A 72,089-nucleotide genomic window follows, 5' to 3' on the forward strand; every position below is an offset into this window, starting at 1 on the left:
CAGCCCTGTGAGAAATGTAACTATTTGCATACAGTGCAAGTTGGTAATTTTGTAAGAATTTGATGCTTTTTTAGAAAACGATGCTTTAGACATAAATAAGCACATTTGAAGCTCTGCTTAAGCTTGTACCTTGCATTGTTTGAAAGTAAAACTAATTCTCCAGTATGTTCCCAGATGGCCTGAACTGACAGAAGATGAAGTGAGTACACTCACTGACAGGAAGCTCACACAATAGCCCAGCGGTTACACTCAGAGGACACCAGCCCCTCACACTACACTATTTATTGTTCAGCTCTCATTTCCTGCTGTTGAAGGAAAGTAAATATCCTTTTTTGAATACGACGAGAATAAAAAGACGTGCAAGGCGTGCCATAGGATGAAGCAATGGTTATTTTTGACTTAAGATAGGTTTCTTCTTTTGGAAGTTGCTTGTTCATGAAGTATGTTAAAGACCATGATGATATATTTAATTTGCTTGTCAATAAAAAACGGCCTAATTACTAAGCGATATTAATAATTAGAAATCACAACTGAGGAAATATATCTCATAACTGCCAATACAACACACAATGCAGTTTCAGCTAGTGTGTTAATACTACTTGATTCCCCTAAATTAGAGATAATAATGTGCTAAATATAAAGGTACTGCTCAGCTAAAACCATTTGCATGCTAAGATTAGTCCTAAAAGTTAGACATCTTTTTTTTTCATAATTTTTTAAGTCAGTCACATAAAACCATAGATTGATCTAATTTGAATCTGAAGCGATAACCACTTGGTTAACTGCTGGTTAATCAAACTAGCTCTCAAGACTCATTCTTAACTCCCCTTGGTGATGTTTATGCATCTGGCCCTCACTTTGACCCGTGTAGCCATGACTGGAAAGCTGGGAGTCTCATCAAAGTGAAGATGCTCTCATCCAGAAACACCGAAAGGTCAGTACATTCACACTCTGTTTAGTCCATCTCAATCTCGTCAGGCTAAAGTTCACAGCTAGTTGAAAAAAAAAAAAAAAAAAAAAAAACAGAAAACAGTCAGTGAGGCTGTTCATAAAACTATACAGCGATCAAACAGCAGGGGGAGCAGCAGCACTCCTCCCGAGTACGACTGACTCGACGAATCGTTCATCTGAATCGGTTCCTTTAAACGATTCAGTTCACAAATCACCTGGCTTCTTAACCACTTTATATAAACTACACCAATTCTATATTATCTAATCTTGTAACACTAATTGACGTTTTTGTATTTTTAAATTGCATTTCATAAAAACGTCTGGGAAGACACAGGTGAACACTCTTAGAATAAATTATTAGAAAACCACACTGCCACATGATAGAGCAACGAATCTAATAAAAGCTAACTTAAGTTTAAAACAAAGTTAAGACATGAAATGTGTATTTTTAGTCATTAATACATTGGTTTCTAGTACAGCGGTTTACCAAGCCAACTTCAGTACATGCTAATTGCTAATAAATCACTGTATATTGGCTGGTGCTTACACTGTAAGTATGCTAAGTACATTTGTTTCATTTATGAATCGTAAAGCCAGCACTTTGCATATCTTGTCAGCACTGTTGTTAAGGTAAGTTTGATTGATTAGTAGGGCAACTTTCTGTTTTTACACCCGTTGTTGTGCATCTTATGATTGTTTTCTTCTTATTTACTGTATTTTGAAGAATGAGGAAACCTTCTGCCCTTCAGATTAGGTATCGTCATGATTACAGGGATGATATTCATTTTCCTAATAGATAACACAGTTTTTCACAAAAAAGTACCAGCAAATCACCAGCTTCTGTACAACAATATTTCCAAATGTTTATGCAAAGCTGTGACAAAATGTAGAGTTGAATTCTCCAGGATTCTCCAGAAGATGGCAGAGTTGACAAAGCGAAACATCATCCAAATAAAACAAATACAAGACAATGGAGGAAAACCGGGTTCATTCAATGACAAACTCTACAGATGCTTTAAATAGCTATTAAAAGATTTATTACAACTTTAATTTAATTTATACATAACCTTCACAAGCTACAAGTTGACCGCCAACACAATAATTATCACACCCTTTTTCCAAAGTGGACCTGGGTTAATTAAGAACAAAACCCTCGTTGTAAAGCTGCCATTTCCAGGCTGAAGATCTAAGAGTGTTGAGATGTACAACTGCAAACAGAGACACGGTTGAAACACTTCTCTTAGAGAATTCAGTCATGCAGGTAAAGCACAGAATCAGACAAATTCACCTTTGAAACCAAAATCAAGTTGATTTAAGAGCAGAACGAAATGCAGCAAAGTCTTGTAGAACTACACAGTAGTAAGCCAATAGATCTTAAAGAGAGAAGAGGATGATAACGAAAGACTTCATCTATTTTTCTTACTCAGTAATCATCACTAAGCGTAACTTCATAGTAGAACTTAAGTTTTATATCCGTCATTGTTTGCTTTGAAAGAGCAGCTCCAGTTCCTTTTCAGTTTTGTGGAGTTTTATGCTAAAGACAGAATTGCTGAAGACGGTTTCACAGGTTGGCCAGAGAAAGCCTTATTTAAAAAGGTTTTTTTTTGTCGTCGTCATGATCCTAAGACAAACATAGTACCAGTAGAGATCACATACAATGATTTCATCATAATGGCATTTACAATGCTTCCTTAATTACACTGTAATCAGAAAGACAACCGAAGCGAATCAACTAATGAACTTTTCTCATTGTTTCTAAGAGCACAAATACAAAGTCAGCCACTTTGCAAGTAAGTGGGAAAAACACTTAGAAAATAAGCATTCAAAATAAGTCCAGGGCAAGTCTATTTCACCTAAAACTTCACTGTAATTAACGTGTAAGATTTCAATAACCTGCAACAAATAAATAGCATGGTGAATACAATCACTTCCCAATCAACAATCATTCATGTCAGAAAAGCAACCTTCCTTAAACATGCCAGGAACCATATGAAACATTCACACAACACCACCTCACTATCTCAGATCAGATTTGTTTTAACGCTACTCCAAAAATCAGCTGGAGCTGCTTGTGTCAAACAATGATCGCACAAACACACACACAAACAAACAAAAACCTTTCACTCCCTTCATGTGCAAAATATAAAAGGCAAATAAATTATAAAGTGGCCAATTCCTTCATCTTCAAGCCTCTGATAAGTCTGTTTCCTCTCATCCGGATACATTTGGACGCATCGTCTCGATCCTTCCTCAACTCAATAAATACACCACAAATACAAAAACCATAAAACAATCAGTACACTTTCCTGCATAACCTCCCAAGTGCCTTCTCCGACTGCTGTACTCACTCTTTGTAAAAACGCGCTGGATTGAAAACAGCTCAAATGAAAACAGAGGGGAGACGAGACCGGAGTGTTCCTGGGAACATCTCGCATCCCTCTCATTTCAACATGTCTGTCAGGAATCAAAGCGACCAATCAGAGGCTGGATCAGCTTCCTGAAGACTGGGTGTGAGAGGAAGAAGCCCCGCCCATGTGCGAGTCGTCTTCCTCTTCTGTGCTGGGGTCTGCGGCGGGGCCCAGAGCGGGGCCGGAGCCGAGGGCTGCTGTGGAGGAGCTGACGCCGTTGGATGTGCTGATGGAGCTGTGCTGGATGGCCTCGTTCTGGGGGCTGCTGGGAACAGACATCTCCCCACCGCTGTCCTCCTTCTCCAGCTCTGAAACACACAGATGCATTCTTTTGTTTTAATAGATGTCTTAAGTACTGTTGGTTAAATCTGTGACAAAAAAAAAAATAAATAAATAAATAAATTACACAATCATGGATGTGTTTAAAATAGCAATAACTTATGTAGACTGTATGTATACAGTGCAGCGTAAATAAATGTTCTGTGTTCGTGGAATACCCAGATCAAATATATAATGTCCAAATGTTCAGTACTCGATCAGAGCAGTGCAATGGGTGCTGGACTTGATCTTCCAGTATGATGAATAAACCAGAAGTCATAAAGAAAAGAGAAAAAAAAAAACTATTAAAAAGTTATTAAAAGTAAAAATTAAAAATTAAATAAATGAATATTTATTTAGTCTCTTATGCTCGCTGAGGCTGTATTTATTTGATAAAAAAAATAAAATAATTATATTTTAAAAATATAAAATTTAATAAAATGCAACTTTCAGCACATCTTAACATCGTAAACAGTGTTGCCAAGCAGAATTGGGCTACTTTAACATTGTAGAAGCGACTCCAATAATATGATATTCATCATCTAATAATTGCTGTTAATAGTGTTTATCTGTTTGATTACATTTTTATTTTATTTTATCCGCAAATTTCTGCCATATGTACATTAACTGACAGTCACCACTGATAATATTGTAGAAACGTAATTTTCTGTAAAGTTGCTTTGCAACGATTTGTATTGTGAAAAGGAATATACAAATAAACTTGAATTGTATTGAATTCATCCCCTGTAATACAAACTTTAGCAGGATGACCCCAACAAAAAATGAGTATTTTACCCCCTGGAACGTGATTTTAAGTGGGGACCCCCTCGAAACACGACTGAGCTAGTTTTGAGTAGTGATTGTGTAGGTTTTCTTGTGAAAACCTGCCAATCCTGACCTAAAACCTAAATCCTTGAACTTCCGCTGATTGACTGCTTCTCTCAAAGAGTATTTCTTTACACTGTCTTTTGCTAGCGCTTCAACACTTTACTGTTTATCACAACAAACGGTGTTGGGGGTAACACATTACAAGTAATGCGAGTTACGTAATCAGATCACTTTTTTCAAGTAATTAGTAAAGTAATGCATTACTTTATATTTACAAGAAAATATCTGAGTTACTTTTTCAAAATAAAGTAACACCAGTTACTGTGTTTTCCCATTTATTAATGACAAGTCTCCTGTCCTCATATTGGGAGAAATCGGAGTACAGAGGCATTGTGTGTGCTTGTGTGAACATGATGTAGTTCTAGACTAAATGTGAATGTGCATTAATTCATCAATATGACGCAAACCTGCAATAATTAAATATGTTAAAACACAAATATCTTTGGTTCTGCTCTTTGATGATCCAGTTCAACTATACTAATAAGCAAAGAATACTTTAGATAAACTAACAATTGTGCTTCAGTGTTTTTTTTTTTTATTGCTGAACATTGTCTTCTTCTCTTGTGTACAGACGTGAATTCACTTTTCCTTCAGCCCAAGGTTTATTCAGTACACTTTTTGGTGTGAAAGGGTTTTTACATTTGCTATAAATAGAACTTCATATACTCAAAACAATCAAGCCTGGCTCATTTATAAAAAGTTATGTTGAAGTAACGTAATGCATTACTTTCCATGAATAGTAACTAAGTAACATAATTAGTTACTTTTTTAGGTAGTAGCGCAATATTGTAATGTGTTACTTATAAAATTAACTTTCCCCAACACTGACAACAAAGGGCTAAGCAAGCAATAGAGTACGAGACCAAATGCTTCTACAGCATGTCTCAACACAGTAAACGAAACAAGCATTTTAAAACTAAGTGTTTTAGTTATTGCAATTATATTTTTATTGTGAATTAGTGATGAGGAAATTTGTCGTCTAGTATCTGTAGCACTTGTACTGATCTTTAACGTAAGATCTTCACTGAAAGTATGGCGGCATCTTTGTTTCAGCCGCACCTGAGCCGTAATCACCACGTGACTGATGACTCTAGAGCTGCAGTGTTGACATCTACCGTCAGGCACTAACGGCCGAAGCTAACGAGCGATGACGGTGTGAGGGAGAGAGCTTCATTCTGACCCTGCAAACATCTAAAGTTATCTCGCAGCGGATGGGTTGCTGGCATGATTGCGATTAAAGACTTTCCCAGTCCAATGCGTTGTCTTTTATTAATCCCTTTGCTTGCTTTGTAACCTTTAATTAAAGTTGCAATGTCATTTTAAACCAACATCATCGGGGTATATTAGAGGCTGTAGCGTGCGGCCAGACTCTCGCACCCCTCCCTATGATCCCCTCTCTTTTCTGCCAACTACTGCAGCGACAGATAATTACTGCACCTGATTTTAATGATACACACACAGGAGAGCGGCAGAGATGCGCGGTCCAAATGCCACCAGCTGTTCTGCAGTTGCATTGAATTAATTGGCTCCTGATGAGGAAGTGAATGAAAAAAGGCTTGCTCTTGCACAGAAATGCAGACTACCATGATAATTAATATAGCTAATGAAGCAAGTACCGCTGAAATGGCACTTGGTAATTAATGCGAGGGTATCTGATTGTGTGCGCGCTTCTGATCCGGTGTCTTGAGTTGACTGGGCTCCGATCTGGTCACTTGCTACACACAGGGTTACAAATACCATCGCTGCTCCATGCATGTAAGGTCGAGCTCAGAAAACAGTTCTAGGTTTTCTCTTCTCTTCGGCTCAGGCATCTGTAATTACTCCTAATGATATTAAGCAGGAAAGGGGGTGATATATTATCATACACAGGATCGCATGCTCTGGAGACCGCTCTCCGTGCACCTTCTCCAGGATCATCTCTGCTGCGAGCAGATGGGGCTCGTGCAATGCCAAATGGAGGCACGGCCTGCTCTGTTTGCAGGGCAGCCTGGGTAATTTCCACCCACCTGCTACCAGGGCGAGAGAGATTAAGCCCAGAAACATACTTTACTTAACTATGCAATCACAAATGAAACTGCTTTGCCAAGCAGACCCACGTCGACCATATTTTACACCTATCCCAACCAGGTACAATGTGATTTTCATATATTTCAGGCCTAACAGACTGTAATGAAGCATACGAGAAGGGAGCGCTCAGGTGACCGAATTAAACCCGCACAGACGTATGCACTTTTTCACCGCATTAGGACCGCTCTTTGACAGGTGATGACCATCTGAGGCTTCTCCGTCCTGCGATGAATGTGGCACAAACTGGCGTTGTTTACAAATCCGGCAAAGATGGAACGACGCTCTCCTGCGAGTCTCATTTGCACAGGTGACTAATATATGACCCCTCACGGTGCTGGGTGACATTGGCAGCATAAACAGGATTGAGGAATGGTTTCGATCATCTCAGTACCCTCCTCTACCTCAACAAGACCCACCAAATGAACCGCTCCCTGACAACCCAATCTCACCGACGAGCATCCCGCTCATAATATGCATGAGACCTGTCAGTCAAGCTGCTTAACAATGCCGGCGCATAATGAACTGCACGTCTGCAGCGGCGCATCCCAGTCGCCAAACAGTGCTTCTGTCAGGCTATCAGCTATAATACACTCATTTTGAAAGCAATCATTGTCAATACAAGTCAGCGTTGGGTTTCTGAGCCAAACGCAGCACAGACAGAGCCAGCTACATATCAGACACGGTGTGATCTCCAAACGTTGAAAGTTATGCTCCAAAAGTGCTTACACACCAGCAGAGAGCGTGGGCAGCTGTTAAGGTTCAGTGTCATGGAAATGCTTCTGGCAGATACGCACATGCATTCGCTCCCACAACCGCTTCTCCGTCCCTGTGACAACAGCTAATTGATATGAAGTAGCTGCATATGGCAGACGAGCCGCAGATCTGCACGTCTCACAAGGTGTCATTAAAGCGTAATGGTCGAAGGTTTCTGAATGCCTCTTTATCACTCATCTTAAAGAGGACAGGGCCACATACAGCGGGGATCATTTTGTTAGCGAACATGGCTGTTGTGCAAATATATGAGTCTTCAGCGTTCTGTGGTAATAATAAGACGAGATGAATCTGTGTTATTTCACACGCAGGGCTAGTTCCCATTTCATCAAAAACCCAAATCATTAGCCAGTAAATAACCAGCTGGGACAGTGTTTCTTAACCCTGTTTTAGGAGACACAACAACAGTACACATTGTGTATGTCTCCTTTATCCTAGCCATCCATGTCTGGTCTTGGGGGTCTCCACTAATGAGCTGAATCAAATTTGTTTGGGAATAGTACGGTGGCCTAGAGAGCTCATCGCACTGCAACTTAAGAAAACTCATGCAAATAGAAAAAGCACCAGCAAATTAAGAACAAATCAGTTTGACAACACGTGTGCTGCAAATACTCAAAATCAAATCCAGAAATGTGCTGCATATTTACTGCTCTTTACTGATTTTTAGAAAGTAAACTTGTTAAACATTTTTATAGTTAATAATATTTCAAGATGAACACTTAACTACAGACCTTTGATCATTAAATAAGGCTTTTAATAATCAACTTACTAAAATGCTTTATTATTAGGAGAAATAGAGTAACAACTGATATTTATATGCATCTTATGCAAATACTCTGCTGTACTATTACAAAGATCTCAATTATTTATATTACAAGCTATCAGAATGTCATCTTACTTCTTGGTCGTATAAACAATAACATCTGAACTAAACTGCACATTTTTGCCCAGTTTGGGCCTCTGAATAAAAATTATGTGCTATTTCTCCTCCAGTAGGTGCTCTGTATTTTTACTATATCACATTATATGAGCCATAAAAGTTTGATGTATCAAATATGACACTAAAAAATCTTAAGAATGCAGAATCATGACGTTTTCTTAAAAAAATATCAATACAATAAAAAACTCATTTAATGGCTGTTGTGATTCATGAGTGCTAAATCTAAAAGCGAGAGCACTGGTGAGGAAGCAGACAGATGCGTCTGACGGTGTGCGTGTGCTGAGGTCACTCACGGTGGAGTCCTGATTTCTTCTGCAGGAGCGTCACGGGACAGTCTTTATGAGCCACTAAGAGCTGCTTCAGCTGGGCCACCTCGCTACGCAGAAGAGTCACCTCATTCTGGACAGAGAGGAAGAAGAAGATGAGGAATCAACAGAAAAGAATCATTAGCTCTTCTTCATTTAAGCTTTTTTGGGACACAATTATAGCTGCTTAATGGTAGAGTCCCAAGAGAGAGAAACACAGAGAGAGCGCTCCCCTCCGTCAGAGAAACACTGTCGCCCATTCTGCTGAGATTTACTCTCGTCTGCCGTTAGGACTCCCATGGGGCTGTGCAGTTGTGCATGCACTAAAGACAGGCTGTTTAACAGTCAGTAAAGGTGACTTCAACAGATTTACAGAGAGCTGAACGTGTGCAGAAAAAGGGCACAACGCCGCAAGTTTAAAAGCTTTCTGTGTTCCTCAGAAACATGGCCATGGCATTTAATGTAGCAGTCTAAACGTGAGCCAGTTTATTTCAATCCATCTGTTTTATCTTGGCAGCGCTGGTACGGTCTGCAGATTTAAACGCAGCTGTTAAAACACTACGGCAGCGTTCACCACAAACTGCCATCTTCCATTACGACCATAAAATCGTCGTGCCTCCCTCCTTCTCTTCTTTCGTTATTCCACATCACATCAAAATGCAGCCGAGACTCCAATATTCAGCCATTCATTTATGATGTTCGGAGCTCAGCTTGACCACAGGTTATTATGATTAGGTTCTGGAAAATAACTCGTATAACTTTTTCAGGTGAAAAAGGTGAGAAGTAGTGTTATAAGCAGGATCATGCAGTCAAAAAGTTATCACAAAATTAACCTTGACAGGGTGACCACAACCCTGACTGAACGAATATCAAAATTCACACCACTGTTCAGTAGAAACTGATCATTTTATTCAGGGAGGATGTTAAATTGATCATATTTCATATGTCATATTTCTAATGAAAGCTGTTATTTGTAACTTTAAATGTATCAATAAAAAAAAAACAACTGCAAAAAAATGCATCACGGTATTCCATTTTTTATTTCATCACAGAAATAAATTATATTTTATTACAAATTAAAATATAAAATAGTTATTTTAAATTGTAATACTATTTCACAGTTTTACTGGTTCAACTGTGTTTCTGATCAAAGAGTAAGAGATTATTTTATAAACATTAAAAAATCTTTTGAATGTTAGTATACATAGATAAGACTTTTTAATTGTACACTGGCTTATTCTTTGATAAGCGATTCATTAACTTATAATAGGCTGAAATATGGGTCTGTGTGTAGATATCAGAAAAAACAAAGAAAGGAAGAACAATTCAACATGCTCTGAAAGTTAAATATAATTTTGCCACCATGTATTTTAGTATAATTCATATGAATGCAGTAATGTTATTATGAGCATGTAAACTGACATATGGCTTCATGTATGGTCCACCCTTTGTGCCTTCCAACAAAATCATCAAACAAAATGTCTAAAATCAGACGAATCTCAGCTGTCCCTGGAGCTGTTTTCAGTGAGATGGTGAAGCAGTAAGATCAGGCCTGTTCAGGCCATTAAAGTGTTTAATGTTTTCACAGACCGGCTGCATCCATAAAGACAGCACAGGGGGGATGTTTGGCTCGAGTGCGCTGGTCGGCAAACCCTGACACTTCGTTAAAAAGCCAGTTAAGGATGATGTTAACGTAATTGAGCATCATTAGAGCTCTACGCTCTGATCAGCTGGGCCAACGGGGCAGAGAGGGACAATTACACCAGCCCATCAGCACTGATAAATGCCCTCGTATTAAACACCGTTTCTCTGAAGAAACATACTGTCACGCTCGCAAAACATTGCGTTTATACACCCAACACCCTTCTTCAGTTCTCCATCTGTTTCATGTTAGTTTATTCCTTCAAATAACCCACACATTAATCGCACTTCCCCCACCCCCTTCGCGAAACCATAGCGCTTTGTTTAAATGGACAAATAAAAAAGACAGCGTGCAAATAAACAGTGGCACATCTCATTAAATTGTCTGGAACGTGCCGGCGCCGAGCCGCACTCTCCGTTATCAGCAGAGACAACGGTTAGGTGAACTGTTTCGAACTTGTCAGCGGCGGATCCTAATTGCCTGCTGAAAAACGTGGGTTGAGAAAGAGACGGCTTTCCCTGGGAGAGTTCCAGGGCAGCTCACAAACGCTCAGACAGAGCTGACGACACGCTCGTGTGCCGATGACATCTGGAGGAAACGTCTTTATTGACAGGGCCATATCGATGCAGGAGACTCCAACAATCATGCAGCGGCTGTCACGCAAACACACTTCTTAATTTACATTAATGACTTCATCACCATCTTTGTCTGGCTCTCAAATACACTAAAAGACAGTCTGATATGTGTGTGTGTGTGTGTGTGGAGCTGTCCGTTCACCTGTAGCTGTCCGTTCATGCTGCTCAAGTCGTCTGCTTTTTTCTCCAGATTCTGCACCCAGACTTTCCTCTTTTGCCTGCAGCGAGACGCAGCGGCTCGGTTTCTTTCCAGAAACTTCCGTCTCTTCTCGTCTGGGTCCTCGCTGGTGGTTCTCCGCCGCCGCCCACCGGTGCTGGAGGTGTGCTGGGCTGGAGGGGCGGGAGACATCTGCACAGGCACACAACCAAACACAAATCAATTAAGACCTTTGACTAGTATTACATCAAGGGCTGCACCCACCAATGGCCAACGAAGACAGAAAACTTACCAGCCATAAATATTTCCATGAACACAAAATGTGTGTTTCGTTTGATTAGATGTTTTAAAAATATTAATACATTTGTACATTTTTAAAATGTCTGACAAAGCAATTGTTGGTAAAACTTCACAATAAGGTAGAACTCGTTAACCTGCATTACCTATCATGATCTCCCAAAGAAAAACTATTGCTTTTGAAAGCATTTATTAGTCTAACTTAATGTTTTTTTTATAAATGCACGCTACGATTTAAAAGACAATTTTATTTCAAATGCATTTTCTATTCATTAAAAACTTAGTATCATGGTTTTTACAAAAATATTAAGTAGCACAATTGTTTTCAAATTTAATTCATGCAAATCAGCATTTTAGAATGATTTCTGAAGGATCATTCGATTTCGATAAAGTGTTATTTTAAATCGTAATAGAATTTCAAAATACATCTGTAATAATACAGTGGGGAAAATATGTATTTGATGGTCTTCTAATTTTGTAAGTTTGCCCACTTACAAAGAAAGTAAGTGTCTGTCATTTTTATGGTAGGCTTATTTTAACATATAGAGATCGAATATCAACCAAAAAAAAAAAAACAAGAAAAAAAAAACATTAAATAAAGGTTAGAAACTGATTTGCATTCCAGTGAGTGAAATAGGTATTTGATCCCGTACCAACCAGCAAGAATCCTGTCTCCTACAGATTGGTTCTGTTCTACATGTGGATCACAGATTAGTCCTGTCACTTTAAGAAGTTACTACTGATGTCAGCTGGTTAGGTGAATAAGAGATCTGTCCACACAATCTGTATCTTCCATTTCAACATCTCTCACCACCATGAACAAGACCTACGATCTGTCAAAGGATGTCAGAAACAAGACTGTGGATCTGCACAAGGCTGGAATGAGCTACAAGACCATCAGCAAGAAGCTTGGTGAGAAGGAGACAACCGTTGGTGCGATTATTCAGAAATGGAAGAAATACAAAACAACCATCATTTGGCCTCGGTCTGGAACTCTGTGCAAGATCTCGTCTCGTGGGGTAAGAAAGACCATGAGAAAGATGAGAGATCCACCCAGAACTACGTACACGGGAGGAGCTTGTTTATGATCTTAAGGCAGTTAGGACTGCAGTCACCAAACAAACCATTGGTAACACACTACACCACAATGGACTGAAATCCTGCAGCGCCCGCAAGGTCCCCCTGCTCAAGAAGACACATGTACAGACCTGTTTAAAGAACATCTAAATGATTCAGAGAAGGCTTGGGAGAAAGTGCTGTGGTCAGATGAAACCAAAATCAAGCTCTTTGGTATTAACTCGACTCGCCGTGTTTGGAGGGAGAGAAATTCTGACTATGACCCCAAGAACACTGTCCCTACAGTCAAGCACAGAGCTGGAAACATTATGCTTTGGGGCTGTTTGCTAAGGGTACAGGACTGCATTGAAGGGCCATGTACTGTCAAATCTTGAAACAGAACCTCCTCTGCCCAGCCTGACAATGACCTGAAAACATACCACCAAGACAACAAAGAAGTGGCTCAAGAAGAAGCACATTAAGGTCATTGAGGGGCCTAACCAGTGTCCAAACCTCAATCCTATAGAAAATCTGTGGAGGGAGCTGAAACTTTGAGTTGACAAACGACAGCCAAGAAACCTTAATGATTTAGAGAGGATCTGTAAAGAGGAGTGGATCAAAAGCCCTCCTGAGATGTGTACAAACCTGGTGACCAACTACAAGAAACGTTTTACCTCTGTACTTGGGTTAACAAGGGTTTATGCACCAAGTACTAAGTCATGTTTTGCTTGGGGATCAAATACTCATTTCATTCATCCATCTATCCATCCATCCATCCATCCATCCATCATCTTCCGCTTATCCGGGGCCGGGTCGCAGGGGAAACAGTCTAAGCAGAGACGCCCAGACTTCCCTCTCCCTAGCCACTTCCTCCAGCTCTTCCGGGGGAACCCTGAGGCCTTCCCAGGCCAGCCGATAGACATAGTCCCTCCAGCGTGTCCTAGGTCTTCCCTGGGGCCTCCTCTCAGTGGGACATGCCTGGAACACCTCCCTGGGAAGGCGTCCAGGAGGCATCCGAAATAGATGCCCGAGCCACCTCAGCTGGCTCCTCCCGAGTGACAGAGCTTCTCACCCTATCTCTAAGGGAGCGCCCAGCCACCCTACGGAGAAAGCTCATTTCGGCCGCCTCTATCTGGGTTCTTTAGAAATTCACTGAAATGCAAATGAATTTCTAACCTTTATATAAGGTTTTTTTTTTTTTTTGGTTGGTATTTTGTCTTTATACGTTAAAATAAACCTACCATAAAAAATTACAGACCCTTCATTTCTTTGTAAGTGTCCAAAATAACAAAATCAGCAGGGAATCAAATAAATATTTCCCCCACTGTATTTCAAAATGTACTGTTTTTTACTATATTATACTATACTGGACTTTCTAAGCAACACATCCCAGAATCTCAGAATGGGAGGTCACGCCTCATCCACTCTCATCCTGAACACTGGCACACCACAGGGGTGTGTCCTCGGCCCGCTCCTCTACTCGCTCTTCACACACGACTGCTCCCCCATCCATTCTACCAACACCATCGTCAAGTTTCCATCATACTAAGACAATAATGAGACTGCCTAAAAGGAGGAGGTTCAGCATCTGACAGAATCACACTGGCCATCTTAGAAAGAAAGCCTGCTGTATTATAATGGACACCACTCACCCTGGACATCACCTGTTCTCCCCTCTGCCCTCCGGGAAGAGATACAGAACAATAAAAAAAAGACTAACAGATTGAAAGACAGCTTCTTCCCTCAGGCAGTTGAATGCATAAACCCTCCTCCTGTCTCTCCCACATGACTAGTGCACATCAAACCTGTCTCTAAGGAACTACAAGTGCAATACCTCACACTGCATATTTGCACTAAATAATTTTACATACATAAATGTCTTTATACATGTTTATACAAATTACTGCTATATTTGTTGGCTGTATGTATGTATGTATGCATGTACAGTAAATATATATATACAGTACAGACCAAAAGTTTGGACACACCTTCTCATTCAAAGAGTTTTCTTTATTTTCATGACTATGAAAATTGTAGAGTCACACTGAAGGCATCAAGGGCTATTTGACCAAGAAGGAGAGTGATGGGGTGCTGCGCCAGATGACCTGGCCTACACAGTCACCGGACCTGAACCCAATCGAGATGGTTTAGGGGTGAGCTGGACCGCAGACAGAAGGCAAAAGGGCCAACAAGTGCAAAGCATCTCTCGGGGAACTCCTTCAAGACTGTTGGAAGACCATTTCAGGTGACTACCTCTTGAAGCTCATCAAGAGAATGCCAAGAGTGTGCAAAGCAGTAATCAAAGCAAAAGGTGGCTACTTTGAAGAACCTAGAATATGACATATTTTCAGTTGTTTCACACTTTTTTGTTATGTATATAATTCCATATATAATTCCACATGTGTTAATTCATAGTTTTGATGCCTTCAGTGTGAATCTACAATTTTCATAGTCATAAAAATAAAAAAACTCTTTGAATGAGAAGGTGTGTCCAAACTTTTGGTCTGTACTGTATATATATATATATATATATATATATATATATATATATATATATATATATATATATATATATATATATATATATACATACATACACACACACACACATTTGTTTTCAGAACTACATTGTATATTTGCACAAAGTACTCTGTCTGAAACAAACCATTGTATATATCTTATAGTACGATATTGCACTAGTATATCACAGCATTGTATATATTACCTTCTGCATTTCCTTTCTTCTTGTTTAATATCTATTTGAATCTATACTTGTGTCTGTTTTTTTTTTCATTATGACAAACCTTGTGAGCTGCTTAACAGTCTTTCATTGTTTCAAAACCAATGACAATATTAAATTTTTGATCAAAGGAAAAAAAAAAAAAAACATTTCAAAAACACCAAAAACTCTTTCCAACTATTCTTCATTGTTAATTTATACCGACTCATAATACATTAACTTCCGTTAGATTTAAAATGTTAAAAATATGTAATGTACATAAAAATTAACATATCTTGTTACCCTGTTTTTCGGCGTTAGTTATATAATACCTAACTACTTCTGGGATTATTTGCAATAGACATTTATTACAGGAGAACACTGTTCACACTTGTACATACAGGCGTTTCTGTCGTGGATGTAGCCGGCTGCTGTAGTGACTGTGGGCGGGGCTCCTCGACTGGAGGCGGGGCCAGGGGCGGAGTCTCACTGGCCGAGCTGCTCTGGATGTCACCTGCATCACCGTTGGTTACCTGAGGGAGCTGCTGACTGAGGGCTGCCTTCAGCTTCTGCAGGTGAGAGACAGGTCAAAACACTGTCACCTTAAGAATAGGAATGTTTTATCTGCTTGCTTTGAGTCCTATTTCACATTCACCCACCGTAAATGTCACATTCAAAACACTGAACTGTGGTTGGCCATGTAAAATGTCAGTCAGAGGCCCCTTCCTGATTAAGTGGGCGGTTCTGGCCACAATAAGCTGCAATGTTGCAATATGCAACAGACTTTATGCCGACAGTCAAAAATCTGCCTATTCACATAGCGTTTAACCATAAAATCTCCCTCTCTTCAGCATTTTTGTGTATAGTTCCAGAATAACTGCAGTGAAATGTGGAAAAACACGGTACTATCTCTCTCTCTCTCTGGGATCAGGAGGCTAAACTACATTAGAGAGAGGCAAGAACTGAAGATTAGAATAATTAACTTCTGCGGAAAACCAGAGGCAAGGATTAAAACAACATATTCATCACAGCTTTAAACAGATGCTTCCCTCAGAGCTTTTCCACAGGAGTAAGAGCTGTCGTAGCTAATTCACTATTCCCTGGAGACGCCTGTGATTTTCTCTTGTCAGGGAAATCTGCCTTTCTCTGGCGTACTGTAGCACAGAGATCCCAGCACCAAGAGCTTTTCTTCTCACGATGAGCAACCCCCCGATAATGACAACAGGAGAGTTTGACCAAGTTTACAAATCTCTCAATATTTTTTCAGCATTTCTATGACATTCAATATAAATATTTATATCGATATTTAAGCACTTGCTCTGAATAATCTCTATGCTATGCTCTAACGTTTATCTAACGTTTAAAGAACTGTAAAAGCTTTTTTTAAATTAAATTAAATTAAAATTATATTAAATTTTATATATATATATATATATATATATATATATAATAAATTTAATACTTTTGTTAAAAATAAATGTTGCTTGGGTGGAAGCTTTTATATTTTATATTATGCAAAAATATTTACACTATTTTTTAAATAAAATACAAATAAAAAAATTATTTTTTACAATTATTTTAACTAAAATATATTTACAAAACCAGTTTAAAAAAACACAGCGACTTCGGTAAATGTTTGAACAAAAATGTAAATAAATCGATAAATGAATATCTAACCCTCTAATACATTTTATGCAGTGTTATTTTAGTAGATACTATTATAGTTTTTATTAATATTTTGATTTTTTTTTCAATATATTTTTTGTTTTCATTTTAATTTTAGTTCAAGTTTTAGTATTTTGTTTTGATAATTTTTAGTTGTTTTTTTTGGGGTTATTTTTTAATTATTATTTCAACTAGCTAAAATAACATTTTTACATTCTCTTTTATTTCAGTTAATGTTAAACACAAACAGAAATCCAGTCTTCAGACTGACAGACACTGAGAAGTTTATATCTCCACAGATCATTTTTTTTCTAAGCTGACTTTTTTTCTTTTTTTAGACCCTTAGCAGGAGACCATGATGTGGCTCGAAAGCAGTCGAGCGTAAGCGTTAACAAACGCCCCCACAGCAGGTGAGGTGTGTAACAATGGCCACAGGGACGGAGGACACATTCATTTTCATGAAAAAACAAGAAAAGAACATTATTTTAACAACCATCCTCGGCAGACCAATCTATCTAGCAAATTAGTTTATAGAGCAACACCCTTCCCGAACTCCACGTTTCTACATGTCTAGAAAGAAATTATTCACGCGGAACAAGTCACGCAAAGGCTGAGCGTGGGCCTGAAAGAGAAAGAGAGAGAGAGAGAAACAGAGGGACTGTGAACGATGTGAGCGGGGCCAGTCAGATTCATATTTCATATCTGCCAACGGAGCCCCATCAGAGCAGTAGCCCTCCATCTCCAGGGCTTTATTCAACCATCTGCTCCTTTATTACTTATCTTTATTTTGCAACTAATTAACAGCATAATCTTCTAAATTCAGCAAGTTAATTATCATTATTGTGGTCTTTGCAGCATCATCAGTCCTTGTAAAGTGCCGTGTCTCTGTGGCAGGGGAGCGAGCGAGAGAGAGAGAGAGATGGGGGGGGGGTTGCTTGACGAGGGCTCATTAGATGTTTTCTGATGAGTTGAGGTTTTGTGCATGTGCTTCCTGTAGATGGAGGTTATTTGGAGGGTGGGTGCATATGTTATAAGGGTGTATGTGTATGAATATGTTTTATGTGCGTATGCTGATGTGGTGCATGCTATGAAGGTTTAGTCATGTGCATAAGAAAGCATGTACATATATTTATATGCATTTAGACAAATAGGGTACAAAACAGGGCTTGAAACTTGAGAAAAATGAGTCTAATTTCTTAGTAAATGAATTAGTAAAATCAGGTAATTTTCATATTAAACTTGGTCTAAACTTGACTAGTTTAGACTTATTACTAATAAATACATATTTCCCATATTAAAGGAAAAAGGGTGGAAAAAACATTTGATAATTTTTCCTACAATAACGTCAGTCACAGGGTTAAACTGTTGAGGAATGTAGTTGGCATAAAAGTTAAAAAAGTAAAAAAAAAAAAAAATGCTGAATGTTTACATACACTAATGGTTAAAAGGTTTGAATAAATACGATTTTTAATGGTTTTGAAAGAAATCTCTTCTAATAATCATTCTTACACACTGATATGCTCAATTATTAATAATGGTTCTTATTTTAATCAATGGTGTGCTGCTGAATATTTTTTGTGGAAACCAAGATACAATTGTTGTATGATTCTCTTATGAATAGAAAGTTCAAAATAACAGCACTTATTTGAAATGCAAATCTTCTGTAACGCTAAAAATGTCTTAACTGTCACATTTGATCAATTTAATGTGGCTTTGCTAAACAAATTTTTATAATTATTATTATTATTATTTTACTTACCCCAAACTTTCGAGTGCTTTTCACAAAAAAAATCTAAGCAGAAACAAAGAAGAAGTGTTTCTTGAGCAGTATATTATTATGATTTCTGCATGTGACACTGAAGACTGGAGGAATGATGCTGAAAATACAGCTTTACAACACAGGAATAAATGACAGTTTAACATCTATATAATTACAAAACTGTAAATTGTAAGAATATTTAATAATATTCCTATTATGACTTTATTTGTTATCAAATAAATGCAGACTTGGTGAGCAAAAAATACTTTTTAAAATCAAACAAAAAAAACAAAACACGAATAAATAAATATTTCTCCAAGCTTTTGGCCAGTACTCCATGAATAAATTTCTCTTTAAATGTGCAAATAGCTGGTCTCTAGACTTCAAAGTTAATCTCAGCAGCCACTACTTCAACGGTGTGTGCTGGTCTGGTTGTGTAAAACACTTTAACGCACACAAACACGCTCCAGCCAGATGCCCTCTTGTGCTCTTGCACAGGAGCTACACAAAGCTCGATGTTGTGTCAGTGTTGTCGGGTCCCTCCGGGCTGAAGGGAAATCTGCTTACACTGAAACCCGCCTGCAAATGAGGTGCATGTGGATGCATATGTAAATGAGAGGTGCAGAAATTACCATCTTGGCTTCTGATTGGACAGGCTGTGGAGAGGAGGGGCCGGGAATTCCAGGGACACTAGGCACTACGGTGACTGGTCTGACCAGCTGAAAACACACACACACACACACACACGCACACACACACACACACACGCACACACACACACACGCACGCACACACGCATGAAAAAAATCAATACATGATCAGGCTTGATCACACTAAGTTATTGTACTTCTAAGAATACCATGGGGTCCAAAAAGCATGGTATATATAAAAATCACAGTCTTATAGAAAACACTGCACTATGTATTAGGAAATAGATTTCTTTTTTTGTTTTTTCCCCATCCCTCTCCTTTCCTCCAGCTGAAAGCCTCCAGGACATAATCATATGCTGTTCAGTCTTCCACAAGAATATTCAAGCACACACACACACACAAGGTCTGAATTGCCTCAGACACAAGTGTGTGTGAGTGATAATGTGTCTCTGCATACATTACTGCATCCCTCACAGGCTGACATCATGAAAGCAGCGCAGTGTCCTTCATCCACCAACACACACTTAAACACACTTACTGCACTGGAGCCATGTTTAAGAGTACTTAGATCACTTCCCAGCACGATTTGTTTCTCCATGATGGATTTGTGGAGCTCGTTTACATCTGGTTAGGGGACAGATTGCTTTTTACACATGTAGTAACATGCGTCTCGAATGTGTCTCCTGTGACCACTTGATTTGAAGAGGAGGGTTTTTAAAGAAAGGAAAACTTTGAAGCTGAACATTTTCTGTTATTTTAATCAAGCTTCTGTGTTAACTGTACTTTGGATGTGTGTGTGTGTGTGTGTGTGTGTGCGTGTGGACCATCCAAATGGATGCTATTAGCAGGTACTATATAAACGGCTGTGGATCACATCTGTCCTCACAAGTCTGTAAGCACAAGTCTCTGACAAATAGCGGTCAGGACAAACCCATCTACTACATCATAATTTTTCAGCATTAGAACACAAAGGAGATGACCTTAAAATGTCTAATTAGTCCAAAAAAAAACAACATAAAAACCTTATGCCCTCTACAGGCATTCTGGATGTGAAACAAAAACCTAGTGAGCTGCCTAAATACAGCATTTTAAGGCATCACAGGTGCATTCCAGGGACTTTTCCAATATCAGGCTGCTTTCAAATATATCTCTGTTGAGAAATGCTAAGGCAGCATTATGTGCTTACAAATAAGGCAATACCAGAATGCATTCTAGTTCTTTTCGCTGAAACTTCTTCTGCTATCAGGTTTTCCACCATCTCTCTGACCCGTAGAATTAAAGACATCATCCCATGGTAAAAGTCAAAGATATTACAGAGTTGAAGGTACTATGAAAACACTGTAATTTCAAAACTCTCAGAAAATGTCCTGCACAGTCCAAAAAGAGCATTTACTGAAACTTAGGTCTCAACGATACAATGTGTCAAGCTTTATGGTGTTTCTGGCTGTGAAGCACCTGCAGCTCTTCAGATCTTTCTGAAATATCATGGCGATCTGATCTTAACAGCACACCTTTTCTTGACACACTTTTATGTCATGTCAAACCCATGTCAAATTCTTTTCTGAACTTTTTTTGAAAGTACAGATATGGAGAGACCTAGAAACTGTGGGAGAGGAGAGAGTGCAACAGGAAACAACCTTAAGTGGGGACTCAAACTCTATACCAAAGCGTTATGCGGCATATGTTGAAGGGCAGCTCACAAGGCTATGCCTCCGATTTCTTGTAAATTTCTGAATAACCAAATCTGTTGCTGAGTTTTCACAAACTGTCTTTGTTGACAGGGGAAAGAGTTCGAGTTGTGAATGTTAGGCTATGTCTACATAGCACATCAGTCTTTTTGTAAAAAAACAAAATCATAATCATAATCATATTTACCATGTTATGGTAAAATAAACACATTGTTGGTCATAACAGATTCAAAGGTGCAGCAAGCGATTTTTGAAAAACACTATTGAAAAGGGGATCAGACCGAGCACCAAAACATACTTGTAGCCAATCAGCAGTAAGTGGCAAATACACTCATGATGGGGAGGAGAGAGAACTCGGTGCACAAGACAGACATAGTAATGAGAACTATGTAGACTATGTAAAGAGAAATGGCACTACAGAAACGACTATAGAATATGGAAGCCTGTTTCCACTACTGAATAAAAAATAAAACAAGGTAACTGCGACTTTTTATCTCACAATTCAGACTTTTTTTCTCAGAATTACAATTCTGACTTTTTTTACGCAACTGTGAGTTCTAAAGTCAGAATAATGTCAGAATTGTGAGTTCTAAAGTCAGAATTGTGAGTTTTAAAGACAGATTTGCGAGTTCTAATGTCAGAATTGTGAGTTCTAAAGTCAGAATTGTGAGTTCTAAAGTCAGAATTACGAGTTCTAAAGTCAGAATTACGAGTTCTAAAGTCAGAATTGTGAGTTCTAATGTCAGAATTGTGAGTTTTAAAGACAGATTTGCGAGTTCTAATGTCAGAATTGTGAGTTCTAAAGTCAGAATTGTGAGTTTTAAAGACAGATTTGCGAGTTCTAATGTCAGAATTGTGAGTTCTAAAGTCAGAATTGTGAGTTTTAAAGACAGATTTGCGAGTTCTAATGTCAGAATTGTGAGTTCTAAAGTCAGAATTGTGAGTTCTAAAGTCAGAATTACGAGTTCTAAAGTCAGAATTACGAGTTCTAAAGTCAGAATTGTGAGTTCTAATGTCAGAATTGTGAGTTCTAAAGTCAGAATTGTGAGTTCTAGAGACAGAATTGCGAGTTCTAAAGACAGAATTGTGAGTTCTAAAGACAGAATTGCGAGTTCTAAAGACAGAATTGTGAGTTCTAAAGTCAGAATTACGAGTTCTAAAGTCAGAATTGTGAGTTCTAATGTCAGAATTGTGAGTTCTAAAGTCAGAATTGTGAGTTCTAAAGTCAGAATTACGAGTTCTAAAGTCAGAATTGTGAGTTCTAATGTCAGAATTGTGAGTTCTAAAGACAGAATTGTGAGTTCTAAAGACAGAATTGTGAGTTCTAAAGTCAGAATTGTGAGTTCTAAAGTCAGAATTGCGAGTTCTAACGATAGAATTGTGAGTTCTAAAGACAGAATTGTGAGTTCTAATGTCAGAATTGCGAGTTCTAAAGACAGAATTGCGAGTTCTAATGTCAGAATTGCGAGTTCTAAAGACAGAATTGCGAGTTCTAAAGACAGAACTGCGAGTTCTAAAGACAGAACTGCGAGTTCTAAAGACAGAACTGCGAGTTTTAAAGACAGATTTGCGAGTTCTAATGTCAGAATTGTGAGTTCTAAAGACAGAATTGCGAGTTCTAATGTCAGAATTGTGAGTTCTAAAGTCAGAATTGTGAGTTCTAAAGTCAGAATTGCGAGTTCTAACGATGGAATTGTGAGTTCTAAAGACAGAATTGTGAGTTCTAATGTCAAAATTGCGAGTTCTAAAGACAGAATTGCGAGTTCTAAAGACAGAATTGCGAGTTCTAATGTCAGAATTGCGAGTTCTAAAGACAGAACTGCGAGTTCTAAAGACAGAACTGCGAGTTCTAATGTCAGAATTGTGAGTTCTTAAGACAGAATTGCGAGTTCTAATGTCAGAATTGCGAGTTCTAAAGACAGAATTGCGAGTTCTAAAGACAGAATTGCGAGTTCTAATGTCAGAATTGTGAGTTCTTAAGACAGAATTGCGAGATTAGACAGATTTGCGAGTTCTAATGTCAGAATTGTGAGTTCTAAAGACAGAATTGCGAGTTCTAATGTCAGAATTGTGAGTTCTAAAGACAGAATTGTGAGTTCTAAAGTCAGAATTGCGAGTTCTAACGATAGAATTGTGAGTCCTAAAGACAGAATTGTGAGTTCTAATGTCAGAATTGCGAGTTCTAAAGACAGAATTGCGAGTTCTAAAGACAGAATTGCGAGTTCTAATGTCAGAATTGCGAGTTCTAAAGACAGAATTGCGAGTTCTAAAGACAGAATTGCGAGTTCTAAAGACAGAACTGTGAGTTCTAATGTCAGAATTGTGAGTTCTTAAGACAGAATTGCGAGTTCTAATGTCAGAATTGTGAGTTCTAAAGACAGAAATGTGAGATCTAAAGACAGAATTGTGAGTTCTAAAGACAGAAATGTGAGTTCTAATGTCAGAATTGCGAGTTCTTAAGACAGAATTGCGAGTTCTAATGTCAAAATTGTGAGTTCTAAAGACAGAATTGTGAGTTCTAAAGACAGAATTGCGAGTTCTAATGTCAGAATTGCAAGTTCTAATGTCAGAATCGCGAGTTCTGAAGACAGAATTGTGAGTTCTAAAGACAGACAGAATTGAGTTCTAAAGACAGAATTGAGAGTTCTAAAGACAGAATTGTGAGTTCTAATGTCAGAATTGCGAGTTCTAAAGACAGAATTGCGAGTTCTAATGTCAGAATTATTAGTTCTAAAGACAGAATTGTGAGTTCTAAAGACAGAATTGTGAGTTCTAAAGAAAGAATTGCGAGTTCTACAATTCTGACTTTTTTTACGCAACTGTGAGTTCTAAAGTCAGAATAATGTCAGAATTGTGAGATCTAAAGTCAGAATTGTGAGTTTTAAAGACAGATTTGCGAGTTCTAATGTCAGAATTGTGAGTTCTAAAGTCAGAATTGTGAGTTCTAAAGTCAGAATTGTGAGTTCTAAAGACAGAATTGCAAGTTCTAAAGACAGAATTGTGAGTTCTAAAGACAGAATTGCGAGTTCTAAAGACAGAATTGTGAGTTCTAAAGTCAGAATTACGAGTTCTAAAGTCAGAATTGTGAGTTCTAATGTCAGAATTGTGAGTTCTAAAGTCAGAATTACGAGTTCTAAAGTCAGAATTGTGAGTTCTAATGTCAGAATTGTGAGTTCTAAAGTCAGAATTGTGAGTTCTAAAGTCAGAATTACGAGTTCTAAAGACAGAATTGTGAGTTCTAAAGACAGAATTGTGAGTTCTAAAGTCAGAATTGCGAGTTCTAACGATAGAATTGTGAGTTCTAAAGACAGAATTGTGAGTTCTAAAGACAGAATTGCGAGTTCTAATGTCAGAATTGTGAGTTCTAAAGTCAGAATTGCGAGTTCTAACGATGGAATTGCGAGTTCTAACGATGGAATTGTGAGTTCTAAAGACAGAATTGTGAGTTCTAATGTCAAAATTGCGAGTTCTAAAGACAGAATTGCGAGTTCTAATGTCAGAATTGCGAGTTCTAAAGACAGAACTGCGAGTTCTAAAGACAGAACTGCGAGTTCTAATGTCAGAATTGTGAGTTCTTAAGACAGAATTGCGAGTTCTAATGTCAGAATTGCGAGTTCTAAAGACAGAATTGCGAGTTCTAAAGACAGAACTGCGAGTTCTAATGTCAGAATTGTGAGTTCTTAAGACAGAATTGCGAGATTAAAGACAGATTTGCGAGTTCTAATGTCAGAATTGTGAGTTCTAAAGACAGAATTGCGAGTTCTAATGTCAGAATTGTGAGTTCTAAAGACAGAATTGTGAGTTCTAAAGTCAGAATTGCGAGTTCTAACGATAGAATTGTGAGTCCTAAAGACAGAATTGTGAGTTCTAATGTCAGAATTGCGAGTTCTAAAGACAGAATTGCGAGTTCGAAAGACAGAATTGTGAGTTCTAATGTCAGAATTGCGAGTTCTAAAGACAGAATTGCGAGTTCTAAAGACAGAACTGCGAGTTCTAATGTCAGAATTGTGATTTCTTAAGACAGAATTGCGAGTTCTAAAGACAGATTTGCGAGTTCTAATGTCAGAATTGTGAGTTCTAAAGACAGAATTGCGAGTTCTAATGTCAGAACTGCGAATTCTAAAGACAGAATTGCGAGTTCTAAAGTCAGAATTGCGATTTCTAAAGACAGAACTGCGAGTTCTAAAGACAGAATTGTGAGTTCTAATGTCAGAATTGCAAGTTCTAATGTCAGAATTGCGAGTTCTTAAGACAGAATTGCGAGTTCTAATGTTAAAATTGTGAGTTCTAAAGACAGAATTATGAGTTCTAAAGACAGAATTGCAAGTTCTAAAGTCAGAATTGTGAGTTCTAATGTCAGAATTGTGAGTTCTAAAGACAGAATTGCGAGTTCTAATGTCAGAATTGCAAGTTCTAAAGTCAGAATTGCGAGTTCTAATGTCAGAATTGCAAGTTCTAAAGACAGAAATGTGAGTTCTAAAGACAGAATTGTGAGTTCTAAAGACAGAAATGTGAGTTCTAAAGACAGAAATGTGAGTTCTAATGTCAGAATTGCGAGTTCTTAAGACAGAATTGCGAGTTCTAATGTCAAAATTGTGAGTTCTAAAGACAGAATTGTGAGTTCTAAAGACAGAATTGCGAGTTCTAATGTCAGAATTGCAAGTTCTAATGTCAGAATCGCGAGTTCTGAAGACAGAATTGTGAGTTCTAAAGACAGACAGAATTGAGTTCTAAAGACAGAATTGTGAGTTCTAATGTCAGAATTGCGAGTTCTAAAGACAGAATTGCGAGTTCTAATGTCAGAATTATTAGTTCTAAAGACAGAATTGTGAGTTCTAAAGACAGAATTGCGAGTTCTAATGTCAGAATTGTGAGTTCTAAAGACAGAATTGCGAGTTCTAATGTCAGAATTGCGAGTTCTAAAGACAGAATTGCGAGTTCTAATGTCAGAATTGCGAGTTCTAAAGTCAGAATTGCGAGTTCTAAAGTCAGAATAGAGAGTTCTAAAGACAGAAAGTACCATGTTTTATTTATTTAGTAGCAGAAACGGCTTCCATAACAGAAAGAGAGAGATGGCAGAGAAAATACAAAAGAGGAAAAGGTCAGGGGAATATAACTTAAGATCAGGCAACAGCTGGGTTAATATTGGAGAAGCCTTCCAGCGCTGGCGAGGCTTTAAAGAGGTTGCTTTACTTCTTCATTTAATGTTGCTGTTTTTTTTTACTTTGGTTCCTCTTTTAGTGATTGCTCTAAACCCTTAAACATATAGGGGGTGTGATCTTTTTGGCCGGGGGGGGGTTGTTTTGGCGATTTCAAGTATCAACAGTGTTTTCCAGAAATCGCTTACTGCATTTAAAAATGTAAAATCACTGTCCAGGAGCTTTCTCTACACACTGAAGAGAGAGAGGAGTGCGTGTGGGACACTCACAGGGATGGCAGTGGGTATGTGCACGCTGGAGCTGGCGATGGTGGCTGGGATGGCGACTGGCATCGTCTGACCATTAGGCAGCTGCAGCAGAACCGGAAACGTGCCGGACACCGGACTGAAGACAGACAGAGAGATGGGGAGACAGACACAAAATTCATACCAAACATAGGAATAGACATGATTATAGTATAGAATGTATATGCAAAGCCTTGTAATATTAATAAGCTACAAAAACAAGCTATACGGCATCATGCTTTAAAGTCAACATGAAACAGCAATTGCACAGAATTTTACCTTCATAATGTAATTTTTTTTATGAGGGCAAATATTAATTTATCCATCAGGAAATAATTAAATATAATAGATCAGCGCTGAATAAGGGTCAATCACATTCACAATGCTTATATTTTATTTTTACCTTTAATTATAAACGTTAACACTTTATATTAACATTAAATATTGCTATACTATACTGCTATAAATTACATAAAAAATGTTGGCAATATTAAATAAAAAGCATTATTGCCTACAACAGTAACTAAAAAATACCTACATAGCTATTTGGTTTCTGGTTAAAATTAACAACAGTAATATTAAGTTACGCCATGATAAAGTTATTACATTTTAATTAAACATTACAAAGGCAAAAGTTTTCCTTTGTGATGAATCGTGCAAAAAATGTGTATTAAAAAAAGAAAATGGTGACAATCGCTTTGGGTTCATGTTGACTTTATGTGATATAAAATTAAAGTAAAACAACTGCAACAATGTTCAACAAAAAGCTCAAACAAAACCTGTCTGATGGCTGAGCACTTGTCAATTCTATGATGTAAAAGTAAAGGCACATGGATCACAAACAACTGAAACTAAATCATAAATCCATAAAGTAAATGAGTGACCAAAACGAAACACTGAATGAGGCGTAAAAGGAGAAAATGATGGCAAACTAAGAGAGAAGCAGAATAAGTAACGTTTAGAAGTTACTTACACTATTGGTCTACTAGAGGATGGGACCTGGGTTATAACAGAGCTAGATGTTGGAGATGGGAGAGCTTGCTGAATAACAACACCAGCCTCATTGCTGGCCAGTAGTACACTGGGGACTTGGAGGGAGGCAGGACGGACTATAGTGGATGGAGGAAGAGAGGTCGGCTGCAAACAAACCTCCTGAAAACACCACACGAGAGCCAAGCTGCATCAAGCGCTCACACAAAACTACACTGTCCATTACTGATCTTACACTGTTTCTGACTGTGTTAGTAGCCACAGGGAGCACACACATTGTTCACCAATGAATTCATGAGTTAAGAGACTGAAATTTATTGTGCCTTACAGTTGATAGATGACACTGTCTTCTCAAATGTGTTCAGTGCTAAGTGCTTTCCAAGGCTGCATTTATTTGCATTTATTTAAAAAAACAATTATTACAATTTATAATAACCGTTTTATATTTTAATTTATTTTAATACGCTATTAATTCCTGTGATGTGCAGCTGTATTTTCAGCATCATTCCTCCAGTCTTCAGTGTCACATGATCTTCAGAAATCATTCTTATATTCTGATTTGCTGCTTAAGAGACATTGATGATTATTATCGATGTTGAAAACAGCTGTGCTGCTTAATATTTTTGTGGAAACTGTGATTCTTTGATGAATAGAAAATTCAAAAGAACTGTGCTTATTTTTATTACAGTACAATTTTATCAATTTATTGGTCAAAACTTATAAATTTATTGGTCAAAACGTTTATTTATCAATTTAATTAAAAAAAATAAAAAACTTACTGACCCCAAACGTTTGAACAGTACAGTAACTACTGTAATTAAGGAATATGAACGTTTTTAGCTTTTTGAGAGTTCACATTAGATCATAGAGGGCTCAAAGTGAATGTTTATCCATTAATTTCCATTAATTTGATTTCTTCATATAGCTACAAAAAACAATGTTTACCACTGATTTTTATTTTTGTATCTCTTCTGAAGAAATGTATTTTCATCTGAAACTCAGCTGCCAAATCAAGCAGCAAACACCTTTCATGTGTTGAATGAGGGGAGAAGACAGCCTCATGAATCTGGACTGCTAACACAAAGGTTATAAGTTCAGTCCAGGGAGGGAAGAACCGGCAAACAAGAATTACTGGCAACACAATTCTGCACAATATGAGCCTAGGATCCTCCAGGGTGAACTTTCCCTAAAATTATTCTAGTTACTTTGCATGAAAAATCCCTACTAAATGCCTTCCAGCACAAAGTGACTCCCACACAGAGGACCTAAAATAAGTGCTACCCATAAGTGCAAGTGGTTATGTACGGCAGGGCACTGTGTCTCACCTTGTCGTCAGTAGTGGTCGACTCAGGGTGGGGAAGGGGGCTGTCTCGCTGGGACTCAATGGGTGTGTGCTCCTCTATTTTGTTTCGGACAACAGGAGTCGCAAGAGGAGACAAGTCCAGAGGCAACTGCAATCACCACACATACATCAGTGTTTGATTACGCATTTATATCACAAAACCAACAAGGCTGAAATATTTTATCCATCAAGGTTTAAACTGATTTTTTAGATGTTATGTTAGTTTCAGTTTTTTGTTTTGCAGCAGAATTTCCTAAATTGCCAGTACATTTCACAAATAATTAAAAACAGAAACGGCAAAAAGCACACTGAACTAACGCAGAAATTTTGAAAAAGACCCCAAGGACTTGCTCAAAAGTGACCATAATGTCACAAAATAAATTTTTTAAATAATAATAAAAAGAACTAATAATTAAGCAGTAAATCATCATATTAGAATGATTTCTGAAGGATCATGTGACTCTGAAGACTGGAGGAATGATGCTGAAAATACAGCTTTGATAACAGGAATAAATTACATTTTCAAATACCGGTATATTCATATATAAAAGTGCAATAATATTTCACAGTATTGCTGTTTTTACTGAAATTTTTCATCCAAATTAAAGCAGCCTTGATTCACAGAAGAGATGTCTCTCAAAACATTAAAAAAAATCGTACCTACCCCAAACCTTTAAACGACAGTTTATGTGCAAAATGATCACACAGCTGCACTATAAACTGCAGAACAAATTGACATGTTTACCTTTTTAATGTCATCCTCCGTGGCCTTTTTAAAGTCATGCTCAAACGGGCTGGTGAGCTCGTTAAACAGCCCGACCTCCTCGCAGTTCTTCAGGAAGCGGGTCGGTGTCGGGGTCTGGTCTGCAACAGTAGCCCATAAAGCCATGAACAATAATAGTTCATGTTCATTTGCCTTTATTACGAACTGCTGACTCTTCAGACTCACCGGCGATGATGACACTGTCATTGCGTGCCGGACCAAATCTCAGGGTCATCTCATGCTTGTGCTTATGCACCGCCAGGTGGTCTTCATTTGTGAATCGCTGTTGCAGACAAGACAGTCATTATGTAGATGCATGAACCATAAATAGCAATATGAAACTGTAAATGGACAAAAAGCAAGCAGGTAATATCTGTTCAAGTGTGTAGCAGTGATCACATGCCTGTCCGCAGCCAGGAGCAGTGCAGAGGAACGGTTTATCATCACTCATATTCACAGCTTCAGTCTGCCACCTGATAACATGACAAAAGTCAAACATGCAATCTGTCATTAATCAACGACATAATGACTTCAGATCACACCTAAGAACACAAGTGTGATTTATACAGATGCATGCAAAAGTTTGGGAACCCCTTGCAGAATCTGTGGAAATGTGAAAGATTTTAACAAAATAAGAGAGATTATACTAAATGCATGTTATTTTTTTATTTAGTACTGTCCTGAGTAAGATATTTTACATAAAAGATGTTTACATTTAGTCCACAACACTAAACAATTGCTGAAATTATTAAAATAACCCCCTTCAAAAGTTTGGGTACCTTTGGTTCTTTATACTGTGTGCTGTTACCTGATGATCCACGACTGTCTTTCTGTTTTGTGATGGTTGTGCATGAGTCCCTTCTTTGTTCTGAACAGTTAAACTGAGAACTGTTCTTCAGAAAAATCCTTCAGGTCCTGCAGATTCTTCAGTTTTCCAGCATCTTTGCATCTTTGAACCCTTTCCAGCAGTGACTGTATGATTTTGAGATGCATCTTTTTTTACCACTGAGGCACTCCAACACAACTATTAAAAAAGGTTCAAATGTTCACTGATGCTCCAGAAGGAAACAAGATTCATTAAGATTAAACTTTTGAACACGATGAAGATGGCCAAATTTTTCTTATTTTGTTAAAATATATTTTTTTCAAATTTAGTTCTGCCCTTCGTGAGCAACAGAAGATACTTGTACTGTATGTTTCCCGGAACACAAATGAAGTGCAGTAATGACGCCACTTAGAACAGTTTTTTGACTAACCTCCGCCCACATGAATACACAAACAGGGGGTGTGGTCTTGTTGTACTCGGAAGAAGGAAGAGTTGCGTTTGAAGAGGCCAAGACGCCATGTTGTCGAAACGCTGTTATTTTCATCTCGGAGTCCAATCATCTTTGTTTGGGCTTCCCAGGGACGCTGTACTTGGAGATTAACGGTTACAATTTATGTTTAACTCGGTTCCCGAAAATTATAATCCACATGTAAAACTATGTGCAGCACATTTTGCTGAGGACAGCTTGCTCAATCTCAATCAGTTTAATGCCGGATTCGCACAAAGATTATTCTTGAAAGATGGAGCAGTTCCCTCTTTGTCTGGAGAAGGCGTTGTTTATGGACCACAACCGGTAAGTGTATTTTATTATTTAAGTTGGTGCATTTAACAGTTCTGTAAGTTATTACACAAAGGGCAATGCTGTTTAGCTTTGTTAACTAGATGGTAGGGCTGTGCAAAAAATCGAATGCGTTTTTCATGCGCATCTTGTCAGTAAAGGCGTTCTGTGATTAGGAGTAGGCTACATCTCCAGCACGTGCGTTCAGATCAGGATTGCCAGGTTTTCAAAACAAATCCTGCCCACTTGCTTCTCAAAACTACTCCAAAACTAGTCCAATCGCGTTTCCAGGAGGGCAGCCTGCGCTCAGCTGCTGTCGAATCACAACACAGGAACCGCTGGCACAATCAGAACTCGTTACGTATTTCTGAAGGAGGGACTTCATAGAACAAGGAAGTCATCAGCCCGTTTTTATGAAAGTGAAAACACCGGTATACAGATATGTGTACTGTGTTTTTTAACCCGCGAAACATGAACACATGTCATATTGCACATTGTAAACACAATCAAAGCTTCAAAAAAAACACGAAAAACGTGACCTTTAAAGATTTTTCTGAAGAACAGTTCTCAGTTTAACTGTTCAGAACAAACAAGGGACTCAAGCACAACCATCACAAAACAGAAAGACAGTCGTGGATCATCAGGTAACAGCACACAGTATTAAGATCCAAAGGGTACCCAAACTTTTGAATGGGGTTATTTTAATAATTTTCTGTTGTGGACTATATGCAAACATCTTTTATGTAAAATATCTTATTTAATAAAAACATATTTAGTATTATCTCTCTTATTTTTTGAAAATGATTCACATTTTCACAGATTCTGCCAGGGGTTCCCAAACTTCCGCATGCCACTGTATATCAATCAGCATGATTTAATATCTGTAACCATGTGCAATAATGAGTATTATTCTGCACTACTAAAAGCTGAATGTTTTGTGCTGTGTCTGACCAAGTTATCAAAGCAGGTATGACAAGACATAGATAAGGATTTTATAAGATTAATAACAGGGATTATGCATCACTATCTGTATAATATAAATTTAAATCCTAGATATTGGCCCCTATGTGTTTATTATATCACTCAATAACTCACACAAAGTAATGAAATGTGCTGTAATGATCAGGCTGATGTTCACTGATAATAACACAACCTATTGTCACCTCCTGCTTAGCATACCTCTAATAACACTAATATTTTCTATATTCTCACATAGCTTAACTCGAAGCGCTTGTGTCTTTAACCACAGACCTGCATTTCTTTAATTTATTTCCAGCAGTACATGGACTGTATCAACACTAAACAGATTGTTTACATCAGTCTCAGAGGCTAATCAAAGCTTAGCCTCATCTCTCATTCATTTCAATGGGACCTCGGCTAGCTGTTAGCATGCGTCGCCATATTAACAACAAAGAAACACCGACGAGCTCTGAATGCGTCATAAAACTGCATTTCACTGGGTTACATATTCAGACTATTCTGCTAGCCACCCGAAAGCTCGTTTCTAAAGCCGTGTTTGCTTATAATGACAGTGCACTGATGCGCTTACTCACCCGCAGGCTGAACCCTGAAGAGCCAAAGCCCACTAATACCACCTCTCGCGAGAGTTGGGAACTGTGCTAAAAACTTAATAGCCGACAATCTCGCGAGAATCAGACAATCCACTTGACCCAGAGCCAAAGCCATTTAAACTCTGACCTCGCGATAAAAGAATGCTCTGCTGACCCCTACAGAGAGAAAGCACACTGACATCTCGCGAGTGATGAGCTCTGCTTTGCAGAATTGCTTTTAAAATTTGAACTTAGTTTATATCCGATTTAACGCTTGGCTTTTTAATGTAATGCATGATACTTGTGCATAAGCAAAATATGTTTCACTGTAGTTCTCTTCATAAGGCTGCAAACATCTTTAGCGTCTTTTGTTATGTGTTAGTAAACCCTGAAAACAGTGTAAGTGATATTGTGAGAATTAAAATAAACAGACAACACAAAAATGTGTTAAACTGTGATCTAAATTTATTTAATGCAATTTACAAAAGCAATAGAGGTTTTAATTGGCTTTAAACCAACTGCTATAAATGTCCAGTCATACTATTGGCAGGCAGTTTAACCCCTGAAGACACCCTTACAGTCTACAGACCCTCACAGCAGCTCTAATCTGATGAACAGACAGTGATGTCAGCTTCATGATCTCCATGGTGAGCTTCAGCTTGATATAAAGAGTTAAACCAGTTTTAGTTGTTACATGATTCGTTTTAAAAGAGTGGATTTAACATTCATACATTTTTTTTTCTCTCACAGAGACCAACAGCAGACATTTAGGTAGCAACAGCACTGTTTACTAGTCACAGTTATACTAAATGTGTCCATAACCAGCAGATTTTCACATGGCGAACAAGATCAAGAAAGCAACCATCAAACAGAAGAGCCCCATGGCTTCAGACAGAGCGAAGCCCAGGATGGCGTAAGAGAAGAGCTGCTGCTTTAGAGACGGGTTCCTGCAAAATAACACACAACCGTCTTATTAAATCTCGCTTACATTAACAGATGTTTGCAAACATCTTGACAATATTAAAAAATTGCTTTGAAATGCATAAATGCTTTCATAAACCAACTAGCTAGTGGTGAAATAGGCAGCAACTGATATATTATATATACACATATATACATAGACATATACATATATATACACACACATATATATATATATATATATATATATAAAAAAAAACACACTTTTATTTAACTAGGATGCATTTAACTGACCAAAAGTAACAGCAAATACTTTTACACTGCTGAAGAAAATTTCTATTTCAAATAATTACTGTTCTTTTGAACTTTCTATTCATAACAGAATCCTGAAAAAACAAAAATCAGTTTTCAATATCAACGGTTTCTTAAGCAGTAAATCATCATTTTGAATGATTTCTGAAGGATCATGTGACACTGAAGACTGGAGTAATGATGCTGAAAATACAGGAATAAATTTTAAATAATATTTGAATTAATTTTTTTCCCCTATATTACCGTTTTTACTGTATTTTTGATCAAATAAATGGAGTGAACATAAGAGACTTCTCTTAAAAAAAAAAAACACTCAAATGTTTCATGGTAGTGTATAATGTCACAAATCATGTGATGTATATATATATATATATATATATATATAGTGATGTGAAATTAATAGATAACACATCATAATATGAAATGTTGCTGTGTTTTACCTGGCATATCCGATGATAAGGCTCCCGAACACGGTTCCGATCCCAGCACCGGATCCAGCCACCCCCACAGTGGCAGCTCCCGCTCCGATGAACTTGGCAGCGGTGTCAATGTCACGGCTTACAGCGCTGGTCTGGAGACTCCTGAGGGCCACCTGAGGCAGGACAGCAGCACTGACCTACAGCAGGAAGAGAGGACCAACTCAACCTCTACATCACAACTGCTGTCCCACAACAGCAACAGCCAGAGCTCAGGCATTTCTGATCAGAGGAGGAGTAGGGAAGTACGGCAATTATAATAATTTGGGGAAGTCGTGGCCTAATGGTTAGAGAGTCGGACTCCCAATCGAAAGGTTGTGAGTTCGAGTCCCGGGCCGGCAGGAATTTGTCGGTGGGGGGAGTGCATGTACAGTTCTCTCTCCACCTTCAATACCACGACTTAGGTGCCCTTGAGCAAGGCACCGAACCCCCAACTGCTCCCCGGGCGCCGCAGCATAAATGGCTGCCCACTGCTCTGGGTGTGTGCTCACAGTGTGTGTGTGTGTGTTCACTGCTCTGTGTGTGTGCATTTCGGATGGGTTAAATGCAGAGCACAAATTCTGAGTATGGGTCACCATACTTGGCTGAATGTCACTTCACTTTACTTTAAACACCTTAAAGAGACAGTTCCCACTAGGGCTGCACGATATTGGGAAAAAATGACATTTGCGATATTTTATTTTTCTGCGATATATATTGCGATATTTTTTCTTACAAACAAAAATGGGGTGAGCACACTTACATTCTCATTTTAAATGATTTAAACATCGACACCATCGCGTCAATTGATTAATATGCGGGAGGGAGAGAGAGCAAGACAGCGCTCCTGTTGTTTGAAGACGGCTCGCTCTCTCTCTCTCGCGCTCTCTCTCTCTGTCTCTCTCTCTCTCCTTCTCTGTCTCTCTCGCGCGCTCTCTCTCTCTCTCTCTCTCTCTCTCTCTGTCGCTCTCTCGCGCGCTCTCTCTCTCTCTCTGTCTCTCTCTCGCGCGCGCTCTCTCTCTCTGTCTCTCGCGCGCGCTCTCTCTCTCTCTGTCTCTCGCGCGCGCTCTCTCTCTCTCTCTCTCTCTCTCTGTCTCTCGCGCGCGCGCTCTCTCTCCCTGTCTCTCGCGCGCGCACGCTCTCTCTCCCTCTCTGTCTCTCTTGCGCGCTCTCTCTGTGTCTCTCTCGCGCTCTCTCTGCCCTGTTAAACTTGCATGTGTTTTTCAGTCCTGTCAATGAAAAAACTTTCACTCTATGATGGTTAAGCTGTGCAATTAATCTGCGAATCACATTCGTCAAGGGCCGGGGAGCAGCTGGCCCGTACAGTTAATGAATAACAGATCAACTACAACAGCCTACATCGCACATCCTGCGATGTGACTATCGTGGATTCGTACATCGCGATATCGATGCTTAAACGACACATCGTGCAGCCCTAGTTCCCACAGAAATGAGAGTTCTGTCATCATAAACCTTTAAGACTAGTTAACTTTTGAAACAAATAATTTTCATGAAACCTGAGAAGTATCTTTCCCTCCAGTGAAAGTCCAGATAATTCAAAAAGGTCATTAAGGCGTTATAAAGTTAACTTATATTAATAGTGCCATTTCATTGAAGTCTTATGATGAGATACAAACGCTTTATATGATGAGAAGGTTTGATTTAGTCTTAACCAAAGTCTGCAGGCTTAGAATAACATGAGTGTGGACAAATGATGACAGTTTTCATTAAGTGAACTACCCCTAACATGCTTGCTGTGGATCAGACAAACTATTTCAAAGTAGGGTTATGCCGGTATCAAATTTTCCTGTTGCGATTAATTGCCCATGCTTTTATCACGGTAAACGGTATTATCACGGTATTGAAATTTAGGCCCGGTTTCACAGACAGGGCTTAGACTAAGCCAGGATTAGACCATAGATCAATTAGGACATTTAAGTAATTTTTATAAACATGCTTCGAAAAAAAAACATTACCGATGTGCATCTTAAAACTAAAAAGGCACTGATATATTTTTAAGATCAGTCAGTGCAAGTTTATTTCAGTGGAAACAGCTCAGACTTACATTTTAGTCTAGGACTAGTCTTAAGCCCTGTCTGTGAAACCAGGGGTTTGTTTAAAAAAGTGCTAAAAATATAGTATAATAGGTTAAATAACTTTTTTCCTAATAACAAAAATAACTGAACATTTAAAAAAATAAATAGTTAAAAGTTTTGCACAGATTAAAGTGCAAAAGAACTATAAAGACCCATAGGTATCACTTTACAATCTCAGTTAACCATTAACATTGACCATTAACATGAGACTGTTTCTGTCTGTGGTGTTTTATTTTTAAATATTTTAACAAGAAAAGTAGGCTAATTATTGTGTTTAAATGTCTTGTCGCTTGCTTGAGCAGCTTATTATACAAAAAAAGTAAAATTCATGAATAATGTGTTGTTTATATTTATTGAGTTTAAACTAATGTCTATATGAAATATTGTTACTGCTCTGTGATAAAAGAAAAAAAAATATATTTTTTACATGATATGAAATCAAAACATTGAACAAATGTTGTGTTTGTTGACTAAACAGACGCGGATCCGTAGCGGACTGCAAACACGTCATGTGTGAAAGCACAATGAGTCCGTGCTGCGGACTGCATATGCACCGCAGGCAGATTATGCATATATAATATCCATTTTATGCAAGTGCTGTCGGGCTAAAATTGTCGCCAAAGGCGGCAACACGAGCAATTTGCTCCAGCACCTTAGCCACAAGCACGTCTTGGAATATCAACCAATAGAAAATGCATTGTACACCTGATTATGCATGAAAAAAACCCCGTCATAAACCGGACAACTGGCATAATTTTGAACAAAAAAAAAAACGGTATATACAATTTTGGTCAAACCGCCCAGCACTTATTATACGTAAAATAATTTGTACGTTAACATCATCTACAAGGATTGACCTTTAAAAGTAGCTAACTTTGTTTCATTTACTCACCCCCCTTTTAATCCAAGATGTTCATGTCTTTCTGTGTTCAGTGACAGTCGCATAAAAATTAAGGTTTTAGAGAAAAACTGATTGTTTGGCTAGATAAGAGCCTTATTCCTCAGCTGGGATCGTGTAGAGCTCTTTAAAGCTGCACTGAAACTGAAGATTTGGATCTTCAACCTGTTGATCTCATTAAAGTCCATTATATGGAGAAAAATCCTGGAATGTTTTCCACATCATTTTTGACTGAAGCAAGAAAGACACGAACATCTTGATGAAATGAGTTTCAACAAATAGAGAGAGAGAGATACAGCAGGTTTTGACGGTCACCTCTGGTTTGACCTCTGGTCTGGAAAGCACAGCGGAAGAAACTGGCCTGTACAGGGACCTGGAGGCCGCACGCACCTAAAACACACACAAACACACTGTCAAATACATCCTAGACTGTGGTCAAAAACAGTGGTGAATCTGAACAGTGGAGAACATACATTTACATTTAGCAGACGCCTTTATCCAAAGCGACTTACAGTGCATTCAGGCACCACATTTATTTATTGTTTTTACCAGTATGCGTAATGGAAATTGAACCCACAAACTTTTGTGCTGCTAACACAATGCTCTACCACCGAGCCACAGAAACACTAGTCCCTGTGTAGAACAGTAGATAACAGTCTTCTGAAAAACATGAGTTCTGGAAAAAGCAGTATGTGCTTAACTTACGGCTCAAGGTCTGCCACAGGACTAATGCATGCAACGCTGTTTAAAGACGACATTTCTATAAAAGTCTTCAGCTTCTTTAAAACTCATCAACTTGAGAGTGTTAACCAACAAGTGCATACTACACAGATGTCAACACCAACACACTGCCTGTTAAACTAAGCTGATAACGTAAATGTGGCAGGTTCAGACCCTTGATTAAGACCCCAGGTTACTCCAGAGGACAGTTACTCGAAAACTCAAGCCAATCTATGTGAGGCAGGACAGGAAGTGGTTTTATGCCCTTCTGATACAGAAAGAGCAGGCTGGGCGCCACAGTAAGCATCCACTAACACATGCTGCGGAGGGGATGAGTGTTATTAATCAGCACAGCGCTTGATCAAAGCCTGCTAGCCGTCCTGCCAACTCACAACTTCCAAAGTGAAGAACAAGGTCAAAGGTCAAGTGTGTGACGCGTGACGTTAGCCCGTTTAAACGCGTCTATGAATGAATGAATCAGTTACTGTGTCCTCTGAAGCGGGCTTCACTCACCAGGGCGCGCGTGGAGGAGAACTTCGCACAGCTGAGCATCTTCAGAGCCGAGGGACTTTAGGTTTCTGCAAATACAAAATATTAGGTCAGAGAAGACTTTTAGAAATACGGCAGTGGTAGGCAGCGGATGAGTCTCCTAATGCTATCCCGATGAACCCCGCGGCTCTGAGTCGATGCACAGCGAGGATGATTGTAGATGATTTGTTTAATGAGAAGGATACTCTACTCACCGAAGACAGAGGTCGAACAGCCGGCTGTTCTGCGCCTGCGCACAACCCACGCTGCGCAAGGACCCGGATAAAGGCGTGACGTCGATGCAAGGCCGCCGCTTTAGTGCTTTATTGGAAAGACCTCAGAGACAATGAATTCACAAAGCCACATACATCCCAAATAGTTTTTAAACACGCCATTATTATTTTAATGTATGAACTATAATTGTGTTTTTGTATAAACATGGACAGCAGCCTTAGAGCTTTTCATATTTAAAGATTAAATATTTGTTTATTTGTTTATTTACTTTTAAAAACATATCTAGCTTAAATGTATTTATTAATTATTGCTGGAATTTAAATACATAACATAAAACATATTAAATTACAAGTGGGCACGCAAAAGAAAAGAAAAAAATTAAATAATAAGTGTTGTTGTTGAAGATCATCAAAAAATGTGCTGCATGTAAATCTGGATTGCATTACAAAAACTATACAGAACTTGACTGCCTGATAAACCAACTGCTCCCTTTTATGAAAGTCCATTTCTGCCACATAAGACAAAAAAACATGCTTCTGTAAATCCTAATTGTTATATAGACCTATTATTAATTATATTAATAATTATGATATAAAAGAAAAATTATAAACTCAAAATGACAATTAAGACATATATCACATTATAATAAGCCATAATTATGAAAAAAAAAAACAGCCTTTAAAAGATAATCAGATTTTGACAGCTGACACGTCACACCAAGATTAGTATTTTGTGTTGCTATGGTAACTATTTATTGTTAGTTCATGTTAAATCAAATCAATGAAACAAAATGCAGATATAACTTTTTTTATAAATTATGTAGTAAATGTTGACAGTAATAATAATTTATAATTAAATGTATGCATTTAGCAGACGCTTTTATCCAAAGTGACTTACAGTCCATTCAGGCTATCAAATTTTACCTATCATGTGTTCCCGGGGAATCGAACCCCCAACCTTGCGCTTGATATGCAATGCGCAACCAATTGAGCTACAGGAACACTAATTAATATAATTAATAATAATATATATAATTATTATTATTATTTTTAAAGTTCTAACTGTTTCATTTACTATATGTTCTAGGGTTAAAGCGCAAAAAAAAATCTAAATTAGGATGGTAATTCTGTTAGTAAAATAGCTTGACAAACTATTTAATATCTCATGTTCGAAACATACTAGCAAATGACAGAGCATTAAAATGGCACTGTATTATGTAGGCCCTATTGTTGTTGTGTAGAATGGGATGGTTGTCCAGAAAAGGTTCCCTGTCCAGCAGAGGGGGTCAGAGAGCCTCCCATGTGTCCTGCACCCCGCTGCTCCACAGTGAACAGACCACCACAGCCTCACACTGTTTCTGTAGCACACATGTGTACAGTAGGTATGTTCGCTTTCTGTATCTGTAGAATACCAGGATGACAGACATTTACCAGAACAAGCAGGAAAACACAAGAGTACTCTGATGTGTGCCACAAGCAATGCTCTCAACCTGACCTTATATCTCCCTTGAACCATTAAACGTGATTTAATCTATCTTTTTCACTCTCTCTCTCTCTTGCAAAATATGCAAGGACACAAAAGTGTTACCTAAAAACCAAATGCAAAATAACTGCTTTTATTTTGGTGATAACTAAACAGGAACAATTGCTAGACATAATTAAATTAAAAAAAAAATGATTGTAATATCACTTCATGACAATATAACATACTTAATTTATTTTAGTGTTCCTGTAGCTCAATTGGTAGAGCACTGTCTATGAAGCGCAAGGTTGGGGGTTCGATTCCCCGGGAACACATGATATGTAAAAATTGATAGTCTGAATGCACTGAAAGTCGCTTGAGCGCCTGCAAAATGTATACATTTAATTTATTTTTTTATTTTAATACTAATATTATGCTATATATATATTTTATATTACTACATTTGAAAAAAAAATAACATCAAAAATTGTAACATGCACATAAATACATTCATAAACATAAGCATTTAAAAAATAGGACAATGGCCGAAATAATCTTTTTTTTAATATTTATATTATACTATACCATTTTTTTATACACAGTGATTTGGTTTCATGTGTGTGCCTTCTACATTTTATTTTCATTATTTAATGCATTTAATATTTTAAAATATATGTTTTTTCACATAAACATATTAAATACAGCCAAAATGAGCAGAAAAGTGCTTTTATGAGGAAGCATTTAAAACAGATTATTCTCCAGGGAGCAATCTATGGATGTTTAATGGTCAGACTTGCAGTTAGTCTCTCTCTCTCAATGTCAGTACGATCAGGTTTATCCTCTGTTTACCCTTTTGATCACTTTCTCTAGTCTATATTCCAGTTCTTTATGGTCCTCTCAGCACTCCTGCAGCTCATTCTCATGCTCAACTGTCTGTTTTCTTCTTTACTACACATCCCTTCCCCCTTCAGTGAGCTGAACACCTTGAGAGGGTGTATTTGCATGCGGCCCTCATCAGACAGCACATACTCTCACACACACGGGCGGCTGATAAAAGGCATTGACCCCCTTAACCTTTATGAATTACAATTTGTGCCAGCAGCACATCCTGTCAGAGGAGTGGGCACCTATGGAGCTGTGTGTGTGTGTGTGTGTGTGTTGTGCAGTTGTTAGAGAGGAAAAAGCCTCGTGCAGGTTCTGGTCAACACCTTTGACAAGCTGTGAGAGGCGTTTAGCACGCTGACAGCACCAGCAACTGAGAGAAACACACACTCTCTCTCTCTCTCACTCACTCACACACACACACTAATGTGTGTACTACATCAATACATATAGACAGGCTTTGGACATGCAGAAATATTTTATTAATTTATTAATGTTAATTATGGTTAGTCTGTATAATGTAAAAACAAAACAAGGCTGTGGCATGTCCTTATTTAGACAGCTAAAGGTGTGTGTGTGTGTGTGTGAGAGAGACAGAGAGAGAGAGAGAGAGAGAGAGTGCGTGTGTTTATTACATGGTGGGGACCTCAAAAAGTTGATTTCACTAAAGCCGAGTTCAGACTGCACGATTTTCAAAGTAGTCGGGTCACTGTTTTTTTCACACTGCATGATTATCTTGGCCAGCATTCAGTCACTGCTGTGTCCACACTGCACGATGGATCAGCGACAGAAGGTTTCACACTGCTTGACTTTACAATAGGAAGAATCGCCGACAACTCTGTCTGGCATGCAAACTACGTTTCACAACCAAACACACGCAAGATGTGACAAGAAAACAATGCGATATCATGCGTGCAAGACTGGAGTTCTCTAGTGAGACTGGGATTATTATTAAAAATGGTAGCCCGCAAGAAGCTTGCAGTAAGAATTGCCTGTGCGCTGATTTTCAGTGAAAACAAGAAAAAGAAAAGAAGATTATGGAGGAGTAAATGGTTGGGGAGATGCGAGGAACAAGGATTGTGTTCTTATATCATGCTTGCTGTGGTCTATAACTCCTCCCCGAACTCCCCCCTGCTCTGTATTTTGCTCTCTCATTGGCTGTCGGTCATCGCTAATGTAGTTTTCAGTCAGAACACTTTTCACACAGCATGATTTTAAATCGCTGACAGGTCCAGATATTTAGCATGCCAAATGTCAATGTTAATGTCAATGTCAATGTCACCTTTATTTATATAGCGCTTTAAACAAAATACATTGCGTCAAAGCAACTGAACAACATTCATTAGGAAAACAGTGTCAATAATGCAAAATGACAGTTAAAGGCAGTTCATCATTGGATTCAGTTATGTCATCTCTGTTCAGTTAAATAGTGTCTGTGCATTTATTTGCAATCAAGTCAACGATATCGCTGTAGATGAAGTGTCCCCAACTAAGCAAGCCAGAGGCGACAGTGGCAAGGAACCGAAACTCCATCGGTGACAGAATGGAGAAAAAAACCTTGGGAGAAACCAGGATCAGTTGGGGGGCCAGTTCTCCTCTGACCAGACGAAACCAGTAGTTCAATTCCAGGCTGCAGCAAAGTCAGATTGTGCAGAAGAATCATCTGTTTCCTGTGGTCTTGTCCTGGTGGTCCTCTGAGACAAGGTCTTTACAGGGGATCTGTATCTGGGGCTCTAGTTGTCCTGGTCTCCGCTGTCTTTCAGGGATGTAGAGGTACTTTCTAGGTGCTGATCCACCATCTGGTCTGAATACATACTAATGTCTCACAGACAATTCTCTCAGATCGCATCTTTGCTCATTCACACTGCGTGTTTGTCACGTGCGTGAACGAGCACCAATTTGCCTGTGATTTCGGGCAATTGTCGGCGATTTCTCAAAACCTGTCGGCGAGCCAAAAACTGGGTTAAAATCGTGCGGTCTGAACGCGGCTTAATTCCAGTCAAAAAGTGAAACTTGTATATTATATTCATTCATTACACACAGACTGATATATTTCAAATGTTTATTTCTTTTAATTTTGATGATTATAACTGAAAACTAAGAAAATTCCCAAATTCAGTATCTCAGAAAATTATAATATTACTTAAGACCAATACGAAGAAAGGATTTTTAGAAATCTTGGCCAACTGAACAGTATGAACATGAAAAGTATGAGCATGTACAGAACTCAATACGGGGCTCCTTTTGCCTGAATTACTGCATCAATGAGGCGTGGCATGGAGTCGATCAGTCTGTGGCGCTCAGGTGTTATGAGAGCCCAGGTTGCTCTGATAGTGCCCTTCAGCTCTTCTGCATTGTTGGGTCTGGCATATCGTATCTTCCTCTTCACAATACCCCATAGATTTTCTATGGGGTTAAGGTCAGGTGAGTTTGCTGGCCAATTAAGAACAGGGATGCCATGGTCCTTAAACCAGGTACTGGTAGCTTTGGCACTGTGTGCAGGTGCCAAGTCCTGTTGGAAAATGAAATCTGCATCTCCATAAAGTTGGACAGCAGCAGGAAACATGAAGTGCTGCAAAACTTCCTGGTATATGGCTTGGACTTCAGAAAACACATCAAGCAATGTGGAATTGTGGATTGTCACAATATTCTAATTTGTATTAGTTGTCAGTTATAATCATCAAAATTAAAAGAAATAAACATTCGAAATATATCAGTCTGTGTGTAATGAATGAATATAATATACAAGTTTCACTTTTTGAATGGAATTAGTGAAATAAATAAACTTTTTGATGATATTATAATTATATGACCAGCACCTTTATAGATATATTGCCGTACAGAATATTGTACTAGACATTAAACCGGAATCGAACTTGGAATTTTTAATTTTAAAGGAAAGCTAGGCTATGTTTGTATTTCATGGCACTTTCCATGGTTCTGATGCTACCTGCACCTTAACATTTCCATAATTTTTCAGTGTTTGCCCAAGTTAACCCCAAATCACTTTGTTATTAAGCACACTCCAAAGGACACACTACACCATGGGGATTGGCTTATTTATTACATTTAGTTGACTTTGAAAAGCAGCCATATATAAAACTAAAAAAAAATGTCTTAGGCCAAACTTTTTCAGTGGTGGCACATCATCTCTTTGCAATACAGAACACACATTGTGACGAGTCAGCTGCCTCCTCCCTGATTGTCACCGGCACCCCGTCCTAAATCGCCGCCCTTCACCAGGCTCCCGACTGGAGTGGGTGTGTGAGAGGAGGGGCGCTGGACGAGTCAGGGCTGGCGGCGTGTGATGGGGCCCACCTGAAGGAAATGGAGCCTCATCACCGCTGCTGTTTAAAAGCCCAACGCGCCTCTCCTCGGGAGACCGGTCTCTTCCCCGTGCATGCACACTGGTGTCCTCGTGGGTCCAGGAAGGGTGCGTTGAGGGACTCCCGCGCCACCAGAGACGTGAGCTGCCGGACCCGCGATCTGGATGGGAACCGCATCCGTTTTCACGGCCGTCGGGCCAGGATGCCGGGCCGTCCATCCCCTGCCAGCGCCGCGGCCAATGAGAGTGATGCGGCCACTAGAGGAAGCCGCCGCCCTCGCGCCCCGGACTGAAGAGGGGAGTGCGTGCGGCCGCCAGACTCTGCCCCTTACCTGGAACCTTCCTCCATGAACACTGCCCGACCCACACGAACCTCGCAGCACGACGAGGACACCAGATTCCCTGTTTATTTTGGACACTCTTCCCCTTTGGCCACTTTTATCCCCTGTTTTATTTGATTTCTGTTAATAAAAGCCTCTCCGAGGCCTGACGCCACGCCCACTGTGTCTGTCTTGTGCTCCTCCCGTCACAATGGGTACACTGTAGTCATAAAGGGATGGATATGGTCAGCAACAATACTCAGGTAGGCTGTGGCATTTAAACAATGCTCAGTTGGTACTAAGGGGCCCAAATTGTGCCAAGAAAATATCTCTCACATCATTACACCACCTGTCAAGGAAAGCAGACTGGATTCAGGTACAGGTTAAACAGAACTTTATTACAGCAGAAAAGATCAGAGCAAGCAATCGACAATTCCGCAGCCAGCTCGTGTGGACGAAGAGTCTGCCGTCACCCGATCGAGAGAGAAGCAGCGGCAGTGGAGGTGAAGCTGGCAAGGCGGATCACTAATCCGGGCATCTACACACTCGACAGCCGAAACCCAGGATGGGATGAGAACCGGAGGGAATCCTTGGCAACTGAGCACCTGCAGAGGGGGCAGAAAACAAAACAGTTACGAGCACTGCATTGCTAATTTCGTTAACGAAGACGACTACGGAGAAATGTGCATCCCTGTCATTGGATTGCAATCGGATAAGGGCCGTTTGTATATACAGGCAGTATAGCAGCGGCAGTGGATGGATAGGCTAATAAAATGCAAACTAGCGATCTGAAACAATGGCCTCAGCACCCGAAGGAGTAGGGATAAGGTAACCAGACGTCTCGTTTTTCCCGGGAGTCACAATTCGTTGTTGATTGACTTAAAGTTATTGAATGCGGGATAGGTGGAATCGTGCTGATAAAAGTGTTCTATCTCACGCGCACTCTCCACTTCCTCAGTTCTCATATACAGCGCGTGATCAGTTCTCAGCACTTAAATACACACTCAACAGTCCAAATGTTTATCTTGTAGATTATCTCACGTAAATACAGTAGGTTATGGATTAAGTGAACATGAACAGGTGGGTGAAAATTGATTTCTGTTTTGGATGAACTGTATTTCCTGCATGCCTTCCGTCTTAAAAGGACAGCATTCCAAATTAAATACCTATCTGTCATTAATGCTAACCAACAAAAGGTGTTAAATAAATGTGTACATGTTAAGTAAAATCTACAGTATCTGAAAAAGGAGTTTAATTTGTATCTCTATTATATTTGTCTTATTGTGCTTCTTTAAAAAAAAAAAGACTTTTCGTCGACTAAAACTTGACTAAATCTATGAAAGACTCAAATGACTAAAATATGACTAAGACTATTAAGCATTTTCGTCTTAAGCCTAAGACTAAATCAAAAATGCCTGCCAAAATTAACACTGGAGCACTGGAGCCTGGTGACAAGACAAGACTATGTGAGTACACTGACCAGCAAGACGATCGGAGCTATTTGGACGAATCACAACAGTCTGACAAAAGACAGAGAAACACAGGGAGCCTATAAAGGGAAGAAATTAGAGGTAACAATGACCAGGTGATAAACAATATAGGTTAACAAGCGGAGAACAAAGTGAGGGGGGAGCCAATAACACAGACACGCGCATGTGGCGAGCTGTCAAACAATCCATACCCACAACACACACACAAAAACTCAACCCCAAACCAAAGAGCAGGTGATTAGACCAGAGACCCGACAGTACCCCCCCTCCCAGGAGTGCCACCAGGTGCTCCAGGAAGGGGCCTACCTCGTCGCCGATGGAAGTCCTTGATCAACAAACGGGATGGTACCCAGAACCTCTCCTCTGGACCATTACCCTACCAGTCCATGAGATACTGAAACCCCCTGCCATGGCACCGCTCATCGAGTAATCTCCTAACCGGTAGGAGATCCATCCAAAAGACGAGGGGGGGGGGGGGGTCACAAGCAGGGTTACGGGGAGAAGAGAACATAGATTTGACCCTAGAGACATGAAACAAAAAACTCTCCCTAGAACTGGGAGGCGAACTGGGGACCCCTATCTGAAACCACATCCACCGGCAAACCATGGAGACAGAAGACGTGATCCACAACCCCGGGCGGAGGGCAGTTTGGGCAGGGGAATGAAATGAACCGCTTTAGAAAAGCAATCCAGCACAGTGAGAATCACAGTGTTACCCTTTGATTGGAGAAGCCCAGAGACAAAATCAAGGGCAATGTGTGACCATGGACAGGAAGAGGACTGAGCAGACCATCAGGAGGGCAATTCACAGGCTTACACTGGGCACATGTGGGGCAGGCCAACACGAACTGTCTAACATCCGCAGCCATAGCAGGCCACCAGAAGCGCTGACGAATGGCAAACAACGTTCTCCGAAACCCTGGATGACGGACCAACCTGGACGTGTGACCCCACTGAAGGACCTCAGAGTACAGTGCAGCCCGCACCAGCTACCTGAATCGAGCGCCGGTGATGCGGCCTGCTCTCTGCAACCACCTGCACCCTCCCACCACTTGCACTCCTCGACCGGCCTCCTCTACTCCTTGCACGATACCCGACGAAAGAGCCCCGACCACAACCCTTTCAGGAAGGATGGCTTCAGCTGAAAGCCCCTCTCTGGGGCCCCTAATAGGTGCGAGAGAGCATTGGGCTTGATGTTCTAAGATCCTGGCTGGTACGAGAGGGTGAAGTTGAATCAGTCAAAGAAGACCACCAAGCGGGCCTGACGCGAGCTCAACCTCTTGGCCGAACGGATGTATTTGAGGTTCTTGTGATCAGCCAGACCAAGAAGGGCTGTGGTGACCCCTTTAACCAGTGACGCTACTCACTCAAGGCCAATCTCACCGCCAATAGTTCTCTATTGCCAGTGTCATAGTTACGTTGCACACGGGTGCACCTTCCCGTCACGGAGGGAATGCTGAGATAGAACTGTGCCAGCCCCAACATCCGAAGCATCAACCTCGACAATGAACTGGGCCTCAGGATCTGGAACCAACAAAACAGGTGCAGAGACAAAATGGGACTTTAAAATGTCAAAGGCTATCTAAACCTCCTGGTTCCATCTGAAGGACATGTTGGTGGACGTTAAAGCCGTGAGAGGTGCAGCGATATGACCAAAATTCTTGATTTATCACTGGTAGAAGTTGGCAAAACCCAGGAAACGTTGCAGAGCCTTACGAGAATCAGGGACTGGCCACTGGGCCTCTGCTTCTATTTTAGCAGGATCTGGTCTAATCCCCCTGGTAGAGATGAAGTGGCCAAGGAACGTAACAGACTCAGCATGGAGTTCGCACTTCTCCGCCTTGACAAACAACTGGTTCTCTAACAAATGCTGGAGGACTTGCCTGACGTGCTGGGTGTGTAATTGGAGAGAGGGGGAGAAAAATCAGGATATCATCCAAATACACAAAGGCAAATTGATTAATCATGTCACCCAACATGCTATTGACGAGTCCCTGGAAAATTGCCAGAGCATTGGTAAGACCAAACGGAAGAACCAAATACTCGTAGTGTCCCGAAGGGATGTTAAACGCTGTCTTCCACTCATCCCCTTCCCGAATGCACACCAGATGGTAGACGTTACAGAGGTCTAACTTGGTGAAGACCCGAGCTCTCTGCAACAATTCAAAAGCAGAAGACATTAAAGATAGGGGGTACCTATTCTTTATCGTAATGTCATTCAAACCTCTGTGATCAATACAAGGGCATAGGGAGCCGTCTTTCTTCTGAACGAATAAAAACCCTGCACCAGCAGGAGAGGAGGAATGGTGAATGAGCCCAGCCTGAAGTGAGTCACATATATATACTTGTCCATGGCCTCTCTTTCAGGACGCGAAAGGGAATATAAATGACCCTTAGGCGGAGGAGTGCCCGGGAGAAGGTCAGTTGCACAGTCGTAAGGACGATGCGGAGGTAGCGAGGAATCCACTTGTGAAATACAAGACACAGAGACCGGAGGAAAAGCAGCACCCAAACATAACACGTGACAAGACTGACTCCAGGCTAAAACAGAATTACTGACCCCGTCAATGTGTGGGTTGTGCTTATGCAACCACGGATGTCCCAGTATTAGTGGGGCCTTCGGGGAGTCAATAATAAACAGTTCTATCTGCTTACCGGCAATGTAAAGGCTCACACTGGGTGTTACATGAGTGATGGTGGTAAGGGGACTGCCCGCTAATGACCATGCCATAATGAGTTTAGCCAGGGGAATAATCGGAATGTTCCATCTGTGTGCAGATGCAGAATCGAGGAAATTCCCCCCAGCCCCCGAATCCAGAAGGGCGAGACCAGTGTGTGAACCCCCCTTAAAGGAAAGCTGAAAAGGCAGCTGAGTGCGCGCTGCTGGAGAGCTTGAACAGTGAAAGGTGCCCACCAGGTCTCCCCTCCTCACTGATGGGCCTTATGTTCTGGGCTCTGTAGTATGTTCTGTAGGGTCCAGACAAGATGTTCCAACTTGCTTCAGAGAAGTTGACCCATGCTTTCAAAACCTATTGAAATAAATCAATGTCATTGTTAAAACCAACACATCAACAGTTCATGTTCATTTTGAGGGAAATAAAACTTGCCATTATGCCATTAACTATGTTCAGGAAATTACACATGATTTTCCACTTGTCTGAATTGTTATTAAATCACAGGACATGTATGCTCATTCTTTTTAAATTCCTAAACATCTTTTCAAAAATGCAATTTTTATTTTTGCTAAAGGAAAATCTATGTCATTAGACAACAATGTAAGTGATATTTGTTGGCATCTTTAGTTGGCTAAATCATACTATGTTGCAACATCCATGTATATAAAATACATGGATGTTGGAAATGTATCATTTAGAACAAATACTTGTACTTGTAAGACTTCTGATATGTTCTACAAGGTTGCATAGATATTTAGCAACTTTGATTTGTAAAGTTGTGAGCCTTCTTTGGAAGCTTGGAACTGGAAGGTGTCTCTATAAAGAAACCCATACAATACAGACATGTTGTAAATGTATCTTTTAGAGCAAATACTTGTACTTTCAAGACTTCTGATATGTTATAGAGGGTCAGATAATTATTTAGCAACTTGTTTTGTAACAGTGTGAGCCTCTTTTAAAAAGTTATTGAACTGGAAGTGATGGTAGTTGTCTCTAAGAAATACAGAGATGCTGTAAATGTATCATAGAGCAAATACTTGTACTCTCAAGACTTCTGATATGTTATAGAGGGTCAGATAATTATTCCATTCACCCTACCTTCCATGTGTCACTCCTGAAACCTCACCACCCTTCTGTTCCGCTCTCCACAGAGCCTGTCGTAGCCACAGCCGAAACCCTCAGGAGCGGGCCGTGGAGGAGTGGGGGGGTACTGTCACAGACATGCCAGACTCCAAGACTATCCAATCACAGCGCACTCCCTCACCTGAATACTGAACACACACCGTCACCTCATCAGCACCCTAATCAGAGGGTCAGATAATTATTTAGCAACTTGTTTTATAACAGTGTGAGCCTCTTTTAAAAAGTTACTGAACTGGAAGGTGTCTCTATGAAGAAAAACATAATACAGAGATGCTGCAAATATATCTTTTAGATCAAATACTTGTACTTTCAGGACTCCTGATATGATGAAGAGGGTCAGATAATTATTTAGCAACTTGTTTTGTTTGGAGCCTCTTTTAAAAAGTTGTTGAACTGAAGGTATGTCAATAGAGAAATTGAATACAGTGATTGTACTGTACTTTTTGAACTTCTACACTAAACACTTGTACATTAAAGACTTGATGTATGTCATTTAGAGTCAAATAAATATTTTGCAACTTAGCACGAGGTCCCTTCTTTCATAAGCTGTTGAAGTGGATTGTGGAAAAGTCATTGTGCAAAGCCATAAAATCAGTGATGGTACAAATTTAATATATATGTGAATCACAAATTCATTATAAACCATCTTGAAGAAAGTTTTGCCACTAGTTTTAGGAATGTTCACCCAAAATCAACATTGTGTTTGCTATCATGCATTCTGAGTACTTGTCAATAATCTGATGGATTTAGTACTAAGCAAAATTACATTTCTGTAGGACTGTAAACATAAAATCAATACACATGAATTGTGGGTTTAATGTTAAACAAAGATGTCATAAAACAGGAAAACATAAAAGATAGTTTTGTCATTCCTTTCATTCAACACCTGGAGAACACTTTTAGACTGTTAAGTCTTTATCATACTTAAAATCAGCAAAACAAAGGTGAATAAAACAGCAAGAAATTGGCTGTAGTATTTTCTATATTGTCCAGAAAAGATGTTCCAAATTGCTTCAGAAAAGTTGACCGATGTTTTCAAAACCTGTTGAAACCAACAAAGGAACACAGTTCTTGTTCATCTGGAGGCAAATAAATAAAAACTTTTTTTTAAATACATTTTTTTAACAGAAACATGTAATTTGTCCCTCAGATAAATGATGATGCCACGACACTCCATAGAGGTAAGCATATTTATCATCTTCTTTTCGAGTTCGACAGAAAAATGTGTTCTGATTTGTGCTCATAATAGTCTAGTAGTCGATAATGAAAATTGACCGAAAGTGGCTTTTTTAAATGCAGATTAATACAATTATTGAATGCGGAAGTCCGAATGTGCGAATATAAAATCAACTTCGTAACCAACAAGGAAATGTTTTCCATTTAATTCTTTGTATTTATTTCTTTGTATTTATATAGGGGCACAGCCTTATGATGGTTCAGCTCATATCTCAAATATAGGTCTTTTTCTGTAGGGCTAGGCAAGTTTTCCTCATTATCTGCCCCAATTATTAGTGGAGTACCTCAGGGCTCTATTCTGGGACCGCTTCTTTTTAACTTATGTATGCACCCTTTGGGGGATATTATTAGGAAGCACAATGTTTCTTTTCATTTATATGCTGATGATACACAATTGTACCTCCCGCTAAAAGCTGGTGATTCCATTCAACTATTGCTGGAATGTATCTCTGATATTAAAAATTGGTTATCAAATAACTTTCTCCAACTCAATAAGAAACAAAACAGAAATTATTGTTTTTGGCCCCCCCAAAATAAGAAAGATATTATTAAGGAGCTGGACAATCACTTCCCCTCCATTTCCGCACAGGTTAGAAACCTGGGCATTATCATAGACTCAGAATTATGTTTGTCCAAACAAATTAATTCTGTTGTGAGGAACAGTTTTTACCAATTACAGGTCATCTCCAAGCTTAAACCGTTTTTGTCTTTTCATGCTTTTATTACTTCTCGTTTAGATTACTGTAATTCACTGTACTCAGGTCTTCCTCAGTCATAGCTTTCACGCCTCCAGTTGATATAAAATGCAGCTGCAAGGCTGCTGACTGGGGCAAAGAAATATGACAATGTCACTCCAATTTTAGCTTCTCTTCACTGGCTTACGGTCCATTTTAGAGTTCAATTTAATATCCTGTTGTTTGTTTTTGAAGCTCTTAACAATCAAGCTCCATCTTATCTTAAAGATCTTATCATCCCTTTGCCATCTACCAGACTTTTAAGTTCTGCTGACAGGGCTCTTTTATCTGTCCGTCGTTCCCATTTGAAAACCAAGGGTGACAGAGCCTTTTCAGTCACTGCCCCCCTCTGTGAAACCAATTGCCTCTAGACTGCCACCTTGCACCTTCCATTACCATTTTTAAATCGAGGTTGAAAACATATCTTTTCTCCTTAGCATTTTAATTTCACTTCATTGCTGTTTTATTGTATTGTATGTCTTGTTTTCTTCTTTTCTGTGTTTCCTCTTACTTTTAATTTTATTTTACATTGTTCAGCACTTTGGATAGCTTTGCTATGTTTAATGTGCTATATAAATAAAATGTACTTACTTCAGTTGATTTTTCCTATTGGATGTTTGCGGTGGTATGTGACGTAAGCGGTGGCAGTTGACGTAAGCAGTTTCCAGCTCACCACCCCCTTGGTACGAGCTACCACGCCCCTGCCAGTATAAAACCATCTTGTTCCGTCAAAATCACTGTAGTGAGTCAGGAGTTGGAATTGCGAGTATTGAAAATGATAGAGGATAGAGTATTTTAGCATCTATTTAGCATAGCATTTATATAGTTATTTAGATTATTTAGTGTAACCTATGTAGTTAATTAGCATAGTTGTTAGTGTAACGTTAGTATTGTTAGAAGCATAGTTAGTAGCATAGTATTGCATCAGTTAGGATAGCTTCAAGTTTGCGTAGTTTATTTACAGTGGTCAGGATGGTACGTAGGTGTAGTGTTGCTGGTTGCAACAGCACTGCTGGACTGCATAGTTTTCCAGCAGACTTGAAAATTAGGCGCCAGTGGTTGCATGCACTTGGCCTGGAAGACCGCGAGTTCCCGCCTAGAGCTGAGTAAGTGCCTTACTCAGAGACTGGCCCTATTCTCTCTTGCGCGGCTGCTTCGCTAGCATCGTCTGATGCCGCTCGAATTGATATGGCCAAAGACAATTTATAAGAGAAAAAACCCGTAATGGCAAAGATGGCGGTTGTATGCACATGTCCCGCCCCTCACCCGCTGGAAAGCCAATCATCTGCTTTTAACAGTCAAGCCGGGAAACATTTAAGCCTATCGTCTGGTTCCACTTACATATGCGCACAGTTGATGAACCCTTGAGCATGCATAGTAAAAGTATAACCTGTGGGGAAAAAGGCATTTTAAACCTTATTTTGGGGCAAAGTCTTCAAATTTTTTAAGTGATTTTTATCATATTTTACTGCTGTTTCTATACATGCAGTTTTTATGTCCCGGTGATCAGTGAAAGTGCAGTTCTGACTCTATGCCCATTCTTTTAGATAGGAGCCTGGTCTTGTTAGTCTGCCTAAAAGGACTTTGATATGGCTCAGGCCCTGGCCCTGTGTCCACAGACACCTCGACATCCTCCACTTCAGGTGAAGGTGGGGGAGAAAAGTCCTCTACTTCAAATGAACGCTCTGTTGCAAAGCTACTTGCGTCACTACAGTCACTCTCCATTTTAGCGACTCTGACAGCAGCTGTCAAGTATAGGTCTCTGCAGGAAAGTAAGGGGAGTTACCAGATACCAGAAGGTGTTTTTAGACCATGATACCTGATTGGTTGACGTCATAGTGATGGTAGGTTTAGGGGTGGAGTTAGGTAAGGGGGATCATTTTGATTGCATGATTTAGAAACACCCAGCAGTTTGAAAACACCCAAAAGGTCATAAATGCCCACTTTTGCTCTGCAGAGACCTAAGCCTCGCAGCTGTCAATCAATCCGTCACTGCGGGTCTAAGGTCCATGCCCCACCCGCTCAGCCCAGGCCTCGGTTCGTCCCCTCTATCTCCGCTGTGCTCTGCCCACTTTTCAGCATTTTTCAAATATTGCCAGTGGGTGGAGTCAGGCTCTGACCAGGGGTTTAGTTACCCTTTAACTTAGGGCCAGGCGCGTGCGTGTGCCCGATGAAACCGTCTTGTGCTTTCGCCATTGTTTACACATTTGCGTAAGAGTTTGATTCTTGTTTAGTGAAAAAGGCCAAGTTTTTATTTCCGTTTTACTGCCAAGTGTTATGTGGGCTGTAATTAAAAACAAGTTCACATTAGTTGTCTAACTATCCTGTCAGCAGATAAATGCAGCGAGCAACACGTTATAGAAAAACTTGAATAGTGAAACGGTTAACCGCAGTAAGTTAGTTTACAAAAACTAGCGGTAAACATTTTTCATCACTCATTATGCTTATCTAATGTTAATTCCAACATTTACTGATGTATTAAACTATAATAGTATTATTTATGAATATTGTGCATTAAAATTAATAATTGTTTTTCTACTTTTGTCTTTAGGAAATCCATCATCTGTAACGTTAGACACCTAAGACAGTGAGTGCTACAGGAAGGACAGCTGATCATCCTGAAGTGCCAAACCACATGTGACCATATGAAGACCCAGATGTGCTTGAGAACCTGAGGATGAAATGCAGTGTAGTACTTAAAGCTTCTCATGGCCAGCTTGCTGCTTTTGATATTGATATTTTCTAGCATTTGTAAAACTGCATTTTTCCATCTCAAAAATATATATAAATTACGGCCTATGCTCTCAATGTCAAATGCAGAAATGTTAATCCATGCATTTATGACCTCAAGGTTAGATTATTGTAATGCTTAATTGGGTGGTTGTTCTGCACGCTTAGTAAACAAACTACAGCTAGTCCAAAATGCAGCAGCAAGAGTTCTTACTAGAACCAGGAAGTATGACCATATTAGCCCGGTCCTGTCAACAATGCACTGGCTCCCTATCAAGCATCGCATAGATTTTAAAATATTGCTTATTACTTATAAAGCCCTGAATGGTTTAGCACCTCAGTATTTGAATGAGCTCCTTTTACATTATAATCCTCTACGTCCGCTACGTTCTCAAAACTAAGGCAATTTGATGATACCTAGAATATCAAAATCAACTGCGGGTGGCAGATCATTTTCCTATTTGGCGCCCAAACTCTGGAATAACCTACCTAACATTGTTCGGGAGGCAGACACACTCTTGCAGTTTAAATCTAGATTAAAGACCCATCTCTTTAACCTGGCATACACATAACATACTAATATGCTTTTATTATCCAAATCCGTTAAAGGATTTTTAGGCTGCATTAATTAGGTAAACCGGAACCGGAAACACTTCCCATAACACCCTATGTACTTTCTACATCATTAGAAGAATGGCATCTACGCTAATATTTGTCTGTTTCTCTCTTGTTCCGAGGTCACCGTGGCCACCAGATCCAGTCTGTATCCAGATCAGAGGGTCACTGCAGTCACCCAGATCCAGTACGTATCCAGACCAGATGCTGGATCAGCACCTAGAAAGGACCTCTACATCCCTGAAAGAGAGTGGAGACCAGGACAACTAGAGCCCCAGATACAGATCCCCTGTAAAGACCTTGTCTCAGAGGAGCACCAGGACAAGACCACAGGAAACAGATGATTCTTCTGCACAATCTGACTTTGCTGCAGCCTGGAATTGAACTACTGGTTTCGTCTGGTCAGAGGAGAACTGGTCCCCCAAATGAGCCTGGTTTCTCCCAAGGTTTTTTTCTCCATTCTGTCACCGATAGAGTTCCGGTTCCTTGCCGCTGTCGCCTCTGGCTTGCTTAGTTGGGGACACTTCATCTACAGAGATATCGTTGACTTGATTGCAAATAAATGCACAGACACTATTTAACTTAACAGAGATGACATAACTGAATCCAATGATGAACTGCCTTTAACTATCATTTTTGCATTATTGACACTGTTTTCCTAATGAATGTTGTTCAGTTGCTTTGACGCAATGTATTTTGTTTAAAGCGCTATATAAATAAAGGTGACTTTGACTTTGACTTTGATTGAGCATAATATTAATACATTTGCTGAAAACAGTTGAAAGGGAGAGGATGTCTTTTGTTTGTATGCAGTACTGGTCAAATATTTGGACACATTACTAGTTCTAATGTTTTTGAAAGAAGTATTGTCAGGAGAAAGCAGGCTGAATTCAGATGCGGGTAAACTCAAGGCTTTATTTAAGCAGAGGAGACAGAGAAGATGAGTCACGGTTCACAGGTTTCACTCGTAGTGAGAGGAAGAGTAGCAGATGAGTCACGTTTCACAGGTTTCACTCGTAGTGAGAGGATGAGTAGCAGATGAGTCAGAGCAGATGAGTAATGTTCCACAGTAGTAAGTATAACCGCCGAGACCGGAGGGATGACAGCTGGAAGCTACTAGGAGCTCTGGGCTTGTAAGAACAAGGGCAGAGAAATCAGCTAAACACACTGGAGCCTGAGGACAAGACATGACAAGGTGAGTACAAAGAGCTGCTAGATGATCGGAGCTATTGGTACGAGTAACAACAGTCTGACAATAGACAGAGAAACACAGGGAATAATAAAGGGGAAAAAATTAGAAGGACATAGAGAACAGGTGGTGAACAATTAAGGTTAACAACGGGGAAACAAGGGAGGCGGGGAAAACACAAACAGGCAGACCCGGTGAGCTGTCAAACCATCCCAACACACACACACACACACACCAAAAAGGCAGGTGATTAGCCCCGAGACCCGACAGTACCCCCCCTCCCAGGAGCGTCACCTGGCGCTCTAGGAAGGGGCCTACCTCGATGCCGCTGGAAGTCCTCAATCAACGAGCGGTCCAGAATGTCCCGGGACGGCACCCAACACCTCTCCTTTGGACCATACCCCTCCCAGTCCACAAGATACTGAAACCCCCTGCCGCGGCGCCGCTCATCGAGTAATCTCTTAATCGTATAGGTAGGAGATCCATCCACAAGATGAGGGGGGGGGGGGGGGGGGGCGACTGCAAGCAGGATTAAGGGGGGAAGAGAACACAGGCTTGACCCTGGAAACATGAAACACCGGGTGAACCCGACCAAGAGTAGGAGGTAGCTTGAGCCTGATCGCCACCGGACTAACCACCTTGGGGATGTGGAATGGCCCAATAAATCTGGGTGCCAGCTTACGAGAAGGCGCCCGGAGAGGCAGATCCTTGGTAGAAAGCCAAACCCGTTGACCCAACACATAGGCAGGAGGAGAGGACCGGCGACGATCAGCTGCAGTCTTGGTTCTGCCAGAGGTTTGGATCAAAATCCTCCTGACTTTCTCCCAGGTGCGACGGCAGCGCTGGACGAAAGCCAGGGCAGATGAAACCGCTGCGTCGGGTTCCTGTGATGGGAACAGAGGTGGATTATAACCAACAGCACACTCAAAAGGGGACATACCTGACGCGGCCACAGGAAGGGTGTTATGATCGTATTCTGCCCAGGAGAGCTGCTGGCACCAGGAACTCGGATTGTTGGATGCTAGACAGCGGAGCATTCTTCCTAGATCCTGGTTGGCCCGCTCATACTGCCCATTGGTCTGGGGATGAAAACCAGAAGACAGACTTGCAGAGGCCCCAATCTGTCTACAAAATTCCCTCCAGAACCGGGAGACGAACTGGGGACCCCTATCTGAAACCACATCCACCGGTAACCCGTGGAGACGGAAGACGTGATCCACCACCAGTTGGGTGGTCTCCCGGGCGGAAGGCAGCTTGGGCAGGGGAATAAAATGAACCGCTTTGGAAAAGCGATCCACCACCGTGAGAACTACAGTGTTTCCCTTCGACAGAGGAAGCCCAGAGACGAAATCAAGGGCAATGTGTGACGAAGGACGGGAAGGGATAGGGAGAGGATGCAGTAGACCATCAGGAGGGCGATTGACAGGCTTACTTTGGGCACATGTGGGGCAGGCCAACACAAACTGTCTAACATCTGCGGCCATAGTAGGCCACCAGAAGCACTGTCGGATGGCAGACAACGTTCTCCGAATACCTGGATGACAGACTAACCTGGATGAGTGACCCCACTCAAGGACCTCAGAGCGCAGCGCAGCCAGCACCGGCAACCTGCCTGCCGGGCACTCTCCCGGCACCTGCACCCCTCGACCGGCCTCCTCAACTCACTGCTCGATACCCCATGAAAGAGCCCCGACCACCACCCCCTCAGGAAGGATGGCCTCGGCCGCAAACTCCCCCCCCCTGGAGCACCGAACAGGCGAGAGAGGGCATCGGGCTTGGTGTTCTTAGATCCCGGCCGGTACGAGAGGGTGAAGTTGAATCTGGCAAAGAAGAGCGCCCAGCATGCCTGACGCGAGCTCAGCCTCTTGGCCGAACGGATGTATTCAAGGTTCTTGTGATCCGTCCAGACCAAGAAGGGCTGCGCTGACCCCTCCAACCAATGACGCCACTCACCCAAGGCCAATCGTACCGCCAGCAGATCTCTGTTGCCGATGTCATAGTTACGTTCTGCAGGGCTGAGACGACGAGAGAAGAATGCACAAGGATGAACCTTCCCATCATGGAGGGAACACTGAGATAGAACTGCGCCAACCCCAACGTCCGAAGCATCAACCTCAACAATGAACTGGGCCTCCGGATATGGAACCATCAGAACAGGTGCAGAGACAAAACGGGACTTTAAAATGTCAAAGGCTACCTGCGCCTCCCGGTTCCATCTGAAGGACACCTTAGTGGAGGTTAAGGCTGTCAGCGGTGCAGCGATCTGACCAAAATTCCAGATGTATCGCTGGTAGAAGTTGGCAAAACCCAGGAAACACTGCAGAGCCTTCCGGGAGTCAGGGACCGGCCACTGGGTGACAGCTTCAATCTTAGCGGGATCAGGCTTGATCCCCTCCGTAGAAATAATGTGGCCAAGGAACGTAACTGACTCAGCATGGAATTCGCACTTCTCCACCTTGACAAACAACTGGTTCTCTAGTAACCGCTGGAGAACCCGTCTGACATGCTGGGTGTGTAATTGGAGAGAAGAGGAGAAAATCAAAATATCATCCAAATACACAAAGACAAATTGATTAATCATGTCACCCAACACGCTGTTGACGAGTCCCTGGAAAATGGCTGGAGCATTGGTAAGACCAAACGGAAGAACCAAGTACTCGTAGTGTCCCGTTGGGGTGTTAAACGCTGTCATCCACTCATCCCCCTCCCGAATGCGCACCAAGTGGTAGGCGTTGCGCAGGTCTAACTTGGTGAAGACCCGAGCTCCCTGCAATAATTCAAAAGCAGAAGACATTAAAGGTAGGGGGTACCTGTTCTTGATAGTAATGTAATTCAAACCTCTGTAATCAATACAGGGGCGCAGGGAGCCGTCCTTCTTCTGAACAAAGAAAAAACCTGCACCAGCGGGAGAGGAGGATTGGCGGATGAGCCCAGCCTGAAGTGACTCACGTAATTACTTGTCCATGGCCTCTCTCTCAGGACCTGAAAGGGAATATAAACGACCCTTAGGCGGAGAAGAGCCCGGGAGGAGATCAATGGCACAGTCGTAGGGGCGATGCGGAGGTAGCGAGGTGGCCGGGGCCTTACTGAAGACCGCCCGAAGATCATGGTACTCCGCCGGAACACCAGTCAGGTCAGAGGGATCCTCCTGAGGAACACAAGACACAGAGACAGGACGAAATGCAGCACCCAAACATGACACGTGACAAGACTGACTCCAGGCTAAAACAGAATTACTGACCCAATCAATGTGGGGATTGTGTTTGTGCAACCATGGGTGTCCCAGAATTAAAGGAGCCTTAGGGGAATCAATAATAAACAGTTCAATCCGCTCATGATGGCTGCCAGCAATATGAAGGTCTATCTTGGGAGTGACGTGGGTGATTGTGGTAAAAGGGACGGCCAGCTAATGACCATGCTGATACGGGACTAACCAAAGGAATAAGCGGTATTCTCCAACGTTGAGCAGAGGCAGCATCAAGGAAGTTCCCCTCAGCCCCTGAGTCCACAAGGGCGAGTACAGTGTGTGAACGACTCTGGAAGGAGAGTTGGAACAGCAGCTGAGTGCGTGCTGCAGGAGAGCTTGAGCTGAGAACCGTGCCCACCAGGACTCTCCGCCTCACTGGTGGGCCCTGGCTTTTAACAGGCACTGAAGGGCGAAGTGGCCTCCCTTGCCGCAGTATAGACACGCCCCCGACGACAGATGCTCCTGCTTCTGCCGTGGTGTAAGCCGTAGACGACCCAACTGCATGGGCTCCTCCTCCGAGGGCTGTCGGCCGGCTGAACTGGCTGAAGAGGACTCTAGGTGGCGCCACGGGGCGGGTGATTGCCGTTGTTTGCGGCGGCGGCTGAGACGACCTTCAATACAGAGCGCGAGATTAATGAGTTTATCCAATTCCCGCGGGAGCTCTATGGCCGCGAGTTCATCAGAAATGGCGAAATCCAACCCCTCAAGAAAACGAGCGCGCAGTGCGCTCTCATTCCAGCCGCATGCCCCAGCTAAAGTCTGGAACTGGATGGCATAGTCAGTGACGGAGCTCCTCCCCTGTGACAGTCGTGATAACTGGCAGTCGTGATAAGTCGTTTGATCGTCACCCTGAGCAGAGCGATCAAACAATATTGGCCATCTCTTGACTGAAATCCGTGAAGGTGGCACAACAGGGAGCCCGCGATCTCCATACGGCAATTCCCCATTCGCGGGCACGGCCCGAGAGAAGTGTAAGGATGTAAGCCACTTTGGTCTCTTCATTTGCGTAACGTCGGGGCTGCAGAGAAAACACCAGCGAGCATTGGGAGAGACACGCTTGACAGGCGTTAGGATCGCCATCGTAGACCAGCGGGTTGTTGGCATGGGGTTCGGACTCGTGGGACTTACCGGTGTGAAGAACGGACCCCCGGCTCGTTGCCTCTCGCTGAAGGTCCTAACAAAACTCCCTGTTGAACGAGAGCCGAGCGAAGCGGATCAGATCCCGCTGAATCAATAATCTGGTCAGACTGTTCTGTCAGGAGAAAGCAGGCTGAATTCAGATGCGGGTAAACTCAAGGCTTTATTTAAGCAGAGGAGACAGAGAAGATGAGTCACGGTTCACAGGTTTCACTTGTAGTGAGAGGATGAGTAGCAGATGAGTCACGTTTCACAGGTTTCACTCGTAGTGAGAGGATGAGTAGCAGATGAGTCAGAGCAGATGAGTAAAGTTCCACAGTAGTACGTATAACCGCCGAGACCAGAGGGATGACAGCTGGAAGCTACTAGGAGCTCTGGGCTTGTAAGAACAAGGGCAGAGAAATCAGCTAAACACACTGGAGCCTGAGGACAAAACACGACAAGGTGAGTACAAAGAGCTGCTAGATGATCGGAGCTATTGGTACGAGTAACAACAGTCTGACAATAGACAGAGAAACACAGGGAATAATAAAGGGGAAAAAATTAGAAGGACATAGAGAACAGGTGTTAACAACGGGGAAACGAGGGAGGCGGGGAAAACACAAACAGGCAGACGCGGTGAGCTGTCAAACCATCCCAACACACACACACCAAAAAGGCAGGTGATTAGCCCTGAGACCCGACAAGTATCTCATGTTCATTAAGCCTCCATTTATTTGATCAAAAATACAATATTTTATAAAACGTGGCACAAAGTATATTTTTCTTGTTGAAGAAAGTCAATTAATATAGCCTACATTTTCAGTGTAATTTTCAAGTTAAATCTATATCAGCTTTTATATTTTTCCAATTAGTTAAACTAGAAAATTAAGAAAAAAAGCTTTCAAATAAAGGAACATTCGTGCAATTTAATTAAATTATATATTTTTTTGTAAATGTATGCATTTAGCAGACACTTTTATCCAAAGCGACTTACATTGCATTCAAGCTAACAATTTTCTCCTAACATGTGTTCCCTGGGATTCGAACCCCCAACCTTGCGCTTGCGCCTACTGCTTCCCACCGACTTGCCAAAGTAAGCCCAAAGTAAGCACACATGAGCCAATCGTGTTTCGCCTGTGGCTTACATTTGACCAATCGCGTTTCGAATGTGGCTTACTTTCCACCAATCGCGTTTCGACTGTGGCTTACTTTTGACCAATCGCATTTCGACTGTGGCTTACTTTTGACCAATCGCCGACCGCTGTTATTGTCATCTTTTTCTAAAGTAAGGCTATTACTTATTGAATATCGGTCATTATTTGTTAAAATACAGTGTGTATTTTTGGAAAATGAATCGTGTCAGTATTGCTAGATAGCATGTACAGTACACATTTTTTTTCAATACCTGTGAATCTGTAACTTTTCACATGATAAATGATCAGATAAGTTAAAATCATCGACCATCCGCTATTTAAGCTATGTTACTGTCAACAATGTTGTGTGTATTGTCTAAGTCAAGAAGTCATGGTTTCTGGGCCCTATGAATGAAAATAATGATTAAACTATTTACATTTATATTTGGTAATAACACATAATAACACACACACATTTTAATTGTAAAAATTGTTACCAAATTGTTGTGGAAATAGGGAAAACTGCATTTACCTAGACAAATTTGATATTTTCCAAAATAATGTAATAATAATGACTTTTTGATAAAAAACATTGAGAGAGTCTTAACTTAAATTTATTTTGGTTAATTTGGATAGACCAGAAAGTTAAAAACACACTGAAAAATGCCTGAGATTTTAAAAGGTTAAAGCATATGGTGTAACCCTGGGGTAAGAGGACTGCATTTGAAGGATGAGAATATATTTAATGTAATATTTTGTAGCCTGGTGTGTGTGTAGTCATGGTTTAAGATGACAGCATTGAAAATAGAAGGAAATTTCAGACATCATATTGACGTAACATATTTCATATGTCAGGGATTCCTGTCCTTTGTAGAAAATTCATCTTCAGGACAGTTTATGTCATGGCCATGTTTATTACCACAGTAATATAGTTTATTTGTAGCTTGTTAAATTATTGTTACACACTTAACATACAGGTCTCTTTCAGATTGCAAAAGGTAGTAGTCTTTTTCTGATTTTCATTTCAGAAAATGTATGCATACCCCTCTTTTCAACGCCAATCGGCAACATCAAGCCGACTCCTCATCAAGCGTCTTGAAAATATAGAGTCTGGAAGGGCCAAACCTAAGGAGGATGTGCTTTCAGAGGCCAGTACTTTTGTTAGCACAAACGGTGGAGACCCCAGTGACCAGTTTTTAGTACTGGCTCACTGCAAACTTCAGTTTGGGAAGTACCAGGGCCAGAGATTTAGATGGCTCCTGGAAAACTCTCTGGGGCATGTCTTGTATTTGGTGCTCAGCATTTCCAATGACACAGTGCAGACAAACCCCTGTCAGAAAATAAACAACTGTTCCTACAGTACACTTCTCAAATCAGAGAGATGGCAGAAGAAGTTGAGAAGTATCAGAGGAAGCAGGAAATGCAGGCAGAAGCCCGGGCAACTGGAAACCAGGGCTGCTTGATGGTGGAGTTTGGTGACTTCCAGGGCCGGTCTATGAAGGATGTTTATTAGGACCAGAGCAAGGAGGCCCAAGCCCTCATCAGGTACCTGGTTAAGGCAGATGCCAGGCCCAAAACCAACATGGCCATTTTTAAGACACATGTCCTGAAAAGACGGGCTTCTGCTGTGGGCACCAGCGTACGTCAGCCTGCACCTCATGCTACAACCTCCAGTGCTTCTGCAACCACTGCAGCTCCACCTGCCGCTATCCAAACAGGTGTACAGCAGACCGCCACTGTGAAAGCGCTGTTGGCCCATGGCAAACATTTGTCTCCTTCACAGTTGGCGAGAAAACTCACGTCACCAGTTAAACCCTGTGAGTAGGAGTGTATATATTGAATTCTACCTACAGCAGTTCTACATATATTAATTTATCATTATGGCAAACTTGTCAACTTGCTGTTTCCAGATCCATTACTGCAGTCCACTTTACCTCCTCCAGCAGCAGAACCCCCAGCCAAACATTTGGCCCGAATGCAGCTTGTGGCTACTGGTAAGTACCATTTTACATATGTTTGAAGATGACGATGAGGAGCTGCTATTTACTGCATCACAATGTGAAGCACAGCTAAATACAGGTGTGGCATATGACACAAATGCAAATATTATAAGAATGTTTTGTGAAAACACACTGAGAAGCGTTATTTCTTGGGGGAAAATAATCAACATTTTAAAATATATTTTGTTTACAATACAGAATTATGTACAGCCCCCCACCTCACTTGACCTTTTCTTCTGTCGGCCCCTTTTCTTAATCGATAACGCTGAAGATGTGGTTATTTCCTCTTGTCTGTGTTCGCCCAGACCGTGGTAAGCACAGACTAACAGCGGCAGGACTTTACCGTACCGTGCATAAGGTCTTGGACATCGACGGGTGGTATGACCTTGCCACTGAGTATCTGGAGTGCAAACGCTGTAAAAAGAAATATGCTGCCTAGTCCGAGGACATCCTAGGACAGCTGTATATGGACCACCAGTCAGTTTCCAGCTTTGGTGACATACAGGTAATTCCTAATGACAATCATTCATTTATTTCATTAATTGGGTTATTTTTTACTCACTAAAGCATTTGCATGTTTATAATGTTATACTCTATATACTCTATATGTGCGTACATAAAGAACACAGTTTTTGACCCTTTTATTTTTCTCAATAGGTCACAAAGAAACTTGACTGTGCTGCTTTAGGAACAGCTGCCTGGTGCACAAATGTCGGAAACGAACACGGCCAGGTCCTTGTCTCTGTGCTGACAGCCGCCGAGGGACATGGACTGGACCCCATGGCAGCTGGCCTGATGAGACGCTGCCAGGAGGCAGGAGAGGCAGCCCCAAAAGTGATGTACGTGGACCGAGACTGCTGCAGTCAGCACAGCGAATCTCGGTTGAAGATCATGTTTTCGGATTGGGATGAGCTTGTAGTGCGCCTCGACATCTGGCACAATACTGGCGATACTGAATTTGAGGGGTTAACTCACCTTTTCCAAGGTTGAGCATTACCCGCTGAATAAAATATAAAGTGCTTTTCAAATACTTAGTCCATGTTAAGTGCATTAATCAGTCTAAAAAAATGGACATAGAAGGCCTGAGATTCATCCATTACAAAGTTTTCTTCCAAGATGATTCCCACTCTAGATGGGTCAGATGTGGACTTGCTTGATCAACACTGAGGATTCTTATTGGAGTCTGTCTTGTCAGCTGCATCCTAACAGAGGAAGAAACAGATCGATAAAGACATTATCAAGTCAGTTCGATAATGTTGTTGTCAAATACTCAAGATCATATGCTGCGTTCACACTGTGTTCTGCTCAGAGCTGTTCATGTCCTAGGATCGGGAACTGTGCGTTTCAATGGCAAAACTATCAATGCCTAAAATAAATAATCTGCAGCAAAATAATCTGCAGCAGTCAGGTACAGTCACGTCGCGTAATACAAGAAAAATTTAGAAAATTCCCAGATGGTATTTATGAGATCTACAAGGAGATTTTTCCAAGTTGGAATCTTGTGATTATGGCAAATACAACATGAGATGAATGCACTTATACATACCTGGTTTACTGAAAAATTAGGTGGTGATGTGGGTGATGTCAGGCTTGTCATAGTCATATATAGATCAGTGGTCTCCATGTATATCAGTAAAATTCTAGTCTATAATAACAGTGTGAGCGATTTTTTGATATGGTAAGATTACATTCATTTTAGTGAATAAAATAACACATTTCAGCTATCAGTTTGTGAGTGGTCACACAAAACTTTTTTTTTAGCCTTACTTCTAGAAAATCCTCAATCTGCTTAACAGTTTTGTGTGGCCGTAAACATTTAATTTAAAGGTATACTAAAGTTTCACTTTTACCATAAATGTGGTGTTTACATGGATCGTAGTTTACCAGTACGAACCCAGAGGTAAACAGGTAAACAGGCCAATTAAAACAATTAACTATTAACTTAGAAATAAAATGAAAATAAAAATAATCAGAGAACAGTTACAACAATTATTGTTATATATATCGTATATATATCGTATATATATCGTTATATATATAGGGTGGATTCGTGTAATGTGGGACACAGACTAATGTGAGACACCTAAGCTTCACTGTGTTTATCTCTTCTTTTACAACATTAAAGTGAACATGATTGGTGTTGAATTCAAGCAGGAGTGTCAAGTTATTGAATTCACTTGACTTTCTGGAAATTATGTCAGAAATGTGGCCAAGAAAATCAACAAACAGGAAGTACCTCTAATAAAGTTTACTGAAATGACACTTACATAGGTTTTAGACTAAATTAATGTTAAGGATATAAATCTGTTATACATAAAACAATTCTAAATTGTTATCAAATTATATTTGTGATGAATTTATACATCAAATTTTGCAATAATATTCTTAAAATGTGTTAAGAATTTGTTGTCCCACTTCAGAAAGTAATGTTTTAAAAGTGGGACAGCATGTTTTGACGAATGTTGGACAGTCAAATATACAATGTTATTTAATTGATAAAATGTGCATTAAGAAGGTTAAATGCCATAAATGTAATTTTGTACATTTTGGGGCTTATAATGCAGCAATATTATTTGTTTTAAGATCCAGATTCACAATTAGGACAATGGGATCCTGGACCATGACGAGTCCATGACTGCCCAGGACTGCTTACCTCTCTTATGAAGTGTGTTTACCATTAAAATTTGATTAAAACAAGCTTTAAAAAAAAAAAAGATATTTAATATTAGAAGTTTATTACAGTTTAATAACAGTTTTAAAGGCATTCCATGTTGCAAATTTTACATCTTTACAAAAATTTTATTAAATTATTTTGCTAACTTTATTAAGTTAAATTTTACATTTTTGACTTAATTACATGGTTATTATTATTGTTGTAAATAATAAATAATAAATTATTTTAAATAATATACGATTATTTAAAATAATTTTTTGACTTGTGAAGACAACTAACACACTGTAGGCCTACTACATTAATTCAGCAAACATGGGTATGCACATTTAACCAGGAGCGTTAGATCTGAAGTTGACTTTGTAAAAAAAAATTATAAGCCAAAACATAGTGTCCCAGATTTGAGCATGAGCTGTCCCACATTAGAAAATTCACAAATTCTTAAACAATTTGGCACAAGGAGCACTAATATTTGTGCCATTTCCTCTTTAATTCTGATTTGATTAGGGGAAATCTTGGGGATTTCATAATGATATAACATTTTGATGTATCATTTTGGCTTCATATGGAAATATGATGCACAATTTAAAATGGCTAAAAGTGTCCCACATTACCCTTAACCACCCCTATATATATATATGCCGCGTTCCAGGCAACCCGTAACCCGTGTTTTTCCAACCTTCTACCCGTGAAAGTGCACTGGAACAGCAGTCAAACCCGTGACTTCCCACCCGTGAACTCGTACTAGATAGATGTACTCCGAGTTGCGAACTCTGACGTCACATACCCTGCGAAACAACAATGGCAGCCTCTACGGATAATATTGCCTATGGATGCAGTTTACGCAAGTGGTGCACGTTAAAAAAACGATTTTAGGACAATATAACATTGCAATAAAATTAATAATCTAGCTACAATTGCTTGCGCTCAGGAAGTTTGGCGTGACTTGCCTGGAACGCTATAAAGTCGTGAGTCGTGGTTTGAAATAGTGACTTAGTGGCTCAAAAACCTGCCTGGAACGCAGCAATAGTTACAACAGTTATTATCCACTACTTGGCCATGTTTGGATATGACAAGGGATCGACCAATCATTTTATCAAATTGTCCGAAGTCCGAACATTGGCCACGCCCTCCTGAGTTTACTCGCTTTACGCCTGTTCATTTGGATTTCTAACTTCCTGTGCAGAGTCAGACTTCGGATTGCAGTATTGGAAAGGAGTGGATGTTTTTTTTTTTTAATTGCTCAGGCCATGTGTTCGAGGCATTTGACTGCAGATTGCTTTGAACACGAGAGTTCCCACGAAGAAACATTCGTTCAAAGATGAAGCAGCCAACTGTTCTGAATCTGACAGCATCGCCGTAAGTAATCAGTTTCATAATGCTTTGTCTGTAAATGGTTTGTATGGATTTTTTTTTTATTTATTTTTTTTATACCATGTTACATTGGTACGTTTGATATTTCTTCCTATCGGATAATGTTAGTCAATCATAGCAGTGGCCTTTTACATTACCCCTTAAAAACTGATTATTTCGGACAGAGGGTCAGAATAGGGTTGCAAATAATAATGAGGGTTTGTTTTGTCAATATTAAAGTGAACGTCAAGGAATTTAATTACAATAAAAAATAAAAATAAAAATCCGGGTCATGACTTTTTAAAAGATGCGATTCTAATCAACCAATCAACCAATCAACGGCAGAGAGAGGCAGGTGCCGTTTTTGAATATTAAATGAGAGGCTTTTGCGTTCTTCGCGTCAGTCCGATCACAGCAAGAACTGTAACAACTATTATTAGCATTACATTTACATTTAGTCATTTAGCAGATGCTTTTATCCAAAGCGACTTACAAATGGGGAGAATGGAAGCAATCAAAATCAACAATGATATATAAAAGTGAAAGTGAAAAGTGAAAGTGAAGTGACATTCAGCCAATTATGGTGACCCATACTCAAAATTTGTGCTCTGCATTTAACCCATCTGAAATGCACACACACAGAGCAGTGAACACACACACACACTGTGAGCACACACCCGGAGCAGTGGGCAGCCATTTATGCTGCGGCACCCGGGGAGCAGTTTGGGGTTCAGTGCCTTGCTCAAGGGCACCTAAGTCGTGGTATTGAAGGTGGAGAGAGAACTGTACATGCACTCCCCCTACCCACAATTCCTTCCGGCCCAGGACTCGAACTCACAACCTTTCGATTGGGAGTCCGACTCTCTAACCATTAGGCCACGACTTCCCCATATAAGTGCTATGACAAGTCTCATTTAACAGTACACATAGCAAGGGCGTTTAAATAATTTAATAAATAAAAAGAAAACAGATAGAATAAAAAAAGAAAGAATAGAGCAGGTTAGTGTTAGAGGTCCTTTTTTTGCTTTTGTTAATTGTATAATAAATTAAAAGAAAACATAAGATTACAAAAAGGTTTGAAAGCTAGTTAGATTAGAAAAAATAAATCATGTTAAAAAATCTATTAGAAAAACGGCCAAGGGCCTAAGCTTCATACCCAACTTAAAGGGTTAGTTCACCCAGATAGCAAATTTATGTAATTAATAACTTACCCTGATGTTGTTTCAAACCCGTAAAACTTCCGTTTATCTTTGAAACACAGTTTAAGATATTTTAGATTTAGTCCGAGAGCTCTCAGTCCCTCCATTGAAGCTGTGTGAACGGTATACTGTCCATGTCCAGAAAGGTAAGAAAAACATCATCAAAGTAGTCCATGTGACATCAGAGGGTCGGTTAGAATATTTTGGAGCATCGAAAATACATTTTGGTCCAAAAATAGCAAAAACGACGACTTTATTCAGCATTGTCTTCTCTTCCGTGTCTGTTGTGAGAGAGCGTTCAAAACAAAGCAGCTGGATATCCGGTTCGCGAACGAATCATTCAGTTCACCAAATCGAACTGAATCGTTTTAAACGTTTCGCATCTCTAATACACATTAATCCACAAATGACTTAAGCTGTTAACTTTTTTTAATGTGGCTGACACTCCCTCTGAGTTCAAACAAACCAATATCCCGGAGTAATGCATGCACTCAAAACTGCTTTATATCTCTCACTGACAGTGAAGATCAATAGTGAAGCTTCGCTCGGTGGGTGACTGTTGAGGTCCAGTTCAGCTTCTCGCAGGAGGCAGACTTTGTCTGTGTTGTCTTTGTTTAATGTTTTTGTTTCTTTGTCATGTCTTTACACGTTGCTTTGTCTTTGTGTCTTCCATGTGTTCCACCTCCTTTCTTCCCTTGGTCACGCTGTCTTGTTTAACCCATCTTCTCATTTCATTAATTGTGGTAACCTGGCCCCCGTTTTCTTTTTTCCCTTTATATATCATCAGGAAACATGGTGTTAGCTTTCACTGTTATGCTGACGATACTATGCTCTGTATTTCTTCACGGCCCGGTGAAACACACCAAGTTGAAAAAGTAATGGAATGCATAGTCGATATAAAAAAGTGGATGACGAGTAATTTCTTACTGCTAAATTCTGAAAAAACTGGGCCTGTGCCTCTACTGTGGGGGGACCGGTCATCACGCTTAATATATATATATGTAAAATATTTTTCTGATTCTCTAGCTTCTAAGTTCATCCGCCCTTCCTCTTCTCCAGCGGGGGCGGGGTTCTTTTTTGCGGGGAAAAAAGACGGATCGCGGCGACCTTGCATTGATTACCGGGGACTGAACAACATCAGATGTCTTCAGCCTTCGGGAGGTTGCAGGGAGCGTCGATTTTCACGAAATTGGACTTACGTAATGCTTATCATTTGGTCCGCATCAGGGAGGGGGATGAATGGAAGACCGCTTTTAACACCCCCAGGGGGCACTTTGAATACTTGGTCATGCCCTTTGGCCTCTCCAACTCCCCAGCGGTCTTCCAGGCATTCGTCAACGACGTGCTGCGAGATATGATTGATCAATTCATATATGTCTACCTGGACGACATATTGATTTTTTTCCTCTTCTCTCCAGGAACACATGCAGCACGTTCGACGAGTGCTTCAGAGGTTGCTAGAAAATGGGCTTTTTGTCAAGGCGGAGAAATGCGAGTTTCATGCACAGTCTGTTCCGTTTCTCGGGTATATCATGTCGACTGAGGGAATACGCATGGATCCCGAGAAAGTTAAGGCTGTGGTAGAGTGGCCAAGTCCAGATTCCCGTAAGGCCCTACAGTGGTTTCTGGGGTTCGCCAACTTCTACCGGCGTTTTATTCGCAACTTCAGCCAACTAGCCGCACCTCTGACTGCCTTGACCTCTCCCAAGACTATGTTCAGGTGGTCAGACACAGCCAAGGCTGTGTTTGCCAAACTGAAGAGCTGCTTCGTTTCAGCCCCTATCCTGATCACCCCTGATCCATCATGTCAGTTTGTGGTGGAGGTCGACGCGTCGGAGGTGGGGGTAGGGGCGGTGTTATCTCAACGTTCTCCCTCAGACGACAAGGTGCACCCATGCGCGTTTTTCTCTTATCGATTATCCCCTGCCGAATGCAACTATGATATTGGTAACCGAGAGTTGTTTGCAGGCAAGATGGCATTAGAGGAGTGGCGCCACTGATTTGAAGGTTGGGGGGTTCCTTTTATGGTATGGACCGACCAAAAGAATTTAGAATATATTAGTACTGCCAAAAGATTGAACTCCAGGCAGGCTCGGTGGGCACTTTTTTTCGGACGTTTTGACTTCATTCTCTCGTACCGCCCGGGTTCCAAAAATATTAAACCCGATTCTTTGTCACGTATTTGACCGTTCCGAACGCCCGTCCACTCCCGAGTGCATTTTTCCTGAGACATTAGTGGTCTCCACACTCACATGGGAGATCGAATCGAAGGTCAAGACAGCCTTAGAAGGGGTAACGCCTCCGCCCGGGTGTCCACCGAATCGATTATTTGTGTCGGAGGGATTACGGTCCAACGTCATCCAGTGGGGGCATTGCTCTAATGTGGCTTGTCATCCAGGAGTTAACCGTACTAAATTCTTAGTCAAGCAATGATTTTGGTGGCCACTTATGGCTCGCGACATTCACAGTTTTGTTTTGGCTTGCTCGGTTTGTGCCACTGGTAAGACTTCCAAGCGACCCCCTGATGGGTTACGTCAACCGCTGCCGGTCCCTTTGAGACCCTGGTCCCACATCGCACTAGATTTTATTACCTCCCTCCCTCCCCCCCAGAGCAACACGGTAGTTTTGACCGTGGTGGACTGGTTCTCGAAGGCGGCCCACTTTATTCCCTTGCCCAAATTACCCTCAGCCAAGGAGACAGAATTGATCGTCGTAGATCACGTCTTTCATTTACATGGCCTCCCGATAGACGTGGTTTCCAACAGGGGACCCCAATTTGTGTCCAAATTTTGGCG

At 40.5% G+C, this 72,089-nt stretch overlaps 2 protein-coding genes across 2 annotated transcripts; both read right to left on the reverse strand.

The window, feature by feature from the left end:
• Positions 1–1,962: 1,962 nt before the first annotated feature.
• On the reverse strand, positions 1,963–32,692 carry LOC132152657 (cyclic AMP-dependent transcription factor ATF-2-like). The gene is made up of 12 exons (XM_059561440.1): positions 32,612–32,692; positions 29,858–29,927; positions 29,641–29,737; positions 29,437–29,555; positions 28,675–28,800; positions 27,333–27,511; positions 26,345–26,459; positions 19,211–19,297; positions 15,556–15,723; positions 11,068–11,274; positions 8,637–8,742; positions 1,963–3,667 (listed from the first exon to the last, which is right to left on the reverse strand). Exons 2-12 carry the CDS (start codon positions 29,903–29,905, stop codon positions 3,441–3,443), a joined length of 1,479 nt encoding a protein of 492 aa, XP_059417423.1. The 5' UTR covers positions 29,906–29,927; positions 32,612–32,692; the 3' UTR covers positions 1,963–3,440.
• A 361-nt stretch (positions 32,693–33,053) lies between these two features.
• Positions 33,054–38,843, reverse strand: LOC132152659 (ATP synthase F(0) complex subunit C3, mitochondrial-like). The gene is made up of 5 exons (XM_059561442.1): positions 38,754–38,843; positions 38,524–38,588; positions 37,606–37,680; positions 34,282–34,457; positions 33,054–33,555 (listed from the first exon to the last, which is right to left on the reverse strand). Exons 2-5 carry the CDS (start codon positions 38,560–38,562, stop codon positions 33,441–33,443), a joined length of 405 nt encoding a protein of 134 aa, XP_059417425.1. The 5' UTR covers positions 38,563–38,588; positions 38,754–38,843; the 3' UTR covers positions 33,054–33,440.
• Positions 38,844–72,089: the final 33,246 nt, after the last annotated feature.

The sequence above is a fragment of the Carassius carassius genome, chromosome 11, assembly GCF_963082965.1.
Source record: "Carassius carassius chromosome 11, fCarCar2.1, whole genome shotgun sequence".
Lineage (NCBI taxonomy): Eukaryota > Metazoa > Chordata > Actinopteri > Cypriniformes > Cyprinidae > Carassius > Carassius carassius.

Bases quoted from the DNA above. Each gene is read 5' to 3' on its own strand.
- LOC132152657 (XM_059561440.1), bottom strand. From the start codon at position 29,905: ATGAGTGATGATAAACCGTTCCTCTGCACTGCTCCTGGCTGCGGACAG. The intron at 29,556-29,640 runs GTGAGTCTGAAG...CTACTGTTGCAG, and splicing joins TGACAGTGTCATCATCGCCG to ACCAGACCCCGACACCGACC. The intron at 26,460-27,332 runs GTAAGTAACTTC...GTCTGTCTTCAG, and splicing joins TCCTCTAGTAGACCAATAGT to TCCGGTGTCCGGCACGTTTC.
- LOC132152659 (XM_059561442.1), bottom strand. From the start codon at position 38,562: ATGCTCAGCTGTGCGAAGTTCTCCTCCACGCGCGCCCTG. The intron at 37,681-38,523 runs GTGAGTGAAGCC...TGTGTGTTTTAG, and splicing joins TCTCCTCCACGCGCGCCCTG to GTGCGTGCGGCCTCCAGGTC. The intron at 33,556-34,281 runs GTAAAACACAGC...GTTATTTTGCAG, and splicing joins CTTATCATCGGATATGCCAG to GAACCCGTCTCTAAAGCAGC.